At 50.0% G+C, this 69,741-nt stretch overlaps 2 protein-coding genes and 1 long non-coding RNA gene across 5 annotated transcripts; all 3 read left to right on the forward strand.

Moving 5' to 3' along the window:
• Positions 1 to 17,948: 17,948 nt before the first annotated feature.
• Positions 17,949 to 55,210, forward strand: Elmo2 (engulfment and cell motility 2). 3 transcript variants are annotated; one of them, XM_027423415.2, is made up of 21 exons: positions 17,949 to 18,017; positions 27,949 to 28,067; positions 28,311 to 28,351; positions 28,766 to 28,838; positions 29,469 to 29,519; positions 32,780 to 32,961; positions 34,357 to 34,456; positions 35,624 to 35,775; positions 39,672 to 39,750; positions 42,595 to 42,645; positions 46,251 to 46,373; positions 46,655 to 46,789; positions 47,429 to 47,533; positions 47,616 to 47,724; positions 48,160 to 48,296; positions 49,616 to 49,779; positions 49,892 to 50,004; positions 50,112 to 50,219; positions 50,948 to 51,030; positions 52,490 to 52,567; positions 53,819 to 55,210. In XM_027423415.2, the coding sequence occupies exons 2-21, from the start codon at positions 27,990 to 27,992 to the stop codon at positions 54,017 to 54,019; spliced, it is 2,163 nt and encodes a 720-aa protein (XP_027279216.1). In that variant the 5' UTR covers positions 17,949 to 18,017; positions 27,949 to 27,989; the 3' UTR covers positions 54,020 to 55,210. The 3 variants fall into 3 exon arrangements, with proteins under 3 accessions (XP_027279216.1, XP_035302901.1, XP_027279218.1); XM_035447010.1 differs by lacking the exon at positions 28,311 to 28,351 and having other exon boundaries at positions 53,819 to 54,019; XM_027423417.2 differs by lacking the exons at positions 17,949 to 18,017; positions 27,949 to 28,067; positions 28,311 to 28,351; positions 28,766 to 28,838; positions 29,469 to 29,519 and having other exon boundaries at positions 32,782 to 32,961; positions 34,293 to 34,456; positions 53,819 to 54,019.
• Positions 55,211 to 60,863: 5,653 nt separating this feature from the next.
• On the forward strand, positions 60,864 to 67,909 carry Slc35c2 (solute carrier family 35 member C2; the record flags this gene model as incomplete). Its single annotated transcript, NM_001243991.2, is given in 9 exon segments — positions 60,864 to 61,152; positions 61,545 to 61,695; positions 62,338 to 62,401; positions 63,008 to 63,080; positions 63,537 to 63,705; positions 63,787 to 63,870; positions 66,499 to 66,674; positions 67,375 to 67,504; positions 67,682 to 67,909. Coding segments are annotated over 9 exon segments (990 nt in total), but the record flags the coding sequence as incomplete, so codon positions are not given.
• Positions 63,877 to 66,429, forward strand: LOC118239107. The gene is made up of 2 exons (XR_004770632.1): positions 63,877 to 64,751; positions 64,844 to 66,429. It is a non-coding gene; the product is annotated as an uncharacterized LOC118239107 (long non-coding RNA).
• Positions 67,910 to 69,741: the final 1,832 nt, after the last annotated feature.

Genomic DNA, 69,741 nt, shown 5'->3' on the forward strand with positions numbered 1-69,741 from the left:
TTGGATCACCTGGAACAAAAGTTACGGACAGTTGTGAACTGTCCGTAGATGCTAGGGACTGAATCCAGGTCCTCTGGAGCTAGTGATCTTAGCTGGTAAGCCATCTCTGCAGTCCTTGGCAGCTGGTTTTGAGTGAAAGGATAAGTACAGTAAGGGTCCATTCAAGGAGACACCCTCAGGGTCCTAGGGCAAGATTCCACCCTATTCAAGGAGACATCCCCCAGGATCCTAGGGCAGGAATCCACTGTATTCCAAAAAGCAAAAACATTCCAGAATCCTCCAGGCCATTCCTTTGACTTCAGTGCAGCAAGATTCAAACTGACCAAGCAGAAAAGAGTCAAATAGCAAACAAAAACCTCACCACCAGCAGAGCCCCTGTAGACGAAAATTTCTAAAGCTCACTGGTGTAATTACCCATGCAGTTAAAGGAAATCAAAGTCAAAATTAGAAATTACTTCTAATGAATAACAATGAGAGCATAATACAAAAAAAAATCTGTGAGCTGTGACCAAGCCTGAATTCTAACATTTAAAAAACGGAATTAGAAAAACAAAAATGATTAAAAATGACAAAGAGGTCTCAGGTAAGGCAGCCTGAATGAACAAGTCTAATTTGTTCCCACTGAAACACTTATTAAAAATAAATAATACTTTAGCTTTTGCTTTTAAATTTTGTCAAATCCCCAGAGAACGCAGGACAGGGCAACAGACACCTACATATGAACCATTCACACTGGCCATGGGTTAAGCTCTTGCACACTGCTCTCTGGGTCTCTTCTTCACACACATATGCATACATATTGTTTCATAAACTATTTGGAAATAAGTTACTCATGTTAGGACATTTCTCACTCAAGCATGCATGCCCCAAAACTAAAAACAACCTCTTATCATCATTCCAGGCTCCTCTGGAACAGAGATAGACTTGGAAACTCATCAAGGAAGATTCGGTATCAAAACCCATGAAATGGAAAGGGAGAGTGGGGAAGAGGACGAAGTGAGTTATGACAGAGACTTGGGAAGAAACCAGAGCTGCCTCCATTAGCAGCTTTCAAGTGTCTCAAGTCGAAGTAAAGGGAAATGAGATTGTAAATCTCCCTGACAACCAGGAACTGGCCATGGTTTAACCCCAGAACTGCAATAAACAAAAATCAAAAAGAAAGAAAGGAAGGAAAGAGAGTAAAAGAGAGAGCAGAGGGGGGACAAGAAAGAGAAACAGAAGAGAGAAAAAAAGAGAAAGAGATAGAGGGTGTGTGTGTGCATGTGTGAATATCAAATACATTCTCAGTTGGGGCTCCAGTGAGTTTCTTTAAAATCAGGGCCCGCTGGGCAGTGGTGGCACATGCCTTTAATTCCAACACTCCGGAGACAAAGGCAGGTGATTTCAAGGCCAGCCTGGTCTACAGAGTGAGTTGCAGGATAGCCAAGGCTGTTACACAGAGAAACCGTGGCTTGAAAAATCAATCAATCAATCAATCAATAAAATAAAATAAAATCAGGGGCCCTGTGAGAGAAGATAGGTTCATAGAATTAAATAAAAATCTACAAATCAAATAAATTTTAAAATTCTTTACACATAATACATAAACATGCATGAGATACTTATCAAAATTTATTATCTACTTGGGCATGGAAAATCTTACAAAAGCCAATAAGCTGAATATTTGACAAACTATATTTTCTGTTACCATCTAATATAAAAAGAAAGAACTCAAAAGGTCACCCATCATACGCTCATAGGTTGGAAAATACGTTGTGGAAATTACTTTAACTTTTATTTAAAGGTGTGCTACATTTGCTTATGCTGCATTTGTTTAACAATGCAAGGATGTGCATTTAGTTTTGTAAAGGCGTGTTGCATTTGCTTCGCCTTGCCTGCCTAAGGCTCCCAATTGGTCTAATGAACAGCTATGAATGGTCCACAGCCAGGCAGGAGAGAGACCGGCAGGGCTGGCGGGCAGACAGAGTGAATAGGAGAAGAGAACAGAGTAAGAGAGAAGAAGAAAGAAGAGAACCAGGGAGGAAGAGGGCGTCATGTCTGGGGCCAGAAGCCAGGCAGCTGCCAGCCAGCCAGACACTGGAAGAAGCAGGAAAGTAAGACAATGCTGATGGAAGGAAGGTAAAAAGCCCCGAGGCAAAGGTAGACAAAGAGAAACAGGTTAATTTGAGTTAAAGAGAGCTAGCCAGAAACGAGCTAAGCTAAGCCAAGCATTCAAAACAAATTATAGGTCTCTGGGTCATGATTTGGGAGCTGGTTGGTGGCCCAAAAGAAAAAGCCTGCTACAAAATTAAGGGTAAGAAACACACTATTAGATCATACTTGTATCTAAGGAAATAAAAAAATTAAAATGACCTGGAAAACAACACAAAAGGGGCCATTCTCATACAAAACCAGGGAGACAGAGGGCACCCTGATCACAAATGAAATGTCACAGGTTTGAGAAACTTTAGAGGCCGTGGTGATGCACACCTTTAGTCCCAGCACTCGGGAGGCAGAAGCAGGCGGATCTCTGCGAGTTCGAGGTCAGCCTGGTCTACACAGCAAGCTCCAGGTCAGCCAGGGCTACATGGCCAATCTCAGAACAAAACAAAACAAAACAAGACAAAACAAACCTCCATCAGAGAGTGGAAGGCACTTCGTTCTTGAAAATACCTCAGTTGGCGTGTTGCTCCAGTAGCAGATGCCCTGAGCCCTGCTCCATCTGCTATCAGCCCCCTCACACCACTCTTCTCCTGTGGGCATCACCTCAGCTTGACCAGGAATTCAGCTCCTCTCACACAGGCCATCTAGAGAGCTTATTAGAATGTAGATTCTGCCTGACTAACAGGCTTCCTGACTAGTGCTGCTGAGGCCCTCTACACACAAGTGCACACGTATGTACCTGAACACACATACACGTGTTATGGGGAGCCCACCAGAGATGACCACTCAGACACAATTCATAGTCCATTGAAAGTCTTTATTCCAGCTGGCTGGGACGACACTCAGGCATTTGGGAACCAAGTGTAATGCTGAGTGTTTAGAATAGGGTATTTATTTATTTTAGATTCTACACGGGGAGCCTCATTTTTTTCTTTTATTAATTGTGATAAAAGAATTTCTGCTATCTTTTTAAATTTCTTCTTTTATTCATCTATTTTACATCTGGGCCACAGCCTCATCCTCCCCTCTCAGTCCCTCCCTCACCCTCTCCTCTCAGTCTCTCCCCTTCATCCCCCAATCCCCTCTTCCATCTCCATCCAGGAAAGAGCAGGTCTCTCATGAGTATCAATGAAACATGGCATATCAAATTGCAGTAAGACTAAGCACCTCCCCATGTATTAAGGTTGGCTAAGGCAACCCAGTATGAGGGAGTAGGGTTCCAGAAGCCAGTAAAAGAGTGTAGATAGGTCCTGTTCCCACTGTTAGGAGTCCCACAAGAACACTAAGCTACACAAACACAGAACATATGCAGAGTGCCCAAGTCAGTCCCATGCAGGCTCCCTGGTTGTCAGTTCAGTCTCTAAGGGCCCCTATGAGCCCAGGTTAGTTCATTGTGGGAGACTCCCTGTGGTGCCCTTGACTCCTCTGGTTCCTACAATCCTTTCTCTCCTCTGCAGGATGCCCAAACTCTGTCTAATGCTTGCTATGGGTCTCTGTATCGGTCTCCATCAGTTGCTGGATGACACCTCTCTGATGACAATTGGGCCAGGCACCAATCTGGGCCCAGGAGACAGCCAGTTCAGGCAACTTATCCACTATTGCTAGAAGCCTAAGCTGCAGTTCTTCCCATAAACCCCTGGGGGATTCCCTGTGCCAAGCTTCCGTCCAATCCTGAAATCCCGCCCCCACCGCACCAGCAGTCCCCCTCAGCACTCTTCCCCTCTGTACCCCCTATCTGATCACTCATATCCTATCCCCACCCCCCCCTCAATCCACTCACAAAACCTCTATTTCCACTTCCCAGGGAGATCTGGGTGCCCCCCCCATGAACTCTCCTTGTTACCTAGTCCCTGGGTCTGTGGGTTGTAACATAGTTATCCTTTATTTTTACAGCTAATACCCACTTAGGAGTGGGTCCATACAATGTTTGTCCTTCTTGGTCTGGGTTACTTCACTCAGGATGATTTTTTATCTAGTTCCATCCATTTGCCTTCTAATTTCCTGGTGTCCTTGTTTTTAACAGTTGAATAATCCATTCTTCAGTTTAGGACATCAGTTTGTCTCCAGGTTCTGGTTATTACAAATAAAGATTCTATGTACATAGTTGAGCAAGTGTCCTTGTGGGTATATGTGTAAGAATGCTATAGCTGGGTCTTATGGTAGGTTGGTTCCCAGTTATCTGAGGAATGGGCACACTGACTTCCAAAGTGGCTGTAAAAGTTTGCACTCCTACCAGCAATGGAGGAGTGTTCCGCTTGCCCCAGCATCCTCTCCAGCATGAGCTGTCATTTGTGTTTTGGATGTTAGCCATTCTGACAGGTATAAGATGGAATCTCAGAGTCGTTTTGATTTGCATTTCCCTGATGGCTAAGGGTGTTGTACATCTCCTTAAGTGCTTCTTGGCCATTTGAGATTCTTCTGTTGGGAATTCACTGTTTAGATCTGTACCCCATTTTTTAAATTGGATTATTTGGTTTGTTCATATCTAGTTTCTTGAGTTCTTTATATGTTTTGGAAATCAGCCCTCTGTCTGATGTGGGGTTGGTGAAGAGCTTTTCCCATTCTGTAGGCTGCAGTGTTGTCCTGTTGACACCGCCCTTTGCCTTCCAGAAACTTTTCAATTTCATGAGGTCCCATTTATTAATTGTAGATATTAATGCCAGTGCTGTTGGTGTTCTGTTCAGGAAGTTGTCTCCTGTGCCATTGCAACTGAGATTATTTCCCACTTTCTCATCTATCAGGTTCAGCGTATCTGGATTTATGTCGAGGTCTTTGACCCACTTGGACTTGAGTTTTGTACAGGGTGATAAATATGGATCTATTTGCATTATTCTGCTAATATCCAGTTAGACCAGCATTATTTGCTGAAGATGCTTTCTTCATTCCAGTGTATAATTTTGGCTTCCTTGTCGAAAATCAGGTGTCCACAGGTGTGTGGATTTACATCTGGGTCTTCCATTCCATTCCATCGATCCACCTGTCTGTTTCTATGTCAATACCATGCAGTTTTTATTGCTGTAGCTCTGTAATAGAAGTTGATATCAGGGTTGTTGATACCTCCAGAGGTTCTTTTATTGTACGGGACTGCTTTAGCTGTCCTGGGTTTTTTTGTTTTTCCATATGAAGTTGAGTATTGCTCTTTCAAGTTCTTTAAAGAATTGTGTTTGGGCCGGGCGTTGGTGGCGCACGCCTTTAATCCCAGCACTCGGGAGGCAGGGGCAGGTGGATCTCTGTGAGTTCGAGACCAGCCTGGTCTACAAGAGCTAGTTCCAGGGCAGCCTCCAAAGCCACAGAGAAACCCTGTCTCGAAAAACCAAAAATGAAAAAAAAAAAAAAAAGAATTGTGTTTCGATTTTGATGGGGTTTTTAAAGGCAAAAAAACGTATACTGGTATTTTGCTCAGCAGTTTCAGGGGGAGACTTTGGGAAAACAAGCAGTTTCACAGAAGCTAAGATAAGCAGTTAGCTGGAGGGGGAGGTTTGCACAAGTAGGCAGTTTAACAGAAATCAAGATAAGTTAGCTGGGGCATCTTGGCCTTGGGTTCCTAGACTATGGCTGGATAATCTTCCACAAGATTCCCAATCAAGGAAGTCAAATCCTAGTCAAACCTAAAATGGCCTCAGTAACAATGCAAGATCTTGCCCTGTCTTGCCCTGTCACACACACATATATGTACACTCACATATATAGACATATACATATAATGCACACAGACATATACACATGTACACATATATACATGTACAGATGTACATGCATATGAGCATACATAGGCATACAAATACACATATGTGCACACATACATGTGCAAACTTACACACGTACAGATACATGTATGCGCACCCACATATCCATGTGCAGGCAGATATGCACATACACACTTTGAGTAGTAAGAATATACACCATCTCCAAACATAATCTCCTTGCAGGGTGTCTATGGCCTCTCTATGGTTCAGCAGCATATTTAGGAGTAGGGGGCTCCACCAGGGCAGGGCAAAGCGTGTGCCAGTGTGTGCCAAGGTATCTTAGGAACAAGGACCGGAAACAGGATTAGTCATGTGGCCAAATGGACTTTCATGCTACAGGTTTTTTTAGCGGGCTGAGGAAGGAATGGCCACACCACCTGGGATAAGCCACCCTGCATTGTGAGGAACTCAGGAAGCCGCTGAACAATGGGGACACAGAGCACCACTGGGACGTCTTCAGCTGGGCTGTGAGATGACAAAGGCCAGAGTAAGGGCTCATAGCTCTGTGAGTAACGCCTGAGCCGCCCTTGTTGAAATGGTGACCAGGAGGGAGAAGATGACAAACTGGGTGGCAGAGGAGAAAGGGTGAGTTTGAATTGTTGTCCTGAGACCAGTTTCAGCAGCAAACGCTAGCTTTTGTTCACTAGCCTTCAACATGTTAAGGGACTGGGCTGACGTGACAGCTCAATGGGTAAAAGGGCTAGTTGTACAGCCATGAGGGTCTGAGCTGACATTTCCAGCCAAAAGCTGCCTGTCTGTGTGCGCCTGTAACTCGGTGCTGAGAGGGGAGGAAACAGGAGATTCCTGGTTGGGGAAGATAGGATTGCTGGTCCCCCAGTCTAGCTCTAAGTTCAGAGAGAGACCCTCTGTCAAGGGAATAAGGTGGAGAATGATGGATCAGGGCACTGGATGACCTCCCCTGGCTCAAGACATGCACAGATGCGTGCGCACACCTGTGTACAAGCTTATGTACATAAACCACACACACATCCACATACACACTTGTACATCCACACACTAACACATATACCACACCTGCACCCACATGCACAAACACACATTCGAAAGCACATACCCACATACATTCACATGTATGCACACACACACACTTTACATTTCTTTGCTTACACACTCTTTGGCTGTGAATATGAGGATGGTAGTGTGTTTGGCCCACTTTTAGGTGAGCCAGGTCAAACATAGGGAGCATTCGACACATACCTGTGGAAAACAGACTATCTGTCCCAAAGGAAGGGCTTCCTGTATATAACTCACCAGAGCTGCAGGGCCCTTTCCGCAGGACAGACCTGTAAGTAGGACTGGGCCTTGGTTCCTTCCATGATGGCTGCCTCCGTTTCTCAACAAATGGGTAGTTAGTTATTCTGCAAAGTCCGAGTCAGTGCAACAGAACTTCCACAGGTATCTGCTGAGGTAAACATGGACCAGGCCCCTCAGGTACTGCTTTCTGGGGTGAAGACGAGGGATTATAAAATAGAGGAACTCTGAGGTATCAAGCTTGTTTTGCTTTGTTTGTTTTGTACTGGGAAGAGAACCTCTGCCCTTGGGCATTCTAGACAAATTCACCACCACAGTTTGCTGTATCTTCAACCCTCTTTTCCCTGTTTGTTTTGAGACAGGATCTCACTAAGTTGCCTAAGCTGGACTTGAATTTGTGATCCTTCAGTCTCAATGTTGAAGTTAACTTTATATGTACTCCAGGCTGGCCTTACCTTTGCAGTCCTCCTGCCTCAGTCTCCTGAGTAGCTGGGATTCTAGGCCTAAACTACTTATGTTTTCTAAGCCTGTTCCAGGGCTGTCTTCATCTGCTGGAACTCGTGCCTCACACTTAGCCAAATAGTTCACGTTATTAACTAAAATGCTCTGTTGCTATAACGTGAGGTCTTGCTGCTGGCAAAGCAGTTCCTGGGGCCAACCCTGGTGCCACTTGTGGGCATCGCTCCTGTTCAGACAAGTCTATCACCCACAAGAGTACACAGTATTTCTCACTCTCCGGTACACCAAAGTAGCCCACCCATGGAGTACCAGCACAGCTGTTTAAGAAATCTCTGGAGGCTGGAGAGATGTTTCAACAGTTAAAGGCACTGGCTGTTCTTCAGAGAATGTGAGTTCAGTTCCCAGCACCCTGGTCAGACTGCTCAAGAGTCCCTGTAACTCCAGCTCCAAGGACTCCCTCTCCTCTCCCCCCCCAACCCCTCCCCTCTTCTCCCCTCTCCTCTCCTAGCCTCCCATGTGCTCGTACCCATATGTTGACATATACAGACAATTACAAACAAAATACTCCTTTTAAAAAGCTCTGAGAGATGCCAGGCGTTGGTGGCGCACGCCTTGGCAGGCGGATCTCTGTGAGTTCGAGACCAGCCTGGTCTACAAGAGCTAGTTCCAGGACAGCCTCCAAAGCCACAGAGAAACCCTGTCTCGAAAAACAAGCAAGCAAGCAAACAAACAAACAAAAAGCTCTGAGAGAGCTGGAGAAATGGCTCAGAAGTTAAGAGCACTGACTGCTTTTCCAGAGGTCTTGAGTTCAATTCCCAGCAACCAACCACATGAGGCTCACATCTGGTGCCCTCTTCTGACATGCAGGCAGAGCAGTGTATACATGATAAATAAAATTAAAAAAAAAAAGAAAAAAAGAAAAGCTCTGAGAAACTCACACCTTTGATTCCAATACTCAGAGGCAGAGGCAAACATGGGTGGATCTCTGAGTTCCAGGCCAGCCTGGTGTACAGAGAAAGTTTCAGGACAGCCAGGCCTACACAGAGAAACCGTGTCCCAAAAAAAAAAAAAAAAAAAAAAAAGTGGGGCTCCAGCAACGACAACAAAAACAAACCTCTGAGACCTGAGTGAGAGAAGGAGGCAGAAGGATGGAGATTTCAAGGTCACCCTTGGCTACATAACAAGGTCAAGGCTAACCCGGGTACATGAAACCCTGTCTCAAAAAAGTCAAGAGAGAAAGGGTGGATGAGGGAGGGGAGGAAGGCAGAAGGAAGGGCAGGAAAAAGAAAGGAGAAATCTCAGTGCTTCACTTTGTCCCTCATGTGAAGCTCTTACTAGGAGAAATGCCAGGGGGCGCTGCAGACCTAAGGGATGTGGAGTGGTTTCCAGCGCTCTGACCCTCAAGGTCAAAGTCCACTTGTTCAAGCCCCAGATCTGCTACTAAATAGCTGCAGAGCAAATGGCTTAATTCTGTAAGCGCCAGCTTAAGCCTGTGAAAAATGAGAGCAATAAGAATAATTCCTGATCCAAAGAGGCGGGGTGAAGGTTCAACACAATGCAGTGTAGAAGTTCCCAGGAGTAAATAAATTAATGTACAATCCTTAAACTCAGGCCTGCCCTCCACCTCTAGTTACACTGGTAAGTGGTGGCTATTATTTTCATTACTAAGTATGCTGGAAATTTTGCAAATCTCAATGACTAGCCTCCTCCCTTTGCACCCCCCACACACGCGTGCAAGTGCACACACACACACACACACAGACACACACACACACACACACACACACACACACACTCACTCTTTGGCTATTGGAAAGGGCAACTTCCTGTTCCAGCAGTGTGTTCTGAGCAGTCAGCTCCCTGTTCCCCATAATCTTCAAGTGCCCACCCTTCCCTCCCTCTGCTTCCACTCACACAAATGCACCAGAAACCCTAGTTCCCAGAAGAATGATTTTCCCAAATTAAGTTATCATGAATTATGTGAACCCCAGCCTCTGAGAGCCAGAGCGAGACTGGCTGGCTGCCTCGTGCCCTTTGCTTCCTGCTTAAAGAACTGAGTCGCCATAAATTTCTTCCCCATGCTGCATTTGCCCATTTTAAGCCATTTTGCTTCTCTTTCTTTCTGAAGCAGAGAGCTGTCCTGAGGGACACTAAGGTAATGTCTCAGGAGAAGTCTCAGGCCTGGAACTCAGACAGAACTAGGTTTGAATACCAGCTTCCTCTTAACAACAGCTGTCTCAGATTTTCCATTTGTAAAATAAGAGTGATCACACACACACACACACACACACAGAGAGAGAGAGAGAGAGAGAGAGAGAGAGAGAGAGAGAGAGAGAGAGAGAGAGAGAGAGAGAGAAGTGGTTTGGATAAGAATGACCCCCAGAAGCTAATATATTTGAATGCGTAGTCATCAGGGAGTGGTACTACTTGAGAGGGATGAGGAGGTGTGGCTTGTTGGAGGAAGTACATCACTGGGGGTGGGCTTTGAGTTTTTAAAAGCCTAAGCCAGGCTGTGTCTCTCTCTTCCTGCTGCCTGCAGATCTAGATGCAGAACTCTTAGCTCCTTCTCCAGCACCGTGTCTGCCTGTGTGCCCACCATGCTCCCTGCCATGATGATAATGGACTAAACCTCCCAAAGTGTAAGCTAGCCCCAATTAGATGTTTTATTTTCTTAGAGTTTCAGTGGTTATGGTGTCTTTTCACAGCAACAGGACCACGACTAACTCTCTCTCTCTCTCTCTCTCTCTCTCTCTCTCTCTCTCTCACACACACACACACACACACACACACACGAACATGACCAGAAGGAAGTAAATTTAAAAATTAAAGATGTGAAAAATAAAATCCAGCAATGGTGGAGGTGCCTGAAACACCTGATCATCTAGATCAGGGGGACCAGGGAGGGATGCTAGCCATCCTTCGTCCACAAGAGTTCAAGGCCAGTCTGGGCTACACAAGACCCCATCAAAACAACAACAAAAATGATTGTGTTATACTATGTTCCACTCACTCTGAAGGTGCTCTTTCATGAGAATTCCCTTTGGGGGGATGGAAACAGTGTCTACCCCCTCCTTATTCCCACAAGGACAAACCAAAATACAATGCATCCATGATTTTATTGGCTTACTTACAGAGCTCAGGTGAGGGTTGCTTACGGAAGTACGGGGACCTCGAAGCAGCCTCATCAGAAAAATCTTCTCCCAGATGGATGCTGGCTTTCCTAGTGCCACAGAGATGGCGCCCTCGCCCTTCAGTTAACATTCCCAGTCTATACACTCTAGCACCTCCTGAGACCCCCAAGGCCATGTACAACTTGGGCAGAATTGCATACAGTTGGGTGGGAGGTGTAGGAGGAGCACACCAGAAGCCCAGGCAAGCGTCCAGCCAGCCTCTTTATTCCCTCCTTCTCTGGGAAACAGCAAGAGTCTACAGGCCCACTCATGGTAGTCTTTTGCAAGAAGGCACAGCTGACCTGGTGAAGACGGCAGCTCTTTCTCTCAGAGGATCACTTTCTGCACTGTGGTTTGTCTGACAGCCTCCACATATGCTGATGGGACGACCAGAGTGTTGATGTGGCAGGAAGCAGGCAGTGTTTGTCAGTCCGTTCTTAGCCAGTAAAAAACACCAGAAGCCATTGGCTTAGAAGGAGAAAAGGTTTCTTTTGGCTCACAGTCTGGAAGGTTCCAGTCCCTGGTTGGGGTAGGCACTAGTGCATTTTGGACCTGTGGTGGTGTGGTACATCATGGCCTGAGCTTGAGGAGGACTGTTCTAGTCATGGCTAAGCCTAAAGAAAGAAACTGGCATCCCACGGTACCCTCTGAGGACATACTCCAGTGACCTAAAACCTCCCCCAGGCCACACCTCTTTCAGGTATCCACCACTTTCTAATAGCATAGGGCTGAGAACTGAGCCTGTAACACACCAGTCTTTGGGGACATTTACGTTCTGTAATAGTTAATATTGGTTGTCAGCTTGACAGGATCTAGACTCTCCTAGGAGACAAGCCTCTGGGCACATCTGTGAGGAAGTTTCTAGATTATGTTAACTGAGATGGGAAGACCCACCCTGAATGTGGGCAGTGCCGTCCCCGTGGGCTGGGATCCTGGACTGAATAAAAAGGAGAAAGTGTGCCCAGTACCAGCATTTATCTCTCTCTGGCTCCTGCCTGTGAATATGATGTGACCAGCCAGGTCACACTCCGGCCACCATGCCTTCCTCACCACGATGGACTGACTGTTCCCTGGAACTGTGAGCCAAAACAAATGCTTCTTTCATTAAATTGCTTTTGCTGGGTGTTTTTTGGAAGCAATGAGGAAAATTACTGAAGCAAGGTCCAAAATACAGATGGTGATGGCAAAGATTGAGAGTAGGTAAGACAGTAACAGTGGGGCGTGCCCACAGAGTTGCCCTGATCTGGGAGGAGGGAGACATTTCTGGTAAGGAATGAGGAGCAGGGGTGCTGTAGGGCTGGTGAGGAAGAGGCTGCTCTTTCTTTATGGTTTCTTTCCTCCACCCCATGTAAACAAGAAGTCACCAGCTGAGGGTGAGGGGTCACAAGCTGAGATGAGAAGATGACCAGGAGCCTCCTGGTGCTACCCAGGTGACCTGGTACAGTGCTTTGCCCCACTGTGGGGAGGGCCTTCTTGAGCCAGAAAAGTATTGTGGTTTGTTCTGGCCCCACTCAGGGCTGGGCCCTGGTCTAAGGAGAGTTGAGATTCCTTCCAGAAGTAACTGGGGAGAGGCGAGAGCGTCAGAGTTGAGGACAAGGGAGTAAAGGCAGGTTCTGCTGGGCAAGGGGGAAGTGAGGCCATGGGGGTGGGGGGATGATGAACTGAACAAAAGCAGGTCAAAGGGATTAGGGAACCAGGAGGGGCATGTCCCTGTGTTCCAGTTTCAGATGTCATTGTAGGGGAACTCAAAAAAACTATGGGCAGTTGATTCAGTACACTGAACCATTTGAAATTCAGGGCTGGGGAGGTGGCTCAGCAGTCAAGTGAGGACCTGAATTCAGATGCTCAGAACCCACGTTAAAGCCCAATGTGGTAGCGCACATCTGTTGTGGAATATTTGTTTACACCTTGTGAAAGCGTCACTGTGCTTGGTTTAATAAAGATCTGAATGGCCAATAGCTAGGCAGGAGAGGATCGGTGGGACTTTCAGGCAGAAAGGACTCTGGGGAAAGAGAGGCACAGACGCCAGCAAGACATGGAACAAGTCAGACATACAGAATGGGAAAGAGGTAAAAGACACATGGCAGAATGTAGGTGAATAGAAACAGGTTAATTGGAGTTATAAGAGCTAAAAGGGACAAGCCTAAGCTAAAGACCAAGCTTTTGTAATTAATAATAAGTCTCTGTGTTACTATTTGGAGATGGCATCCCAAAGGAAAGCCCAACTACATTTGGTGCTCAACGTGGGACGCCAAATGATGTTTTCCTGTCAGCTTAGCAGCTGCACCTGAATCTACTGACACTTTAGTCATTTGCAGCCCCACAGTTCCACAGTCAGCGCCCTGCCAGCCAGGCCTTCCTGTCCCACAGCCACAGCTCTGCTGGGGCCACTATATGTAGGTTTAAAGTAAGTCTCATTCTATTTACCAACAAAGACTTGGAAGTCGATGTGGGGGTGAAAACCTGCTAGATCAGAAAAGCTGAGAAATTACCAGGGCAGAGTGGCAAAGACAGGCGGCGGATCCTTGGTGTTTACTGGCTAGCCACTGTAGCCTAAACAGTAAGATTCACTTCAGTGAGAGATGCTATCTCAAAGGATAAGGTGAGGGGCTGGCAAGATGGCTCATCTGAGTAAGCCTGATGACTTGGCTTTGATCCCTGGAAGACATGGTAGAATAAGAGAATCGACACCTGGAAGTGGTCCTCTGACCTCCACACACACACACACCATAGGACACCCACCACCTTACCAATAAATAAATAAAGTAGGGAGCAATCCAGGAAGATGCCAGGTGTCAAGTTCTGTCCCACACTTACTCACACACAGGTGCACATATGCATAACCACAGGAACACGGGCATGTGTACATGTGTACACACTCAAATTGAAAACTAATTAATTGAGAGTCTATGATGTACCAGGCACTGTGCCAAACACTCCATGTTTACTGTCTCTCATTTAGTTCTCATGACCATCCACTGAAGCTAGTACTGTTATTATCCCATTGTTCTGAGTCTCAGAAAGATCTAAGACCTCTTCTGGGGGACATGGGGACATACAGTTGCAGAGAGGTCCAAGCTACCACAATGGGTTGGGTTCACGGTATTGTGGCTCTCAGCTGAGTTACTCCACCAATTCAACCTCAGCCACAGACAGGGGACCTGATCTTGGCTGCCCAGTGGTTGAACTGGGGTAGTATGGTGGGGGGAGGGCTGGGAAGCCCATTCCAGGGCAGCTTAGTTAAAAGGAGGAACCATTGTCCAAACTTGTCTGATGGGACTATGACTCTAATCAAAGAAAGTTCTGCTCAGGAAGGGGAGAAAGGGACAGAATCAAGTTGTTTTGTCAACCTGAGTTCTCAAAGTGTCTCTGGTCACTGCAGCTTCCTGTCACCCTGTGAGTTAGTCACTAGCCTTTCAGGAAGCGACTTTAGCGCTAAAGATAGCTCCTCGACCAACTGAGCCACGCCATCAGTTCTGTTGGTGGCTATTTAGACAGTAGTTTTGTTACATTGATGGATTGATTGATTGTGTGTCAGGGCACAATTGTGGAGGTCAAAGGATGATTTGCAAGAGTCAGTTCTCCTTTTCTGCTATGTGGGTCCCTGGAGTTGGACTTGGCTCCTTAGGCTCAGAGGCAATCGCCTTTAGCCTTTGAGCCATCTTGCTGCTCCATCAGTGAGAGCAGCTCCTGGACTCACCCAATCTGGAGGGGAAACCTCTTAAATCTCATACTCTTAAGAACCCACAGGTGCCAGGCATTGGTGGTGCATGCCTTTAATCTCAGCACTCGGGAGGCAGAGGCAGGTGGATCTCTGTGAGTTCAAGGCCATCCTAGTCTCCAGAGCGAGTGCTAGGATAGGCGTCAAAGTTACACAGAGAAACCCTGTCTCGAAAAACAAAACAAACAAACAAAAAGATCCCACAGGCAAAGACCAAAAAGGAAAAGAATTGCAAGCCCCATAGTGTTGCTCCTGGGACCAGTGTGCACTGAGTATGGCCAGGGCCAGGGAGAGGAACCAGAGACAAACATTAACGAGGCTTTCTCTCAAAATTGTGTGCATGCAGGGTCAGCTCTTTAAAGTCACTGACAGAGCTGGGTGGGTATCAGTTGGTAGATTGCTTGTCTAGAGTGCAGAAGGCCCTAGGTCCTATCTCCAGGCTGCATAAGCCAGCTGTGGCGGTTCATGCCTGTAATCCCAGAACTCAGGAAGTGGAGGCGGGAGGGTCAGGATGAGTTCAGGGTCATCCTCCGCTACACAGTGACTCTGAGACCGATCTAGTCCTGAAAGTCACTGACAAAGAACAAGGCAGCTGTCTTTAAGTGAGCATTTCTGGGCCAGTGGAGAGTTTCTACTCTAGGTGACCATTTGGGGACGATGACATTCTCCACATGATTGCTCTGTCATTACCCTGCTCATCATGGTCATCACAGGGTCATGGCTGGGTGCAGCCCACAAGGAAGAAGAGTAGGGAAGATGCCCCAGCTGACTTCACACCTCAGCCTGAGGTTTCATACCTTCGTGTCCACTGCTGAGAAGGAGGTACCCAGCTGGCTTTCGGTCTTTGTCACACAGGAGGTCAGGGAGTGAGTCACGGGGTGAGGGTGGGGCAGCCACTACAGAAGCAGGGAAAGGGCCACTGGTTGCCAAGTAAGTATCCTGGGGGCTCAGGCAAAGAAAGGTGCCAAGGGCTGGAGTAACTGGAGAGGCGAGGGACTCGGGAATGTTGTCCAAAAGAGGAACTGCAGAATATCCCACATTACGAGGAAAAGTCCGGAGGATAGGGCCTGGCATCCTATTTTGGGCTAGCTCAAGGCAGGAGGCTCACTGAAGCCCTTCATGAAAAGTGGTAGACTTCTCAGTCAATTGTAATTTTAATCCCACATGGCCTGTTTGTTGTCTTTGCAGGCTCTAGACTATTGAGTGGGAAATTGGCTGAAGAGGAGATTCTGTGCTGCCATGGGGGAGCCATCAACTGTGCTGAGATGTGACTCCCTGGTGGTGTGGCTGTTGGGGTGTCCCTTCACTTTTGTAAACAACCCCTCTCCCATTGTGCTGGTTGGTTTTTGTCAACTTGACACAAGCTAGAGTCATCTGGGAAGAGGGAACCTCAGTTAAGAAAATGCCCCCATTAGATTGGCCTAGAAGCAAGTCTGTGGGGTTATTTATTTATTTTCCCCCTTTGGTTTTTCAAGACAGCGTTTCTCCGTGTGGCCCTGGCTGTCCTGGAACTCACTTTGTAGACAAGGCTGGCCTTAAACTCACAGAGATTTGCCTGCTGCTGCCTCCGTAGTGCTGGGATTATAGGCATGTCCCACTACGGCCTGGCATGTTTTTGGTGTGTGTGTGGGAGTCTTTTCTTGATTAGTGATTGATGTGGGAGGGTCCAGCTCGCTGTGGGTGGCATTTCTCTTGGTCAGGTTGTGCTGGGTTGTATAAGAAAGTGGGCTGAACAGGAAGTGTTCCTCCACAGCCTCTGCTTCAGTTCTTGCTTCCAGGCTCCTGCCTTGAATTCCTGCCCCAACCCTTGTCAGCAATGGACCATGGAGGTATAAACCAAGCAAACCCTTTCCTCCTCAAGCTGCTTTGTTTTATCACAGCGATAGAAGGCAAACTGAGGCACCCATGGTCTGTAAGTGAAACCAATGAACTCATTGATTCCCCAAGTTGGACTTGATGGAACACTCCTTGGCCGGTCATTGGCATTTTATGGGTGAGGTAGACATTTGCTTAAATGTTCCTGCAACACTCTGTTTCAAAACAAGCAAGCAAACCAACAACCCACAATGATGAGGATGCTCACAGCACTATGGATGACAATAAATGGTAGTAGTATAAATCTGACAGGGTCTTATGAACTCCCAATGAGCAGCGGAAGGTTGTATGGGGGAGCCTTGGTGCTCAACACGGTGATGTAGACAAGGGTGGACACACTATCCGAGGCGACCATCTATGTTCCGGGTGTGGGGGTGGGGGAGCTATATTGGAACACAGCAACCCACATTTATCTATGGTGCACTTCGCTAAAACAAAGACAGAGACTGTGGCTGGAAGCAAGCACTATGTGGACCTATTGGAGGTGTTGTGAGCTGACGGCCTGCAGGGGCTTTACAGTGACTGTGAGGGTAATTCTGCTGCCTGGGTACCACCCTATTCACCAACAGATATGAATCTTTTTTCTGTTCTAAACCTTTGCAGGAGTCAGTGTCTAACAGTGCCTATAAAACTGCTTCAAAGACAATGAAGTACCACATGAAACGTGGCCATTATTTCATCCCTCTGGTGAGTGTCCGTTTCTCTACAGAACAGAGAACAAGATGTCTGTCTTGTGGGATTGTCGAGGATCTGCTAAGAGAAATGATTTTCAAAACTGGAATTAAACAGGGAGATAGTATCTCGCTGTCTATCACCGGCTGTACAGTTGGTCCCGTACGAGCCCCCCGCCCCCCGCCCCAGTCTTCTCTTCTGCAACTGGGGATCGCACACTGCCCTCCCTACCAGCCTGCTGTGAGCATTAAGGGAGATGGCAGGGATGAGTCCTTGGCCCGGTGCCCAGCCTTGTTAGATCCGCAGGTGCGGTGACGAACGCCACCTCCCACGGATCCCTACCAACAGCACAGCTGAGCTGTACCCCTCTGCCTCTGCTCAGCGCCCACGGTCAGGCCTGGGTGCCGGTATAATTAGCTCCATCTCGGCTGCTCATAGCCTCTGACACGACTGTCACCTCCCACTCAGTCCCCCAAATCAGCTATTCCCACCACTGAGTCCATCAGGTGAGCGTCACCAGAGGACAGCTTGCTCCTTACAACAGTGTGTCGCAAGGACCCCGAGCTCTCCCCCGGACCCCTTTCACCCTTAGGCTGTGTACAGAAATAAAAGAAAAAAAAAGTTTGGGTGGGGAGCAGCCTCTGGTGTCTGCTGGGAAATCACGTTCCTTCAGACCCAATAGCCTGCAGGAGAAAGGCAATCTGTCTCTTTAAGAGGCCTCCGCGGAGGGGCGGGGCCGGCCGGCGTCGCTCCAGCCCGCGCCCTCAGTTAGGTCCCGCCTCCTCTTTACTGATAGACAAACCACCCAATGGAAGCAAGAATTGTCAGCTTGACGGCAAAGAGGAGCAATAGGAGCCCGGGCCGGCCCGCACGGGGCGGGGCCCCAGGAGGGCGGGGCGGACGAGGCCAGAGGAGCGGCGGCGGGACTCGGGCGCGGAGCTGGGCCGCGGCGGGCGCCGGGTGAGTGAGGGACGCTCGGGGCCGGGGCCCGAGGGACGGAGCACTGAGGATGGGGGACCGGGGACCGAGGGTGGGGTTGAGGCCGAAGGCAGTGGCTGCCTCAGCTTCAAGCCTGGGCACGGCGCTGGCCCGGTCATCCCCCTGCCGTCGATACCGGCCCTCTCCTTTCCTTCTCGGCCGCCCTGCTTCGGTCCAGGCCGCTCTTCTCCGCTTCTTCCCGCAGCGCTGCAATGCCGGGATGCCCGGGATCCCCGGGGCCGGTCTTCACCCTCCTCCCCTCCTCCCCGGGCCCTGCAGATCTGGTCCTGCACCGCCCTCCCTGGACTCAGGCTGCTTCCCGGCCTGGTACTGTTCCTTCTGCATCCCTCTCTCCGGCCTCCCTCAGAGCCCGTCCCACGGTCTAGTCTAATAAACTTTTTTCATCCTCCCAGTTTTACTTCAGGAGGCTTCCGGGGTCCCCAGTTCTGACCCTGGTGCCGCACTCTGAACGCTCTGGTGTTCCTCGCAGCGCTTGAACTTCTGGGCTTTACAACTGTTTAAAGTGTTGACTGACATCTGCCTGTCCCAGCAGGCAGACCGTACCTGGTGTTGTTCCATGCACCCACAGCATCTCAGCAGGGCAGACACTATAAATATTGACTAAATAAACGAACCAAGGGCTTGGATACGTCCAGAGGAATGGGATGCAAGCGCAGATGCAACCCATCTGTGGGGCATGGAAGCCACCTTTTGTAATGTTCCTGTGTGTCAGGCTATAGGCTAACCTCGGGCTCTCCAAAAGAAAAATAATACAAGTCACATTTGTTAATTAAACTTTTCTAACAGTCACATCTCGAGAATGTAAAACAAGCAAGTGAAAATAATTTATTGTTTTATTTAATATATTTCAGAATATAATTAATAGTTCACATAATCAGTGTAAAATTGTGTTAATGGAGTGGTTGACTTTTTCCGTGCTAACTTCTTGAACTGTGGTGTGTACTTTGCACTTGGGACAGTCCTTGCTTCTCAGAAGCACAGCAGTAGCCATTGTCCAGTGGTCCTCTACCACAACACTCGGGTGGCCGCGGTGGCTGTGAAGTTCTCGGTACTGTGTATACGTGTGAGGGTTTGAATTGCATTATGGTCTTTTGAGGAGACTGTTGTTAATCACATTTACAGATTAAAAATAGCAGTTATAGGAAGATTTTACCTGCCCAGATTCATGATACAGTTTGTGAGTGAAAGAGACAGGGCTAGGGCTGTCGCTGTTTTTGGCAGGTGGACTGTGTGTTTTTGTGTGTTTGGGGGGGGGGGATGGGTTCTGAAGACAGGATTTCTCTGTGTAGCTCTGGCTGTTCTGGAACTTGCTGTGTAGACCAGGCTGGCCTCTGATTAAAGGCATGTATCATCACTGCCCAGCTTGTGTGTTACTCTTGAATCTCATAATTTTAATGCTTTCTGCTGCCTCTAAGAGGTGCCAAGAAAGTTTGGGGTGCGGGTTGTGGGGACCAAACTTAAAATAAAAATAATTGCACCAATATTTAGTATATTCTAGCATTCTCTGTGTATGGGTCATGTCTTCTTAGGTGGCTCACAAGCAAACATGGTTAAGGAAAACCTGTCCTGAGTTTGGAGGTGTATTCCTCTAGTCAGAGCACTATAGAGGCTGGGACAGAAGGGTCCCCTGAAGTTCAAAACTAGCCTGGACCGTGTAGTGAGATTCCAACTCAAAAGAAAAAGAAAAACTCACAAGGCAAATCCCCTGACCATTAATGCAGCCTGGTCCCGGGTTGGGGCAGAAAATCTTTCATGGCCTGTAGGATCTTCGATAGTGGGATAGTGGACTGGAGTTGCCAGTCAGGGTGAGTTAGTTCACCAGTTGCTCACTGAGTGCCCTCCACAAGGCCTCCTCTAGTACCCTTGAGGTGACTGGACAGTGTAAAATGACAGCCTTCATCTTCAGGCTGCTCAGGGTGGACTTAGAAAGTCAAAACCCAATCACGTAAGATGACTAGTCTGTGTCCAAGAGAGTACATGGTATGAGAAGACCCAGAATCCCTTGTGTGTGGGAAGTTGCCAAGTGGTGTCTTGGTCCAGCTGTGTGATGCACTCGTGTGTCCCTTCCCCTTCCCCCAAGAAACTGAATTTGAACTTGTAGGGCTTTATAGCTTGCTGGTACTTGTGTAGAAGCTGCTTGGGATATGTGGTTCCAGGAGTTTTGTCAATTCATACAGTTGGAATTTTTCTTACTTTGTGCCAGGTATTAAACAAAGTGCTTTGCATGAATTAGCCTATGTTGTGTTCACTCGCTTTTTGAAGGAGTGGTTGGTTCTAATACCTGTTAACTATAGTAAGGAAATTGTCAAAGCTGGGGTCCAAATTCAGGTCTGGCTGCTCCAGGATGGGAGCTCCTAGTCACTCAGTGCCTCTGCATCTTGGGAGGGTCAAGGTCAGTTCATCCCCTGCCTCCACATCCAGTCCAGAGACACTTGTGCTTGCAGCAGAGCTGTGTGGCAGGCAAGGACCTGATCCAGAAGAGGAGGCTGGGCCTTTTGGTTGTTGTTGTTCCTAACTGGTGTCCTGGCCTGGCCTTGCTAGTTCCTCTCGACCTAAGTTCCCTTTTTTATGAAATGAGAGGAAAGGCTTGGCCTCATTCTCAGAGAACAATGCTGTGTTGTTATGGTCTCTATTGAAGGAGTCGGGCCCATAGCCCTGGGTTTTAGGGACAACCCAGGCCACTCTTAGCCTGCTGCACCCCGCCCTATCCAAGCTCTTTCTCTTTATATAACCCTGATAATCTGTTGGTGAGAAAGCTTTTAAATTTTTATTAATTTTTATTTTATGTGTATGGATGTTTTGCCTGCAGCTATTTATATACACCATGTGTGTGCCTGTGGAGGCCAGAAGAGAGTGTCAAATCCTCCAAAACTGGAATTACAGACTGTTGTTAACTGCCATATGGGTGTTAGATTGAACCCAGGTCCTCTGCAAGAGCAGCCAGTGCTATTAACCACTGAGCTGTCTCTCCAGGCCTGAGAAACAGTTTCTTTAAATTCAGCTGTATTTTCTGTCTGGGTTTCTGTTCCCCTTTAAATCTGAACCTTTCTGAATTACTTGTCTGCATAATTGTAGTCAGGGATGTGCAAGTTCTGGGAAATGGATAATGCAGACACTAAGGGTTCATTACTTTTATTTTATTTTTTTAAAGATTTATTTATTTATTTATTTATCATGTATACTGTGCGTGCCAGAAGAGGGCACCAGATCACATTACAGATGGTTGTGAGCCACCATGTGGTTGTTGGGAATTGAACTCAGAACCTCTGGAAGAACAGTCAGTGCTCTTAACCCCTGAGCCATCTCTCCAGCCCCGGTTCATTACTTTTAAAGACAGTTAGGCCTGAGGGTGTTTTGGGTGGACTTCTGTGGACACAACTCTGTGCCAGGCATCATGCTGCAAACTGGAGGCCAGTGGGTAGGGAGTAGGTATGCCCTTCAGTGACCCTGTCCTCAGGCTGCTTTCTTTCCTGGAGCAGGGTCTCCATCTCAGCCTCCAGTAAAATCATCTGGGGGAGGTTGCAGTGTCCCCACTAGCTACTGGAGGTACACAGCCAGTATGGAGAGCCATTGAGGTAGAGCAGTGGTTCTTAACCATCTTAATGCTATGCCCTTTTAATTCAGTTCTGCTTGTTGTGGTGACCCCCAGCCATAAAATTATTTTCATATTTATATACTTACAACTAATTTTGTTACTGTAATGGGTTATAATATAAATATCTGATATGCTGGATGGTCTGAGGTGACTCCTGTGAGAGGGTCATTTGACTTGCAAAGGGTCATTTGACTCCACAAGTTGAGAACTGTTGATCTCGGGCCTTTTTCACAACCTTGAGGTCTATGAACCACCCTGGATTGCATCTGGAGGCAGGTCCCAATCTAGAGGGTGTGGCCTGGAGGGGTGCTTCCACATTGTACCGACTTGTGAGGAGTGTCCGGTGTGCCCAGTTAGAGGCAGGGTTATAGAATCTACAGTCCTGAAGGTGTGTAGCAAGGACTGGCAGCACACATGACGCATCAGCACCAGTACTTGAGGACCGAGGGTTAGGAGCTCACGAGGGAGGGCTTATCTAAATCCGAAGAAGTTGGCTTTTGGACAGCAAAGGTGCAGAATTGTCATGGTTTTCAGGGGGACAGGTGAGAGGTGTGTGATGTGCACAGAGATAAGCGTGGATACTACCTTGGAGCTGACCCAAGTGTGGATGTCCTGATAAGACTAATAGTCCACTGTTCTCTAAGAGCAGAAGTTCCACAAAGTGGCCTCGGAGTGAATGAGCTCAGAGCAAGATGCCAGTCCCTTAGCACATCCATGGTCTCTGTGCATGGTGGCTCTTTGCCAAGTTGGGCAAGACCTGTGTTCAAATGTCAATACAAAGGAGATCCCTCAGCTCATGTGGATCTGGTGGTCCTCATCTTCTACCCTGTGGCATTCCCTTTCTGTGCCTAAGGGCCACACTCTAGTTCAGTGTGGGTGAACTGAGGAAAACTGAGTTCATTCTTCAGATGAAAAGATTACAGGGGAGAAGTCTCTACTGAGATTGTGATCTTGATTAAAAAGAGGGTGTGACCTCTAGTTACCTCCTTGGTGAGGCAGTATTCTGTCACAGGAAACATAAACCAAACTCACCCAGGCCTCCCCCACTGGTGGCAAGCAGCACAGAACAGAACGCACACAGGGATCCCTACCAGCTGGGGGCAGGGGAGCTGGGAACCTTCTGGCATCCTCTATCTCCTATACCTCCTGGGAGAGATTGTCTTTCCCTCCCTAAGCTGGCCTCTAGTTCTGCTGGCCAGTTCAGCCTGCCACTTTCCTTCCCTACAGGGGTGATGGACAAAACTTTACGGGGTGATGCACCCCTTCCAGAAGCCACTTGGCATGTGTTCCGTTGGAGGTTGGAGTGCCTGCACTGCCATTGTTCCACTGTGCAGGCTGTGTCACTGGAGGACAGCATTGGTACTGTCCTTCCAGAACTCTGGGATCTATATGGACCACTCTTCTGTTTGCTTGATCATCTTTGTATTTGTGGTGCCTTTGAGGCAGCGGCAGGGGACTGGGGTCTTGCTGGGTCCCAGAAGCTTGCCTAGCATCCCTGAGGTTGTGAATAAAGAAAGCAAGGGAGGGAGAGGGTGGAGAGTCATTGGGGCCAGAAAGGGCTGTGGGCTGGGAGTGGGACTCCAGTGCTCTCATGCTGGACGATTGCTATTGAACTGTGTGCGCTACTGTGAGTGGTGGAGCAAGTGGCTATTTATAGCCCTGAGAATTTTGCAATGTTATTGAATTGCTTCGACCTAATTTCCCACTTCCTTTCTAAAATGAAAATGAAGAGAGTGAGCAGACACGTGCTAGAGGGCTTCCCTACAAGGAGATCCTTCATCCCTGAGTGCTCATTGTTTGGAAAGTCCTACTCCATTCTCCTCCCTCCTTGTGGTTCTAGGGGAAAGAGAAGAGGTTGTTTTTCCCCTAACCAGAGTCTCCAGAAAGGCTTGTTCTAAGTTAGTTCTGAAAACAGAACTGTGTGGGGGATATTGTATTGCAAGGCTTCCGTCTTGTTGGGAACAGTTCCTGCCTCCTGCCTGTTGGGAACCAGCTCTGGTTTGTAGAAGTGGAAGGTGCCAGAGCCACGGGGTTTCCAAGAACAGAGGTCCTTTTCTGCAGGAAGAGCTAGTGAAGAAATTTTCGATGACACAATGTGGGATAGTGCACGCCCATGGAAGACTGGTACAAAGGGGCGGTGATGTCCGAACTGGGCTTTGAAGCTTGACTAGGAGCTCTATGACAGTTAGTAGAAGGGAATTTGCAAAGGTACAGAAGAAATGAAGGGACTTGGCCTCAAATAGCCAGGAAGGGTCTGCCTAGACTGGCCTGAGCACCACCTGTGGGAGTGTGGGCAGCCTTCTGTAGACCTTGGGGGACTGTTTTCTGTTAGACAGGTCTCTGAGCACCTCTGGCTTTGGCTTTCAGTGCACAGACGTGAAGTTTTCACTGAGCAGCTGTGATGGTCACATACAAGGCTGCCTTCTTTGATATGGGTTTCTAACATTTGATAACCGAATTCCAGGTGACTGAGGATGCCCCTGACTTCCTTTGTGTAGAAAGCACACCCCCACAGGTTGGCTGTGTGATCCAGGTGGCACAGGCCTGTCATCCTAGCTACTCAGGAGGCCAAGACAGGAGGATCACAAGTTAGGCCTGGACAACTTTATGAGACACACCCCCCCTCCACACACACACCTTTAAAAATAAAATAAGATTAAAATAGGGCTGGGGTTGCAGAGCACTGTCTTAGCAAGCTGAGAGCCCTGGCTTAGAACCTCAGTACTTCAGTGAGGGAGAGGGAGGGAGGGAAAAGCTTCAGGTGGTGCCTCTGCATCGTGTAATTGTTAGCTAATGTGATCCTCATCAAAGGAGGGTCAGTGTGGAAAGGAGACAGTGAACTTTGACATCATTGAGACCCAGTTCTGACGTAATTCACTTCTTTCTTGCCCCTTCCTTCCTGCAGCCCTCCCTCCCTTCCAGTCGGGTTAGTAGGATGGAGGATGGGTTTCTCTAAACTTTGACCGCCTTTCCTGAGAGACACACACACACAGAGAGAGAGAGAGAGAGAGAGAGAGAGAGAGAGAGAGAGAGAGAGAGAGAGAGAGAGAGAGAGAGAGAGAGAGAGAGAGAGAGAGAGAGAGAGTTCTCAGGGTTCCTGAGGCATCAGCTATAAAATGACACGGAAGCAATGAGTTAGAGGCTGTCTATACATTAGCATCATGTCTGAGGACCCCAGAGTCACCCTGTCAGCAGCCCATCCTCCCTAAGTGGGTTTTGTTCATGAATTTAGCCAGTGCTAGCTAAGTGCCCACTGGGCACATCCATCGTCTCACACCATGATGCCTCTGTCTATTTTGGCCTCTGTTGTAGTTTCTTCCAGCTTGGGCCAGTCTTGGTCTTGGACTCTTCCCTTGCAGCGAACAGAAATGCAGGCTAGCACAGTGTAAAAGGCTGTCGTTGGTGGGATACAGGGGCATTTCGTTTAGGAAGTGTCACCATGGCATCTGAAAAGTGGTCAGGCTTTGCCCATCTCTTGGAATTTTTTTTCTTATTGCTAGTTTCTGGCCTCACATCAGCTGTGCAGAATAGCGTCCTCTGTGAGGCCCGTGGCTTTTCCTGTGGCTTTAGTCTGTGTGACGCTCGCCCTGAAGCTATAACTTTACTGCTCTTATGTCTTTTGTCACCCAGCCTCTTTAGTCAGTGTCTTTCAGGCTCAGAGATGGAATTAGATTTGTTCAACTAAAGCCGAGTGTTCTCTTCTCTTCCTTCCCTTCAGCTGTGGCAGCTGGGATGTCACTCAGCACCAATAGTCCGCCTGACTGTGGGGAGGACAGTCGCTGACTTGCAGGCCTGTTGCTATCCCTTGGGTGACCTAGGTGGCTGGAGATTTTCCTGCTCTATGTAACACGGGCCAAGCTTTGAAGTGAATCGTTCAGGACCAGCTTTGATAAATGACGTGATGACTAAGTTACTTGGAACCAAAACAAAGTAGTGACAACACACTCAGCTTGTCACCTTCAAAAGGAGCGCTGGAGAAGGAGTTCAGAGAGTACAGTGTATTTATTTCCTGACAGCAGAATAAGGGTTAACTTCCTTGAGGACCTTTAAAAAGGGCACCCTCATTTGGGCATTTTTTATGTTCTTTGGAATCATGAACTTTCAACTCAAAGGGCACCCAGGACACTTTAGAACTAACACACTCATTTCAAGAACAGAAGACAGACTTGGATAAAGACGGAATTTGTAGGAGCCATGACAGTCTGTGGGCTCTGAATCCACCTGCTGTCTTCAGCAGGGACAGCATCCCAGCTGGGTGCTCTTTTCAGAGTGCCTGCACTTGCTGTGTGCATGTGTATACAAATGCATATATGCTTTACCCACCGAGCCATCGACCCAGGCCCACTTATTTGAAAAGAAACAAACCCAGATTGACAAACGGTCTGGAAAGCTGTACTGTACACACCCATTGATAGGAAGCACAAAAACAGGCCCAGCTCCTTGGTGATAGTGAAGTCACTAGGGACCAGGAGGAGGGCTGATGAGTTGTGTGGAGTGGTGAGTGTGTGTTCCCCGTCCTGGGTGGAGTTTAAGGGAGACTTATGTGTGTTTCTGTTTTTATAATCTGTATACACATGCACATATGTATAGATATGCTTCAGGCCCATGCACCTAGTTGTAAATTACATGTCAGTTCTTAGAAGTGATCCCACCCTTGGAGTCCTGCCTCCAAGGATACACACAGGGAGGGATAACCTACTACCAGGTCACAGCACCACCCTGGCACAGTGAGCTCTCTGCTCCAGTGGGAGCAGCACCTTCTTCTAGAAGTTAGCCTCATGGGGCCAGTTTCCTTTTAGAGGTTTGTTGTGGACCTAGGCACATAAAAACTACATATTAAGGTTCTGCCAGGAGCTGCAGAAACAGCCTGTCTCCTTAGGCCTCATATATTTAATGGATGGGGATTCAGACTTGCTCAGGGGAGAGGGAGGGGCGGACTGGCTCTAAGCTTTGGCCACCTTCCCCACTTAGTAGGTGGCTTAACTAGGACTTGACCAAGCCTCACTCTTGTCCTCTTCAAATCTGTTGTTGTTCTGCCTCTTCCTGAGGGCTGCTGGGAAGCAGAAGTGGATACATTTTCACACCCTGATGTTTTTGACAGCTGACTCTTGACACAGCCCACCCCTCAGGAAATGGTCGAGTAAGCTTCCTCCTCTCTGCTTGGTGTAGAGGACACACTTCACAAACACTTCACTAGAGAGGTCTGCACCCACCAGGCTATGAGAACTGGCATCTGTTGGGGCTGGAAAATTGATGGCACACACGATTAACAGCTTAGCAACAGCGGTGTCGCACACGCCAACAGAGGCAGGCGGTCCCCATTAGCCAGGCACGAACTGCAGGCGAGTGGCTGAACCTTGAGGAGGCGAAAGGTCTTTTTCATTAAGAGAGCACCCGCTCCCGAACCTGTAGGCAAGGAGTGTAAATATACATTGAAATAATCCATCAGCAGAGTGACTGCCTTCGTCAGACCTTGGAGAGAGCCTCAGCACTGCCCAGAATACCGCTAAGCCACCAGAGTTGCCTAGGATACCAGTCACATGAGCCCATCTCCCAGACTTGCCCCAGATGATTTATTTCCCTTTATTTTGAAGAGCAGTGGGGGCAGGGCTCAGACACACTTCCAAAGCCCTGCCCTGTAGAGGGGTCTTTGTGTGAGAGCATCCTTACTGCCTGCACTCAAGCTCTGACAGCCCTTGCCCTTGGCACTAGGGACCAAAATAGCATTTCCTGTCTTAGTTCTCTTCTCCATTTTCTGAATTCCACATTATCCCACAGGGAGGAAGCTCCACACTGTGTCCTTTGAAGGGGCAGCAGTGGCCCTAGCAAGTGGGGAGGAGGGAGCAGGCTAGCCCCTGCTGACACTGGGATCTTCTGAGTGGCTGCTGAGCAGAAGTGGCCTGGCCCCTTCAGCTAACCACTCAACCAAGAAAAGACTGTCTATTCTTCTCTGCTTCAGAGCATGTGTTTCTCTCCTCCCGAGGCCCCAGGATGGGAATTTGTACTCAGTGAGCTCTGCTCCCATCCAGTCTTATTGACCTCTCACACCGACTGTCACACTGGCAGATCTTGCTGCCTTCTGAGCTGTAGATGATAGAGAGCTTTGTCCTGTTTCTACTGCTGATTGGCTCTAAGGAGACAGCCACCCAAGGACAGGCTGTGGCATGAACTTAAAAACAGCATGCTGAGGAGTTCCAGGTGCCGCTTTAGATGCTGTCTTCAGACCCCCTAAATGGACAGCGAGAATGAAGAGGAAGGCACACTCTGACCTTTTCTTCTTTTTGACTCTCTCTCCAGGCAGCTGTGTCTGTGTCTTGAAGTAGGGCCCACTGAGAACAATGCCACCTCCATCAGACATTGTTAAAGTGGCCATTGAATGGCCAGGTGCTAATGCCCAGCTCCTTGAAATGGACCAGGTATGCTCCTGTGTGGTAGTCAGGGCTGGAAGGAGGGGCCCAGGTACATAATGGAGGGTGTGTTTAGGCCCGGAAGCCACTGGCATTAGGTAAGGGCAGTGACAGGAAGGCTGCACCCTGGGCCTGGACCTCCTCAGAGAAGGTGGTCACTGTGGCTTGGGAAAGGCTTCTTCCTCATCCAAAGTTGAGTGGTTCTGCTGGCAGCGCAGCATACGGTAAAGCAACTCCTCCCCTCTCTTTCAGAAACGGCCCCTGGCATCCATCATCAAGGAAGTGTGTGATGGGTAGGTTGAAATAACTTCCTCTCAACAGTGACAGCTAAGACTGAGGGAGGCTGCCTTGTACAGAGGGTGTCCAGTTGGGCTGGGTCATTGTCTTACCAAGGAAAGACAGCTAATGAGGATGTCCCCAAGGTGTCCTGAGATTCTCATTTGTTCTTGGACCCAGGGGTGTCCTTCGTGAGGTCTGGGTAGTGTGTGAGACCCATGCCCCTCTATCTGCACCTCCTTCTGGGGTGCTGACCCTCACTGATGGTTGAGGGGGCCTTTCTCAAGAGCTCTGCCAAAAGCTTTGTTTGGGTTCCACTGTGCTCCAGACAGGCTGGCCAGTCCCTGAACGGCTGTTGAAAATCATTTTGTTACTGCTCTAGGCAAGTCCAGAGGAGAAGCCAAAAGGGTGGACTGTTTTCTTTTGCACAGGTGGTCACTGCCAAACCCAGAGTACTACACACTCCGCTACGCAGATGGGCCCCAGCTCTATGTCACCGAGCAGGTAAGTACAAGTAGCCAAGGGGCAGGGCAAGCTTAGCTTGCAAGTGACCTGCCAAGGAGATGGTGCCATCCAGCTTCCTGGGCATCCAGGAGGCTCTATTTCCTGGTTAAAGGGTTGCCCTTTGGAGAGCGTGGAACACACCAGTCCACCCCCCTGTGGCTGAGTGCCTTTTGCTTCTTGTGACCCGGAGCTCTTGAGGAGAATCTTAGGATCTTTTTGCAAGTTCAAGCAGGAGGAGGCTTGGCTCAGTTAGATGCAGTTGTCCCCCAGAGGGAGTGGTCCCTAGAAGCCTTGAACACTGAATTCTGTGGATATATGGATGGCATTGTAGCTGCCTATCACCTGGGCACATGCTCTGCACATTAAAACCCAGTAGAGAGTGTACCTCAAGCATGGGCAGGCCATGGAAGTACCTGCGACCCAACAGTGCTTAGGGCTCCTACAAAAAACAAGGCTGTGCCGTTCAAAGCAAACCTTCTTCCTGCAGAGGTCTTTGGGTCAGTGCTGGTTGAATCATCTGCAGATGAGGAAAGCCAATTACATGTTTAAAATGACCATAAATCCTTATTGATTCACCTCCATGCACTGTTTTAATTGTCTTTTTGTTTTCTTTGATTCTTTGCTACCCAGACCCGAAATGACATTAAGAATGGGACAATCTTACAACTGGCCATCTCCCCGGTAGGTATTCCTTTTCAACTAGCACACACAGAGTCTGTCCGTGGTAGGACCGACTCTGCTGTAGAAATTTGAAACTCCAGAGATTGAGAAGAAAGTCCTCACCCTCACAGCCTGGTTGACAGCTCGAGAGCAAGGGCAGCAGACAACCTCTTGGCATTTGGAGAGAGTCACTCAGGCTCTCAGGGACTGAGAGGGACAACCTACCTCAGCATGGGGGGTCCCAGAAAGCTCTTCTGGAGCCTGAGCCTAGAGGGTAAAGCTGGAACTAAATAAAGGGAGAAAAGACATGTTTCCTAGTGCAGAAACCAGGGCTCAGGCTGTGCTGGGGCAGCACTGGTGGCCTGAGGGCTCTGGAAACCAGTCCTGAGTTATTCGAATGGCTGTCTGGGGGTTCAGACTTTACTCAGAAAGAAAGTGGCCTGTGCTTCCCTTTGAGTGTTACAAAGGTCACCTTCACAGGCAGGCAAGGGAGGCTGGTGGGAGAGTGACCTCTGAGAGCTTGGTAAGGAATGCTCACGTCCCAGCAACGGCAGTGGGATGACAGGGTTGACAGACATGAGGAAGACTTGCGATAACCTTGGTGAATGTGGCAGAGTGCTGGGTGTCGGGGCTGAGGGGGAACAATAGGGAATCCTCTTGTTCTGTGTGAGCGACCCTTAAAAGTGACCAAAGGAAGCAACCAGAGAGGGAGTGAAAAGCAGGAGCCAGGAATAGTAGCACAGGCCTGTGATCCCAGCACTCCGGAGGTGGAGGCAGGAGGATCCTAGTTCAAAGTCATCTTCAGCTATAGACTGGTCAAGGCCAATGTGAACTGTAGGTCATACAGACAGTGCCCAGTCTCAAGCCAACAAGGAGGGGGTGGGGTGGGGTGGGGTGGGGTAGTGTCGAGGAAGGGTGTGCAGTGACTCAAGCAGAGTCAAGATGTGGTGTGCAGTTGTAATGAGGACAGAGGGCAGAGTGCGAGCAGGGCAGCCAGAGGCACAGACCACCACAGCACCACAGCCACACAGAGCCCAAGGGAGCAGCAGCCAGCCGTTTTGAGTGACAGTTGTGGGCACAGTAGAGGAGCTTCTGTCTGCTACTGTACCAGGGAGCTCAGTCTTGAAGGAAGAAGAGAGAGGACAGGAACTTGGGAGATGTGGAGTCCAAAAGATGTTTGTGTGAAAAACAGGTAAAACACATTAATGTGTTTGAAAACTTGTGAAACCTGGCAAAACTTAGTGAAAGGTTCTGTGTCCAGTCCCTGTGCCCTGCTCTCCAGCCCAGAGGCCCCTTTTGCAGTTTTTCGTGTGTCACAGGGGTGAGTTCAGACGGGAGAGGGTGGAGATGCAGGGAAGGGGGTTAGGGTACAGTGTGCATCAGGACAGGGAGGTCACCAGGGCTCAGCCTTTGTCACTCTGGTAGGAAATTTAAGGGCATGTTTTCTTGTTGAGGGAAGGACCAGCTTGACTGAGGAGGGCATGGGTAAAAGGGAATGCCAGCCGGCACTTACCTTGTGTTTCTCTAATTCCTTCTGCCAATTGCATCAGTTAAGTCTACCAAAGAACCGAGAGGATGGCGCTCTTGATAGCCCATTTTACAGACAAGGAAACTGAGGACTTAGGTTGAGTAGCTTGCCTCTTGTTGTGCAACTGAAAAAGTAGCCAAGCCCAGTTCAGACCTAGGCCTGTGAGGCTTGGTCAGTTTCCTTAGCATCCTGTTCGCCTCCCTCCCCTTGTGAAGGAGCTTCTCCAAGTAATAACCTCAACCCACCCATCTCCCTGCAAACATACACTAGGCTTTGCTAATGTCATGTGACAGTACTCGGACGTGCAGAGCATTTCATACAAATTTTTTTGTTTTGTTTTGTGTTTTGTTTTTCAAGACAGGGTTTCTCTGTGGCTTTGGAGGCTGTCCTGGAACTAGCTCTTGTAGACCAGACTGTTCTCAAAGTCACAGAGATCTGCTTGCCTCTGCCTCCTGAGTGCTGGGATTACAGGCATGCACCACCACCGCCCGGCTAGTGCAGAACATTTTATAAACCTCTGTATGAAGTGCAGCAGGGGGCAGCAGCCCGGAAAGGCTGTCTCTGGAGGGAGATTGACATTTGAACTGGATGTTTCTAAGTGTGCTGCAGACCAGTGCTCTGCAGACTGTTTTGTGGCTGACCTTTTCTCAGGACCACAGTCTTCCACTGTGGGGTTAGGAGGGTTTGCGTGTCACTAAGAGCCCTGTGCAGACACTGGCCCCTCTTAGTAACAGAGAGAGGCAAGGGAAGGGTAGCTGGCCCCACTCCCCGGCCTCCAAAGAATTGGACTCCTTTCACCTTCCTGACACTGAGCAGACAGGCAGGTCCTGGGCACTCTGTTCTTCCTGCTGCTTCCAGAGAGAACATTCCGTTCAGAGAAGGGCATGGTGAAACGGTGGACTGGAGTCTGATTGTGTGGTAGTAAGTTCAGCAGGAGGAGCAGTGTCAGGTTTGCCAGGCTGCGGGAGGCTCTCACCCTGCTTGGGGAGGACCCATGGTGGGAGGCATCTGTCCTCACCAGCCATCATGTCGATGGGGCGATTCGCAATCGTGGCGTCTGGGTCCTCCATCGTTCTCATTTCCCAGCGTGATTCCTTTGGGGAAGGGTGATCTAGAACTTTGAATCATCATCAGGGCCGTCAGATTAAATGCTAGGGCAGGCCTTGGCCTCTGACAGATGATGACAAGTTCCCCTCAGTTGCTTCCAAGGGTGGGGCTAACAGGTAGTGTTGTTCATCAATAGAAACTCTGTTAAGCCAGATCTGCTTCTGCAGAGTCATGCAGTTAGGAGAAATCCCAGTTTTCTTTAATTTTTTTTTTGGGGGGGGTAGGAATTTTAAAAAGAAAAAAAAATCTGTAGACCAGGGACCAGCAAGATGGCTCAATGGGTTAAGGCAGTTGCCGCCAAGCCTGGTGGCCTGGGTTCTATCCCTTGGACCTCATGATGGAAGGAAAGAACCTACTCCTATAACTTATGCTCTGATGGCCACACTGGGAGTATGGCATGCACATGCATACACACACACACAAAAGAAAGAAATGTTTTAAAAGTAAAACAAATCCATAGGCTAGAGGGATATAGAAAAGGAAAAGATAACAGAGAGCTACAGATCAGTCTTAGAATGCTGGAAATTCTCTTACTGGTCCCACAAACGTTTATTTAGCAGTTCCTAAGCCACGGGCTCAATTGTGAGCCCACAGTAGTAACCTGCTGCAGGAGCAGATGGCATCTCTTTTGTCCCTGGCCTCACAGTCCCGGGCTGCACGCCAGCTGATGGAGAGGACCCAGTCATCCAGTATGGAGACCCGGCTGGATGCCATGAAGGAACTGGCTAAGCTCTCAGCTGACGTGACTTTTGCCACTGAATTCATCAACATGGATGGCATCCTTGTGCTCACAAGGCTTGTGGAGAGCGGAACCAAGCTCCTGTCCCAGTGAGTGTCTCCAAAGTCTTCTGAGCAATTTCAGAGTCCTGTGACCTGCAGGGCTCCAGTTCTCACTTCCATAGTGTCAATACGGCCAAGTCCACATACAGAGAGGGCTGGTCCCTGTTGGTGTCCTGCATCTCAGAGACTCTCACGGGGTGAGTGGCCCAGTGCTGTGCTAGGTGAGTAGTGAAAGTAGGGGCCCTGGACATCAGGAAGGAAGGAAGTCAGTGCACAGCAGACCTGGTAATTTATGGGAAGTGCTCAGCCTGGTGAGGGTCAGGGGAGAGATGAGAACTGTCCCTGATCCCATCCACTCTCACCCGATGTGCATGGTGACCTCTGGATGCCACAGGTTGCTCCTGTTTGCCATCTCCCTGCTCCATGCTGTCAAGGAGGAGCTCAGGACTTGGCACCTCCCCTCGACACCTCTACTGCCCTCCAGGCTTAGGTGGCTGTGGTAGAAAGCTGTGCCCTGTTTATGATCAGCAGTGAGTGACAGGTACCCAGATCTTCAACTAAGCCTATGGAGCCTAAGCTAGCAGGCAGGAAGTCAGAAATCTCACAGGCGATGGATCAGCTCTCAAAACTGTCAGCCAAGCCAAGCAGCTAATCCTAGGTATTTGTTTTAAAGTCTTGGATCCTCCAGCTGCACCAAAGTGGAAGCTGCTGGCTACTGTTGGGAGAGTGCTGGGCTTTAGCACCAGCCTTAGTCTCCTCCTCTCTGTAATGGGGATGACACTCAGCCCCCAGTTCTGTGAGCAGTGTTATTACCGCTGGCAAATAGGGCTCTGGCTCGTTAACTGCAGAGCACTGTACCACTGCATGAATGATTAAACCTGTAAGGAGAGACAAAAGGCAGACGTTTAATCCTTACCCCACATTATTGTAAGGGCACAGCAGACCTCATCAGCTTGCTCTTACTGCAGCCCTGTGAGACTAACGCTGTGAGACTAACTTGATCTTACAGAGGAGGAGGCTAGAGTTGGGAAGATAAAACAAGCATGGCAACTGCTCAGACAGAAACTGAAGGCATAGCCCCACCCGGACTGTCTCCCTCACCCTGATGTCTCTCGGCCTAAAGGATGACATGAGACATAGCCCTAATTGGTCCCCTGGCAAGTATCAGTTTGACAAAGGTCTTTGTTTTGGGAGATAGGTAACAGATTAACCCAGAGATAAGCAAGATGGCCAAGACAAGCCTAGGAAGGCAGCCTACCAGCTTTCCAGTGTAGGTACGTGGGCAACATCTGCCCTGCAGCTGGCTGGGCATTGCAGGCACTGAGTGCTGCTTCCACAGATTTCCCGTGGGTGTTTACTGAGATCTGTCCCTTTTGTAGCTGCCTTCACACTTGTGCTCGCTGGATCTGAATCTCTGTATTTTGTGTGTCGCACATGTCTCAGCTACAGTGAGATGCTGGCATTCACCCTGACTGCCTTCTTAGAGCTCATGGACCATGGCATTGTCTCCTGGGACATGGTTTCAATCACCTTTATTAAGCAGGTGAGGTCTCCAACATTCTGTGTGTCTCCTCCCTCTCCTTGTAAATTCTCTGGCATACGGGGAGAGTAGGTACTGCAGCCTGTAGTCTGGCAAGAATCAGTTTTGTATTCCCTGGGGCTGGATTTTTCATCCTCAAGCAATGATCTTCCCAGGACTCCTGAACAGTTTACACTCTAACAGATGCTACTCAATTTCCTGTAGGTCCTTACTTGATAAACCCATCATATGTTGGAAATGCCGCCAGATTAAAAATGAATGCAATGCCCTTGGCCTGCTGAATAGCGCCCCCCCCCCCCCAGCAGCTTGGAGTGGCTCCTTTGTTTGCCTCCTGACCACATCCCTGGGAGGTGTGGCTCAGCTTCCACAGCCTGGTCTCGAGAGAGGCCATTGTCACTTGCCCAGGAAAAAAAAAAAATCTCAATTCACAGTTTGCCTTCTCTCAGGGCCTTCACCAAGGACAGGGGAGAACTGCTTGTCACTGAGGCTGGCACAAACCAGCCAGTCATCATCTCTGAGCTAACTGCTTCTTCATATCTTCTGAGTGAAAACTGCATCTCATTGGCAAATGTGCTTCCTTTGTGCAAATCCTCCAAGTAGCCCACTTGGTTATGAGATGAACCAGGGCAGTAGAAGAGCCCTTCCGAGTCTTCCCTCCTTTCTGCTACCAGAAGGTGCAGTCTCAGCTCAGAAAACTGATTGAAAACCAGTCACTACTCTGTTGTCCATTGCCTAGCAATTCACATCTTTGTCTTGAACCATTGGGAACTTCCCAGTGTTAAACATTTGGACAAAAGTGATGTGACAGTCTGAAGGGGATTGAGAAGAGGGGTTTGGCTAAAGGGTTCTCCAAGTCTGATGGTCTAACTCTGCAGGGTGTTGAAAGAGCAGGTAAAGGTAAGATACAAGAATCAATACAGTAGGTCCATCTCATTCTGAACCCTTATTTTGAAAAGGATTAAGTTGTTAAGCATTTTGAAGAAACAGTTGAGTCGGTACTGTCACTTAAGATGGAGGCATCCATGCTGAGGGAACCCTGGTTCAGTGGCCAGAGCAGTCATAATCCACCTGGCAGTCATAATCCACACAGAGGCAGAATGCTGAGAAGAGGGCATCAAGGGTTTCCTTGGCTCCAAGCTTCCTGACAAGTGTGCCTCTCCCTGGGTCTAGATTGCAGGGTATGTGAGCCAGCCGATGGTTGATGTGTCCATCCTTCAGCGGTCCCTGGCCATCCTAGAGAGCATGGTATTAAACAGCCAGAGCCTGTACCAGAAGATAGCGGAGGAAATCACCGTGGGCCAGCTCATCTCCCACCTGCAAGTGTGAGTAAAGGCTCTGCCCTCCTCTGGTCAGTCTGTCCTCTGTCTTACAATTCTGCCTGGCCCTGCACATTCCTTCAGCACCTCCTTTCCCTCTGTGGGAATTCCTCTCATAGTTCAGACCCCAGCTGCCAGGCAAGGTTAGACACTCCCTCGTCTATGACAGTGGTATTTATACACAATACTGTGTTTTATCGCCTGTTCCCGTCTGATGTTCTGATCTCCCTGGGAACAAGGACTCAGCCATTTTTGAACCTCCTTCCTGATTTCAGTGGAAGTTTGGTTTGTTGGGTGGTCATTGACTATGGTGGCAACATTAAGCAGTACAGGCTAAGTGGGTTTGGGATGCCAGCTTAGACCTAGGCTCTGTGGCAGGCCAGGGGTTGGCCTTGGTTTCCTCATCTCTGCATGTGTGAGTCATCCCCACCTTCCAAGCCTATTTGGAGCAAAAAAAATTTAAAAACTTAGCATGATGGCCAGCCCAGATTACTATGTAACCCAAAGTCAGGGGTTTAGTTCGCTTTATTTTTTAAAGCAAGCTTACTTTATCAGGACATACATTTAGCCTACAATAAAGCCAGGTGACACACAGGCGTCACTTGGAGACAGTCTACATGATTGTAGGGGCCAAACTCCCAAAGAAGGGTGGCAACATTGTTGTTTGACACTGTTCTCACCCCTTCCTGCTTGTTGGACTTGATCAGAATGGGGCCAGATCCCCTGCAGGGCCCTGAGGGTGCGTATATCTGTGTTTTATATCTGTGCGTATATCTGCAGGCAGCTGCAGCTTCACCCAGGACCACCAGCCCAGGAGTGGCCCCACATCAATCACTAGTTAAGAAAATGCTCTATAGGGCTTGCCTACAGCCCCTTCTTATGGAGACATTTTCTTAATTGAGGTTTCCTCCTCTCAGTTGACTCTAGCTTGTGTCAAGTTGACATAAAACTGACCTCTTGTCAAACACACACACACACACACACACACACCATTACTATGAAGCCACAACCTTTCTTTTCTTGTTCATCTCTAAGCTCACACATTAATAAAGACATCACAATATAAAACATTTTAGAAACTTACAAAGTCCCATAGCCTTACACAATTCAAACACCTTAGAAGTTGTCTCTTTAAAAATATAGTGTCTTTTAAAATCCAAAGTCTTTGTAAAACTCTTAAATCTTTAAAAAAAAAAAGTTAAAAGTCTCTCAAGTGTGGGCTCCTGTTAAATCAAAAATAAATACTTTCTTACTTCAAGAGGAAAGAACCAGGGCACAGTCAAAATCTGAACAAAGCCAAACCAAACTCCAACAGTAGATAACTCACGATCTTCTGAGGGGCTTGGATCAGTTCTCCAGCTCCACCCTCTGCAGCACACACAGCTTGTCTTCCAGGCTCCAACTGGCTCCCCTGCTGCTGCTGTTCTTGGTGGTCATCCCATGGTGCTGGCATCTCCAAATGCTGGGGTCCCTTGCTGCAACTGGGCTGCACTGTCACCAATAGCCTCTCATAGGCTCTCTTCCTAGTGCCAGCCTCAAGTGCTCTGCATGACTCCTTCAGTCCTGGCGCTTCTACTGCTATCCAGCTGCACCTTCACCAATGGCCTCTCCTGGCCGTTCACAGTGCCAAGACTTAAACTGTTCTCCATGACCCCTTCATGCCTTCAAAACCAGTACTACCTGGGTGACTCTTACACATTACCAAGTCTGGATGCCAGCACGAGGTACAACCTTGGCTGCCTCTGGAACACAGCTTCTCTGTGCTCTCAGGAAACACTTCCCAGAAGATTTCACCTCAGTGACGCTGATATCTTCTTAATCACTGCTAATTTCTCAGCTCCAGCTGACCAGCATCAAGTGCCCAAGCAAAGCAAAGGTTTTACCTCAATAGTGCTGGTCTCTTGTTAATCACAGCAGATTCTCCAGCCCCAGCTGAGCAGACACCATAGCTTCTTCACACCAAAGGACTGGTAGAGTCTTTGCTTTCCCCTGAAACTTCACAAGCCAGGCTGTCATCGTCTGCACTGCTCTCAACATTCTTATCTTCCAAGCTTCCACAGAACAGCTCACCAAGCTTTAAACACTGGCTTTTGCAGCCCAAAGTTCTAAAGTCCTTCCACAATCCTCCCAAAAATACATGGGCAGGTCTATCACAGCAATACCCCACTTCTGGGACCAGTTTCTGCCCTAATTAGGGTTACTATTACAGTGGTAAACACCATGACCAAAAGTAAGTTGTGGGGTGTAGGGTTTGTTTGGTGTATGCTTCCACATCACTGTTGATTAAAGGAAGTCAGGACAGGAACTCAAACAGTAGAAATCTGGAGACAGAAGCTGATGCAGAGGCCATGGAGGGGTGCTGCTTACTGGCTTGTGCCTCATGACTTGCTCAGCCTGCTGTCTTACAGAACCCAGGACCACCAGCCCAGGGGTAGCCCCACCCTCAATGGGCTGGTCCTTCCATGTCAATCACTAAGAAAACGCTCTCCAGGCTTGCTTAGATCCCCATCTTATGGAGGCATTTTCTCAGTTGAGGCTCCTCCTCTCAGATGATCTTTGCTTGTGTCAAGTTGACATAAAACTGGACAGCCCAGCCCAGTAGTGTTCCTAACCCATTTCCCCATTAATCTAGAATGTTTGTGGCTTCTTTGTGCACCGATCTCACCTTGTCACTGTTGTTTTGGGAGGAGGAGTGGGTCTCATGCTGTTGGGGCTGGCCTTGAAGTCACGATTATCTTTCTTCCACCTCTCACATTTTGGAATCTCGGGTATACACCACCACCGCTGTCTTCACTTTGTCACCTTTAAAGGATTCCTCAGCCCCAGCTTTCATACTTGAAGAGTCAGGATGGAGGGAGCCCACAGACTCTGGATAGGGATTTCTTGGGTCCTGGCGACCTTACTCCTGTTTTCTCCTCTCCAAATTGGAGGTGACCTCAGCTGCCTCCCTGAGAACAGTAGAGAATTGTGACATTTCTTAGGCTTCCCTCATGAATATTTAGCCCACACTGTCACCAGTGTACATACGCTCAGCAAGGGACCTTCCTGACCAGGAAGATGATGGAAGCCACAGGAGGCACCCACAATGTGGCAGACATTGGGAAACGCCAAGCCAGCATTATAAGGTTCTGGGGAAATGTGTTATATTTACATAAAGTAAGATAAATTCATAGTCAAAACTTTGAAAATATGTAAAAACACGAATAGTACATTATTTGCTCATTATACCCCTCCAGATAGAACCATGCTTCAACACTAAGTTGAATGTCCCTCTAGCCTTTTTCTTGCATATTTTTGCCAAAATTTAGATCTTTCTGTACACTCCTGTATGTACCTGTGTTGTTACTTCTTTTTCTGGCTGAATAACACATCTTGAACATTTTCCCACATCAGGCTCTTACAAGGATGCTTCTAGGCCTGTTCTGCATCCCAGATAATTACAGAAACCAGTACCAACTGAGCTTCCCTCTCCTTGAGAAGGGCACACGCAGTCAGCTGGATACTCTGTAGCATTCTGGGCTTCACAGATACTCCAAGCCCATCCCTGAGTCCCAGGTTAATAATCTTCACCCCAGAGCATGATTTCTAGGAGGCCCTTAGGAATCTCGCATATTAAACAGCCCCCAGCGAGAGCATTTGGATTACTTAATATTCTTGTCTTTTTAATAGGACTCTAGTGTAACAGCTTGTCAATAAATCATGCATAGCTTTCTGATTACTGTCTTGGATAAAACCCTCCCGTGGAATCATGGGGTCAGGTGTGCACCTGCTCCAAATGCTTTCCTGACTTAGCCCCAGGTCATTGTTTGATCACAATCTGTGAGTGTTTTGAGGTGTCTGTGAGCATCATCTTCTTGCTCTTTAGTCCTCTGATCCCCCTGCCTCTGTCTCTGTTGACACAGCTCCAACCAGGAGATCCAGACCTACGCCATCGCTCTGATTAATGCACTGTTCCTGAAGGCCCCTGAAGACAAGCGACAGGTCTGTAGCTGCCTTTCCAACCTTTCCTCTTGGGCTCTTCTAAGAGAAATGCCATAGTGCTCGCTCTTCAGGGCAAAGAGAGAGATCCAGCTGTGCTCCCAGAAGCTCCCTCCCAACCTTCCCAGTAGGGTGTTTTTGCTAAGGAAGCCCCAGGAAAGAACTGGCAGGTGGGAGACCTGATGCTTGCAGGATCAGAGCAGAGTTCTAAAGCGGTTGGTTTCCTCTGAAGGGCTGGAAAGTAAATGTTTCTCACTTCTTGTGCAACCCTTCAATCTCGGCTGTTGTAGCCAAAGGCAGCTTCAGACAAGAGGTAAACAATTGCGCAGCTGTCTTCCAGTCAAACTATTTACACAGACAACACACCCAATATGCCTTTAGTTTACTAATTCTTGGGTTAGAGGGCCAAGAGGAGGGAAGGGGAGGCCCTCTGACTGCCTCTGGGACTGAAATAGGACTTGGTATCAAGTTTACCTGTGGAAGTCCCTGATCTGCATCCTCAGCCTCCCTTCTTTCTCTGTCACCAGCTGTGTGGTATATGCAACCATGACAAGCCCTTCCTGTCTCATCTCTAGTTGCTTACCTATAACTGGGAGTGCCAGCATCTGCCCTGATCACTCACTCATGGTGACACCATCATGTCCCAAGAGACCCCTGTTTTCCAGTGTGGGACCTGGAAGCTGGTTAATGGGGCTGGTGCTGACCTGAGTGGAGGACCTGGACAAGTGTTTGTCCTTTGTCGGGTGGGGCATGTGTATCAGCCTTCCAAGTCCGAGTTCCTCTTTTTGTGAAATGAAAGGACAAAATTAAGCAAGCTCTAAGCACCCTTCCAACCCTAACATACCAAATGTCTGGTAAAAGCACACATAGTGTACAGAAGTAAGGCATTCTAATTCTCTGTTACTATCATGGGCCCCACTTAAATGAGGTTCAAGTGCGGTTATGCATCAGGCTCTCGGGAGTTCCTTTACTAGAGGGAGGAGCTGAAGCATCCATGGTCTGTCTGTCCCATCTGTCTGGATGGTGTGGCTCTGTGACCATCTCCCTTCCTGTCATGTTAACCATAAGCCAAAGCTCATCCTGTCTGCTTCTCTCTGTGCTCTTTGCTTTCTGCTGGCAGGACAAGCACCTTAACCCTCTAGACCTGCCCGTCACTGTAAGTAGCACTGCTGTTGCAGAGGGCCTGGCTCTTCCTGGTGGGGAGGTCAAAGCTAGACAGGAAGCATATGGGCTGGGCTGGCTGCTTAGGGAACCAAGGCCCTGGAAAGGTGGCATATGTCTGTTTAGTGGAAAGGTGCGAGTCACAGAAGGGCTGAGGGATGCCTGCTCTGGGACGGTGGCCAGGCATTCCCCTGGGACATCTTTGTGTGAGTCTGGAATTAGCTTGCCATCACATGCAGAAGCAGCCTGATTTTCTTCCATATGACCCAAGGATGTGTCACCTCCTGGATGCTGGAGCCAGAGTGACCATAAATCCAGGCCTTCTCTAGGCTGTTCCTACATAGATAATGAGAAGGGTTAGACAGTTTACAAAATGAAGCTTGAGGCCTGAAAAGATGGCACTTGCAGAGAACCTAGGTTCAGTTCCCAGCACCCACATGGTGGTTCACAGTTGTTTCTAACTCTAGTTCAAGGAGATCTGACACCCTGTTCTAGCCTCCTCAGATACTGCACACATGCACACACACAGTCAAAACATGCATGCACAATTTTTTTAAGATTAACAAGAATTTGGGTGCTTATTCTTGGTTAGAGGGGGCTTTGGAAAAGCTGTCTGAAGGACCTGAAGGAGGGTGTGCTCTCCACTCCAACACAAGGAGAAGCTCTAGTCTGCTGGCAGGTGCCAATCTGTGAATTGTCCACTCAGGATTTATAGTCTTATATGACATCTTGTAGCTACCAAAGAAGCTTCCAGGCACCAGTCCTCTGTTAGCCAGGATGTGCACAGTGGTCACAGTAAACCCAGGTGCCCCTGATCAGACATGTGGAATGTGGAGGCTTAGAAACAGGAGGAGACACACAAGAGAGCAGCAGCTCCCTCAGGCCCGCTGACTTATAGCTGTTCATAAAGGTGATCAGGGCAGCAGTTTAGAAGGGAGTCTCTGTAGTTAACATCACTAAGACAATGCTGACGTTGGAAGGGAGAGACTGAGAAATTAAGAAAAGCTGCAAGAATGTTAGAGGCATCTTGATATGGGACCATTTTGTTTAGGTGAAACTTCAGCAGCTTCTCTGGTGACAGTGTCAAGGCAGAGTGGTCCCCAGCAAGCTCAGGCATTGCTGAGATGATAATTATAGTCCTTGTGTCTCTTTAAAAGATGGTCAAATAAGAGCCAGCCCTTATAGACCTCAGTAGAGGACTCCTCTCTTAGAATACTTTATTTCCTGGATACTTCCTAAATAAAATGTTACTGTCAGAGTTTGCCAAATAGGATGAGAAAGGTGAGTTCATTGTGAGAGATTACAACACGTCACTGTCTAAACCAGCTGCAAGTAACCAGGCATTTGTGCCAGGCCAGGCCCTGGTCTTGAGTAGAGTCTGCTGCCCAGGGTTCTTCAGCTGTGGCTGTCTGCCTGGAATGGTGCATGTACTGCTGTGTGCTCTGCGTGCAGTGTCCGTCTTCAGCATCCTTGTCACACACATGTCTTATTGTGCCTGTTTGAGAGGGAACTATCTGAGTTCGTTTGCACTCGTGAGAAGCAGGGAAATCTTTAGAGTGAAATAAATTGGATGGCAGTGGATTTCTTCCCTTTTCAGTTGAAAGGAAGACATTCCAGGACACTGTCCCCTGACAGCAGTCCCAAGTACCATCTGCCTTATCTTACATCTGTTCCTTCCCTCCCTAGGACATGGCCAATGCCTTTGCCCAGAAGCACCTTCGGTCCATAATCCTGAACGTGAGTTCCCGGTGACTGCCTTTTGTTAGTGCTTGTTACTGTTGCTGGTTGTCGTCACCATTCCAGTGGGGGGCTGTGAGTATTGCCATTGAGGGTCAGAGGCACAGAGCAGGTTAACTGTTGTCACCGTTAAGGTGCTTCTGACACCTGAGCTTTTTCTTGGGCTCCTGAGCCCAGCTGCCCCTGGGAAGCCATCTGTTTAGTCTGTTGCTGTGAAGCGACACCATGATCACCACACCATGATCACCACACCTTTGATAAAGGAAAACATTTCATTGAGATGGTGGCTTCCAGTTTCAGAGATTCGGTCCATTATGGTCATAGCGGGGAGCATGGTGGCGTGCAGACAGTCATGGTGCTGGAGAAGGAGCTGCTACATGTTGATATGCAGGCAACAGAAAATAGACTTCCTCAATGGGCGTGGCTTGAGCATATATAAGACCTCAAAGCCCACCTTCACAGTGACACACTTCTCCATCGAGGCCACACCTCCTAATAGTACCACTCCCTTTAGGGTCCATTTTCTTTCAAACCACCACATTTCCCCACTGCACCCAAGAGATTGCAGCCCCTCCAGGGAGAAGAGGTGAAAGCCATCTCTACTGCTTGTTATGACTTCAAAACTGTTAAATAAACAGAAAAAAAAAAAAAAAGGAGAGCTCCGAGATGCAGAAACTGGATCATACAGGGTGAGACAGATGAGGGGGTGGATCTGCTCTCAACCTGTGCTCTGGTAGAAAAGGTGGGATCCAGCACAGCAATGGCCAGGGGAAGGCAGGGCCAGTGAGATCTGCTTTGCAGAGGGGTCAGGAAGCCTTTCAAGGAGCTGCAAATGTCAGGCACACAAGCAAGACACCCAGCCTGACCATGGAGACCAGCAGTGTAGGGTGGAGCAAGGGGCAGATCTATGCTGAGCACCTGGTCAGGTCAGGCCTTAGTCTCCCTCACCCCAGCGCAGCTGAGACTCAAGGTGGTGGTTGGATTCTAGATCACTGCAGACCATGCTGCAGGAGCTGGGCACTTGCTGAGGGGCTGAAGAGGAGTCTAGAAGGAGGTCTTCACTCTTGTTACCATGGTGGTGTAGAGTATGGGAAGACAGCAAGTGGAGTGGAGACAGAAGCCAAGATCAGGGCTAAAAGGAAGAGAGTTTATAGTTGTTAAAAACAAAGGAAAACCCAGAGACAGCAATGAATGTAATAAACAAAACATCAGAGTCAAGCATAAAAGATTTGGTGCTGACGGTGAGCTTTAGCCATTTTCCAGTTTGCTTTGATCTTGAGCAGTTGGCCTTGCATCCCTGGGCTTTGATTTGCTCAGCTAGGTCGAGGACTGAAGGAGCTAATGCATAGACCATGCCTGGCAGGGTGCATAGCGTCTGGGAAACTTCTCTGTGGGCAGAAAGGGGTTGTGTGTGTGTAGGGCAGGTATGTGTGTTTTTGAGAGAGACAGAGTGTGTGTGTGTGTGTGTGTGTGTGTGTGTGTGTGTGTGTGTGTGTGTGTGTGTGTTGACAGCTCCAGAAGAGAGCTCTGAGCAAATCTGCAGTTAGCTGGCTTTACCTTTCATGACTGGGTCCCCAGGTCACTGCAACCCCTGCTTCCAGCAAATGCTTGAACACTGTTACAACAGGGTGAGGAGTGCACAGGCTCCTGTGCATTGTTGTGGGCACTGCAGAACAGCTGCCTAGGTACCCCCTCTTCATGTGGATGTGGGGAAAATGTACCATGTTTGAGACTTAGCTTGATGGATCAGAAGAGAGTCCCACAGAGTAAAGAGCTGAGTGTGAGGACTGAACTGATTTGCCAGGCTAGAGATGGACGTACAGGGTGCCGTAGTAGGGTGTGGTAGGGCGAGCGAGCAGTTGAGAATTGGGGCAAGGTAGAAGAGGGGATATAGAGGAGTCAGGAAGCAGGGTGGCAGAGCCCCAGCAACAGGAGCAGAAGAGGAGGGCATGACCTTGGGGTGGGGGCGAAAGCATACCTGAGTTTCAGCTAGCAAGAGACATGCTGGAGAGATGGAGAGTCATGCATGTGTCAGCAGGAGCTGGAGGCAGGCGACATCCCAGTTCTGTTCTGAGGACAGCTGGGCAGGTCTGGCTCCACACACATTCTACTTACTGAAGTTTTGTCCAGAGAAGATGCTTCTTGGAAGGACCTGAATGGATGACTTTCATTTCAGTGGGATTCATCTCACTGTTTGTGGCTTTAGCATCTATACTGGACAGTGGAGATGGAAAAAAGCAGACCACCTTTGGTCCACAGCTGAGGATGAGGTCTAGGATAGGCCCAGCTGGGGGAAGTACAACTCAAGCCTGTGTGGACTTTGAGATAGATGTTCCAGTAGCAGCTTTAAGGGACTGGGAGAAATGAAGGTTAATGTCAGTGTATTTATCACATGATACCAAAAGCATTTCATCGTGCAACAGATCAGTTCATGAAGCATCAGCGACACGTGCAGCCTGCTCTTTTCATGCCAGGGCTTCCAGATCTGGTGTGTTGTAGACACTGCATACCAGTTTGGACCTGACCAGTGTTCACTAACCATGTGAGCGTAGGGCCATTAATTTGTACTGTGTAAGTCCCAAAAGGCTAGACCAGGTGAGAGAAAGAGGGGCGGGGCAGGGCAGGGCTGAGCGAGTTAGGGGAGCTTTGCAGAGTTCTGCTAAGGCAGGGTTGTGAAGTCTATGCTGCTGTCATGCTCTGTGCTGTGCTGCTGGCCCTGGCCTAGGGGAATCTCTTGAGCACTTAGAGGGTGGCTGCTGTGACTCTGCCACAATCACAAATACCCACAGGTGACTAGTGGCTGCTACACTGTACAGAGAGCTTCTAGCATCAGGGCTACTGAGTAAGACCTAAAGGACACAGGTAGAACATGGCAGAAGCTGGACAAGAACCCAGATGATGGGATTCAGCATGTGGGGGAGGGGTATTAGTTGAGAAGTCCAGGGAGCAAGGAGGAAAAGCAGGGTGTTGTACAGGTCAGGTGGGGACCCACGTGAGATACCCAAGTTGATGAGCCAAGACAGGCAGGACAAAGACGGTTGGGAGGTGAGAGAAGGGGAGGGAGGGCATCAGGTCAAAGGAAGCCGATGAGCCAGCCGTGGGAGTATAGAGAGGCTGGCTAAAGGATGGGCGGGGGCATGGTTTGGGGTGACAGGACAGGACAGGATTGGAGAGGAGAGGAAGGAATAGGAGGGTGGTGTGAGGTTGGGTAGGAAAGTCAAATGGCCTTCCTTACAAAGTGACTGCTTCTAAAGCCAATGGCCCTTTCCATGCACTCCCTGATGCCCTGACTAGTGCTGTGAGCTGCAAGCCTGCGTAGGTCTAGGTCTGGTGGCCGGCTCTCACCTTTGTGGTGTGCCTCCCCACCTCTGGTGTCTGGGGCTGAGCCTTCACCCAAGAGTGCAGAGGGAGGCTTGCCTACATGAATCTACTCTGGCTGGGTTGAGCCCCCTTCCACTCCAGCCCCTTCAAGGGCTCGCAGGCTCTGTGGCAGGAAGGAAGTGATCCCTGTCCTGTGTGCTTGTATTTGTCCCCACCCCCAGTGGATGTGGCTCTTCAGGAAAAGACAGTCCTTTGAACCCTGCTCCTGCCTTTGCTTTTTCTAGCATGTGATCCGAGGGAACCGACCAATCAAAACAGAGATGGCCCATCAGCTCTATGTCCTTCAAGTCCTGACCTTTAACCTTCTGGAAGAAAGAATGATGACTAAGATGGATCCCAATGACCAGGCAGGTGCTAGGGGCCTTGCTGGTGTAAGTCGTGCTGTTTCTTCATGGTGGTGGTCATTCTACCCTCAGTGTATGTTGGGAGTGCTGTATGAAGTGGCCTGTGTCAGCCCGGTCAAAACAGTGTGGATGCTTCTCCTGAGGACTGGGGACAAAGCCCCCTTCTGTCCTGTCCTATTGCTGGTCCCTCCCAAGAGACTGGCTTGGGAGCACATGCCCTGCTGTTCTCTTCCTTGTTCCCTTTGGCTAGCTGGTTGACCTGCCTACTGTGTTATACCTTCCAGGCTCAAAGAGACATTATATTTGAACTGAGGAGGATTGCATTTGACGCAGAGTCCGACCCTAGCAATGTTCCTGGGAGTGGGACTGAAAAGCGCAAGGCCATGTATACCAAGGACTATAAAATGCTGGGGTTTACTGTAAGTACCCAGAGTGCCCCCTCCTAGACAGGAAGTCAGGAGGCCTTCAGCCAGTCCTGGCATCCCCAAACCCCCATTGTGGTAGCCCTGGAGGAACAGGCTTGTGGGTTCAGTTTGCCTTGGCCATGCCACTCAGTGAACATAAATCACCCAAGCATGCAAATTGAATCCATTAGTTACAGATCCAGGAAGCCATCCTCAGCAGCGGGCAGGGGACCATGTACCTGGAGTGAGTGGGTCTAGCTCTGGTGTTCTGTTCTTACCTAATGGTGTACCTCCTCACCTCTGCTGTTGAGATTTAGCTTCCATCCTCTGACCCCCTCCCCTGTCCTACAGTGGAAAGGGAGGGATGGTACCCATAACCTGCGTGAATCAACTCACCAACACAGCTTGCTCTTCACAGAGCTAGAGTGACTGTTGTTGGTTAAACGCTACTCAACTAGCAGTGCCCTTGGTTTAACTGTACTGTGTACCTACTCGGTGCTTGCCTTCTGGCTGCTGGGGTGCATGATGAGGCAGCCTTAGTCTGGTGTTCCAAGAGCAGGACACACTAGGGTGGAGCCGAGAGAAAGGGACAGTAGGAAAATGCCCTCAGGTCGTTCCACGCATTTCATGTTCTACCTGATCTGGTTTCTCCAGAACCATATCAACCCAGCCTTGGACTTCACCCAGACTCCTCCTGGAATGCTGGCTTTGGACAACATGCTGTACCTGGCTAAAGTCCACCAGGACACCTACATCCGGGTAAAGGCAGGAGCAGCCTCTCACTCCCAGTGCCCATCCATGCTTTCCTCCCCCAACCCCCTTCCTTCTCCTCTGCTTGTAGATTGTGTTGGAAAACAGTAGCCGGGAGGACAAACATGAGTGTCCATTCGGACGCAGTGCCATTGAGCTCACCAAGATGCTTTGTGAGATCCTGCAGGTTGGGGAGCTCCGTAAGTCTGCACCTTTCCTGCTCTGCCAGTCAGTCACCAGCTAGAGATGTTGGACAGCTAGACGCTGGGGGACTAGAGGGCCTTAGGCAGTGCTCACCTGTTCTTAATTACTCCATGAGCTTACCATCCATCTTACCTGGTCATAATGATCATGGCTGCTGTGTTGTCTGAGCTAGTGATCTGAGGTGTCTCTGAAGCCCTCAGTACTGTGTGTAAGGGCTTATCTGAGTTTGTAACAGGGTAGAGAGACCATAGGAGAAAACACCTGAGAAAAGCTAAGGCCTTGAGAGAAGGCTTTTCCTTCTCCTTGGTGGCTGTAGTCTGTGATCTGTTTTCCTTTCCTCAGGACTTGGGTGCAGAGAATCCCCAGTTTCTAGATGGGTGCCCCTGGGTACCTGAGGGCAGAGCCTTCACACTTTCGGTTTTTCTCCACAGCAAATGAAGGGCGCAATGACTACCATCCAATGTTCTTCACCCATGACCGCGCTTTTGAAGAGCTCTTTGGCATCTGTATCCAACTGCTGAACAAGACCTGGAAGGAGATGAGGGCGACAGCCGAGGACTTCAATAAGGTCAGTGCTGCCAAGCCACTCAGAGGCTGGTGGAAGAAGACTGTCACAGGACAGCCTCTGACAGCTGGCCAGCGCCTGGGGAATCCCTGAGCTGGAAAACAAGCTTGGTCGGCAATACTGAGTCACAAGGTCTAAGTACTGGAAAGCCTGGGTCTCAGCTGCTGTGACTTCCTTTGTAACCTTGAGCGGACATCTTCCTCATGGTTCCCAAGACCCCGTTTGCCCAGGGAAGCTAACACCTGCCACTGTCCTCCACAGGGGTCGGAATAGCTGAGCAGGAGAGCTGTACCTGTCATGGCTGCAGTGTGGTAGATGAGTTCCACGAGCAGCCAGTGTCAGCAAGGCAGGAGGGGTTTCATGCTGTTAACATCCTGGCGCCTGTCAGGCCTCAGTGCTCTGAGCCCCAGTGTGGAGCACTGTGCTAGGCCCTCACAGGACAACAGTCCAGAAGTCAGCTGGCATGGTGGTGCATGCCTGTGGGCCTAGTGGGTCATGAATTCTAGGTTAGCCTGGTTTATATACTAAGACCCTGCCTCAAGAAAATAAAACAACAAAACATTAGAAAATGTAGAGAAGAAAGAGTTGCCTGGAAGCCTCTTTGTGTGTGTGTGTGTGTGTGTGTGTGTGTGTGTGTGTGTGTGTGTGTGTGTGTGTGTGTGTGTGTGCGCACAGACACCCACGCATGCTCACCTTTCTGAGGATTTTCTTTCCTCAGTAGGTCATGCCACCTGTACAGTGGTAGGGCAAGCATCTTGTTTCTTCTCTAACAGTTTGTTTAGGGAAACTGGCACATTGTAACGTGCTATCTGCTGGGCACTGTGCCTGCCTTCCTTGTAGCATCTCCTGTTTCATGGCATCGTGTACAGAAGGATGCCTTCCTCTCTGCAGAGATAAGGGAATGAGGCTGAGCATGTTTAATCTTGCTGAAAGAGTAAGTTTAAGAGCATTCAAGAGTTGAGATCAGACCAGATGGTGGTGGTGCACACTTTTAATCCCAACACTCAGGAGGCAGAAGCAGGTAGATCTCTGTGAGTTCGAGGACAGCCTGGTCTACAGAGTGAGTTCCAGGACAGCCTCCAAAGCCACAGAGAAACCCTGTCTCAAAGAAACCAAAAATTAAAATAAAATAAAAAAAATAAAGAGTTTAGATTAAAACCCATCCCCTGCCACCATGATTGCTTGAAATGCGTGAGAAATGAGGCTGCTGTCACCATCAGTCATATAACCTGAGTTGCCACCAGGACTCCACACTGGGTGAGGAGCCTCTCTGGTGGGCCTGTCCATTTTCAGAGTGGCCTGTGGCTACCCTCTTTGCCCAGGTTATGCAAGTCGTCAGAGAGCAGATCACCCGGGCTCTGCCCTCGAAACCCAACTCTTTGGATCAGTTCAAGAGCAAGCTTCGCAGCCTGAGCTACTCAGAGATTCTACGGTTGCGCCAATCTGAGAGGATGAGCCAGGATGATTTCCAGTCCCCACCTATTGTGTAAGTGTCAACTGAGAGGGCCAGTGAAGGAGACAGCCTGTTACCAGCTCCGCCTCCGAGAACACTGGCCATCCCATGATTTTCTGCTGACATGGGTGTGTGTGTGCCACAGGGAGCTACGGGAGAAAATCCAGCCTGAGATCCTGGAGCTGATCAAGCAACAGCGCCTGAACAGGCTGTGTGAGGGCAGCAGCTTCCGAAAAATTGGGAACCGTCGGCGGCAAGGTAAGGGACAGCTAGGGCATTGGGATCCTGCCTGGGATGCTTGCCTGGGTGGTGCCCCTTTGCCCAGCACTGTCCATGCCTCACCTGCTTGCCATCCTGTGTTCCAGAGCGGTTTTGGCACTGCCGCTTGGCACTGAATCACAAGGTCCTCCATTATGGTGACTTGGATGACAACCCTCAAGGGGAGGTGACATTTGAATCCCTGCAGGAGAAAAGTAGGTGGTGTGTCATGACACATATATGCAACAGGTCCCCTGAGTGCCTGTCCTAGCTGTCTCAAACCCAGCGTTTGGTCTCAGGCACGAGTCTTCTGTTTCCTGGTTGGCTCTCTCTGGCCCACCTCAGGCAGTTGGAGAGTTCCTGAGATCCCCGCTGTGGCTGTCTGTAGGTCATGAAGGGCAGAACGGGATTCCATTGAAAGGCAATGGGCACACAGAGGGTCTACAGTTACAGGGTCTAAATAAGAACCCTGGCTTAGCTCCTAGTCAGTTGCTAACGCTAGTTGATACAAATTAATCCTCACTTCTGTTCTGCTTTCATAGCTGGTAGGATAACGCCACACTTCTATCCTCAGTGGACTGTGGACTTCTATCCATGGGGCACTGTGTAACAGGTGGCAGCCTCGCTGATAGCTGCAATGCCCTTTATTTGGCCTCTTTGCCACCTTCACTATTGGAAAGAGATGAGGGAGGGGTGTCCAAGGCTCTACTCCTTGAAGGAGATGAGCCCAAGTAGTACCTGTGAGCTTTGATGCAGCAGGTCTACAGTAAGAGCCTGAAGAACAGGGCAGGTTCACACATGCACACCTCCCTGAGCTAGAAGGACCCTTGAGCCTGGGATCTGCTCAAGGTATGATGCTCAGGGCTTCCCTTCCAGCACTGAGGACGGTGCTGAACCCAGCTTGTAGCATCAGCTTCCAGATGTTAATTCCCATTGTTATCAGTTCCTGTTGCAGATATTAAGGCCATTGTCACTGGGAAAGACTGTCCCCACATGAAGGAGAAGAGTGCCCTGAAACAGAACAAGGTGAGTGGGGAGGCTGTTCTGAGCCCCAACCTCTGCCCATGAGACCTGCAGACACAGGTTCTAGGAGCACACTGGCTCTTCTCACTGTATTTAGTCCTATACACTCAGTATCAAGAGCTTTGAACACTATAAAAATAAATAGATCCCAGGGCACAGCTCACTGGCCTCAGCAACCCTGGCAAGTTTTGTCACCCACTTCTCCTTTCAACTTTGGAAGACCCCACGTGGCATACCACTTTATTCATGAGTATCTACTTCGAGTCTCTAAAGGACACAACCACATACCACACCTAGCAGAAGATGAAAAGCAATTATCTAATCTCAAATATTCCGCTGGCTTTAAAATGTCCACCTGCTGTCTTATGAATGTCATGTGCACACAGGTGCACACATTGTGCCCAGTTTTTCGTCGGTTCTGGTTCTGGTCGGTTTGCTTGCTGTGGTGTCTGCATCTCTAATTCATGCATTCCCCCTCCATCTTTTTCCCATCTTTGCAGTTTATTACTTTAATAGACCATGTTGCTTATGTGGTCATTTCCTAGAGTCCGAGTTTTGCTGACTGTCGCTATGTGCTTTTCTTCTGTCCCCGATTTGTAAATTGGCACAGGGACCTAGAGGTTTGATTTGGTTCAGGTTTGACTTTCCCTGGCATGGCCATATCCTAGATGGCACTATAATGACTGGCTTGCGCTCTGTCATGTCAGCACACTGTAGCTGCTCAGTAGCTAAGGTTTGCAAACTCGGGGTATCCGGTTTACTGATGAACCGAACCACTTCTCAGTAAAGAAACCTGCCGGCTACCCTCTGGTCATTTATGCAAAAAGACTAACAGCTGACTCACCTTATATGTAACTGGTCTGTATAACTGCAGCGAGTTGTTTCCCTGTCCCGCACAATGGTGACCTATCTTTATGTCTCCATTTTGTGTTTTTAGTGTTCTTGTGAGCTCATGGGTTTAAGCCAATCACGTGTGACTCTTTGTATGTACTGCAGTTATTTTCCTGATGCTCAGTCTGTCTCAGTTCATCAGTAATTTGTTTTTGTTGGGGTTTTTAACTCTAAGGGCTTTTTGGCACTGAGAACAGCACCACAGAAAGAGGAAGCCAGTCATGTTGGGATATACGATAAAAACATTGTATGGCATCTGAGCCTCTGCCTGTTAAAAATACATTGCTGCTGCAATTGTTTTCTTTTCTTTTCTTTTCTTTTTATTTTTGAGGAGGGTGGGTCTCCTCGTGTAGCCCAGATTCATCTCAGATCTTTAACAGCTCATCCTGGGGTCCAGGCAGCCACCACACTGAGTTCCAAATTTAAAAAGCTACCACCACCTCTTAGGTGTGACAGTGTCAGGGAGTAGGTGCCTTAAGGTCAGTTAACTCACACCTGGGTGCATGCCGAGGGAACTTGGTGACATCATAACTGAACATTGCTCCAAGTCCCTCAATCTCTTTCTCTGTAGGAGGTGTTGGAATTGGCCTTCTCCATCCTGTATGACCCTGATGAGACACTGAATTTCATCGCTCCTAATAAGTATGAGGTAAGCACTGTGCCACACTACCTTGAACAGCAGTGCCCTAATTGTGGCTCTTCAGTCAGAGAGGAGGAGTGACCAGCACAGCAGTGTCCCCTGAAAGCAGGTGGCCACAATGGACTGCCAAGTCTGAGCACATTCTGTCACTGGGTTGGACTCACCACCTCACTTTTCTCATGTGTGTGTGATATGTACACCCGCCAGGCGGGCCTGGAACTCACAGAGATCGCCTGCCTCTGCCTCCCGAGGGCTGGGATTTTAAAGGTGTGCACCGCCAACGCCCGGCCTTCCACCCTACTCCTTAGGAGCAGCTGGCTATCATTAGATTGTTAGGCCTGCCTGGGGATGGTTTTCCACTCGGGAATCTCCCAGTGCCATCTTCCCAGGTGAGTTGAATCCCAGTTACATGGAGCAGATGCAGTCAGGCTGTAGAGCTAGGCTGTGCTCCCCCTAACAAGGGACCCCAGTTCACCTGTAGCTCAGGGATGGTACTGCCCAGTTCAATCAGCTCATTGTTAACTGAGCACCTGTGCTTGAGCACTTGGGGTCAGGCTTCAGGAGGAGCAGATACTGGGGCTAGTAGGGCTTTGTTAGGGTGACAGAGCCCAGTGAGCAAGTCACAGACAAAGGAAAACAGCCTCAGAGAGATTGATAAAGCATAGTGTCTGCTATACCATTGCATTCTGAGAACTTCTGGCTTAGTTTTGGTTGTTTTGTTTTGTTTATCTGAGACAGGGTCTCATATAGCCTGGAGCAAACCTCAGACTTACTGTGTGGCTGAGGCTAGCCTTGGATCCCTGATCCTCCTGCCTTTATCTCCCAAGTGCTTGGATGTCATAAGCTTGTTCCAACATGAAAGCTATGTCAATTTCTTTTGTACTTCCCTTTTAAAAAATTCTTCTAACATAATTGACTTTTTAAAAAAAAAAACAAAATAGCACTGCTGAGTCCCTCTCTGCTTCTTTTCTTTTCATTGAGCGAGTGTTCACTGCTCCCATTTCTTCTCACTGCTCCAGCTAGGTTTTTATCTTCTCATATTCCTTAATTGCATTGTGAACCACATTTTATATTAGTTTTTAAAGTTTTCACATAAATCCCCTATACAATTCTTTCAGTTGATAGTGACAGTCATCTCCTAGCTGTCCTTGCTCTTGTCTCCTATGAGTTTTGCATATTCTGAATGGCACCAAATAGCACTTCTATGAGTCCCACTGCAGCCTTTGGGGCCACTGTGTGACATTTGCAACTTCCCCACAGTACTGCATCTGGATTGATGGACTCAGCGCCCTCCTGGGGAAGGACATGTCTAGTGAGCTAACCAAAAGCGACCTGGACACACTGCTCAGCATGGAGATGAAGCTGCGGCTTCTGGACTTGGAGAACATCCAGATTCCCGAGGCGCCACCACCAGTCCCCAAGGAGCCCAGCAGCTATGACTTCGTCTATCACTACGGATGAGCGGGAAGGGACTGCAGCTCAGAAGAGACACTGGCAGACTGTGCCTTGCCCTCTACTTGTACAGACTCAGTAGTGGTCGTGGTGACTACTCCTCAAACCCAATGGGACCCAGAGCTTCTCTTGGTCCCCATTCACTAGGAGTCATGAAGTCAGGGCATGCTGCCCTCCTCAGCACCACAGAGCCTGGGGTCGGGCCTGGAGGAGTGAACTCAAGATGCTCTTGCCTCCTCCCACCTTGAGTCTGCGTCTGGAACTGGACTTACTGACAGCCATCCTTTTTCTCTAGTTTTTTGGAGAACCCATGTGGGTTACAGCTGACTCAGGAAAGGCTGCCCAAGGGGACTGGGAGGACTGGGAATGGTGAGAGGCTTGGAGTGACTATCTTCAGGTTGCTCAGCAAGGACAGGCCTTGCTTTTGCTTAATAGGTCTCTGAGGGCTCATTCCGGTCTCACCCTGTGCCAAGATGCTGCTGCCTCAGGGCTGGCCCTAACATCTCTGTTTCTAGAGGTATCCACCTCTCTTGCCTGTGCAGGTGTCAGGATAGGTAGCAATCTCTTCCCCAAGCACTCGGTCTCATCCTAGCCAGGCAGAGGCCTCCAGCCTGAGTCCTGCTCTCTTAGGCTCCAGGAACACTGCAGGAAAAGTCAGGCCCAGGCCTTGCAGTTCTCCCCCTCCATTTCTATCTTTTCCTTGCTGAGGAAGAATGTCCTTGTGCCCCTTAGGTACAGGCCCTTCTGTTTGCTTCCCTCTTGCCCCCAGACTCGGGGCAGTTTACCTTCCCTTTCTTTCCTTCCTGGCACTGTGGTTTCTGCCATTAGCCATGATTTCAAGAAGCGGCTAGGGCCACAGCTGTGCCATGGGCCTTCTCTGGTGCTGCAGCACTTGAAGCACACGCACAGCCTCTCTCCTTGGACGCATGTTAACATGGTGGTATTGAGTACTGGTAGCCTGGCATGGTGGTACTACCCGACGAAGAGTGTACTATATATTTTCTCTACTATAGGCCATACTTATACAGACATGTATATATATTTATATAAGATCATCCCATCCTAGGTTAGAGTGTTTAAGGGAAGATAAAACTGAGTGCAAAAATGTAATGCTCTTGGTCATGAGCTAGGGGTGTAACCAGAGAGCAGCCAGGAGCTTCCTGTCAGTGACTGTGTTTTCAATAAATACTCTTTCATGATGACTGGTTCCTTGGCACTTGCTCCCTGCCCCAAGGGTAGGGAGTCACCTGACAGCCTTCATTCCATTGTGCCTGGGAACATCTGGAGCGTTCCTAGCCACCTTCCTCTCTGCTCCTCATCTATCCCACTGTGTCATGCACAGACTACTCACACCTGCTGGCTAAGGATGCTCAGCGTGTTTCCGCTCAGCCCTGCTGGGTACAACATGGAAAGGCACACTGTACACCCCCGAGATCTCGTCCCCCTCTTTCCCTGCCAGGGACACAGCCAGGGAACAGCTCAAGTACTTGTGCCTTTCAAAGAAGACATGGTGTGCACCCCGTGTGCTGCCTGCACTTGGTGCCCAGCCTTCCAGCTGGTGTTTTAAGCTCTTGCTCCCATCAGCAGCCTTGGTAGCGGGGAGCTTGAATGACGGCAGTGATGAAAATAGATACTTCCTCTTGCCACTGTCAGAAGGGGATGAGGACAGACACTTTCAGAAGGCATAGAAAGTGCATACAACACAGGCCTAGAGGGCTGAATGAAGCCAAGACCTTGGGCTGTGATGGGTACCATTGTAGGTCTTAGGAAGCATTGAATGAACGAATACTTGCGTGGTGCCAGCTGGCAGCAGCCTACAGCAGCACTGTGCACAAAGCACAGCTTACACTCTGGCCTTGAGCCTTCTGCTAGGAGCCAGGCGCCCAGCCAAGTCATGTGCAAGAATCCCTGTTTGCAGCCAGTCCTAGTATGGAGCTCAGAAGAGCAATAGCAGAGGACTGGGTCAGCTTGGGTCTGCAGCCCTGGCTTGCATGGCTTAGAGGTTCTCTTGCCCACATGCTCTGCGCCTAAAATCTGGGTGTGCTAGATTGGCGTTCTGAAGCCACCGCACACCAGCTTTCCTGGGCTCCCATTAAGACTACACTCTTCGCACCCCTTCCTTTCGGGTTCCATTTCCTCTGGGATGATCTTCACCTACTCAACCTACTGAATAATTCTCACAAATGTATAGGTATATGTAATTTCACAAGTGTCCATTATTACTTTGCCCAGACTTTTTACATTTCTAAAATTTAATGGCCCTCAAGTCATTTCCCAGCTGCTTGAAGTCCCAGAAGAAAAGCACACGAGAGAGTTATTAGTATATGTGTTTCGTTGCCGGCGCCAGTTTAGGGAAAGACGGAGTCACCGTGCTGCAATGCCCGCTGTGGCCGGTTTAGATGGAGAAAGATGCTCTGGCTCCACCCACCCTCGCCGGCTTCCGGCGGAAGTCTCGCCTTCTGCGGCCCAGTACTCAGCTCGCGCTTCCGGCAGGAGTCTCCGGAGCGAGCGCCTGGGCGGAGGTGAGTGGGCGTGCGGTGGGCGGTCCCCTGCGCTCCCGCCTGTCCCGGGCCTCAGTTTCCCCAGTCCTCTCGTGGCCCTGGGCCCGTCCGCCTGGTATTTATTTACCAAGCACTTAATGAGAGGCGAGTCTTGGGGGAAGTGGACGATCGCTGCCGGGCAGGCGCGGCGGTGACACGTGAGCAAACACAGACGTCACGCGGTGGGAAATGCCTCGCGCAGTGGGGGCCCTGGGGAAGGGGGACAGGAGCCAGCCGAGAGCATCAGGTAACCCGCGGATGCGTTGGGCGCACGGCTGAACGTGGAGGTTGCAAGGCTCTGGCAGGCAGGCGGGATCCGAGGAGGACTTGTGGACCCAGCCCAGGGGTCTCCAGTCTGTTGAAGCCGGCTGTCCTGCTTTCTTTCCCTGTTGCTGTGGTAGAGTACAAAAGCAACTTAAGAAAGGAAGAGCTTAATTTCCCCTACAATTCTGTGTGCAGACCATCGTGGGCAAGTCAGGGCAGCAAGAGCTTGAAGCAGCTGGCCACATTGCATCCACAGCCCTGAAGCAGAGTGCTGGGGTCCCTTTCCCCTCTTTATGCAGTCCAGGAGGCTCTGCCCACAACTGGATGGGTCTCCTCACATTAGTTAACCTGATCTAGAGAATCTCTTACCGGTGTGCTCCAAGGCCCATCTCCCAGGTGACTGTGTCAGGTTGACAGCACTAACGTTAACACCAGCCTCCGACTCTTTCTGAAGTGCAGGCAGTAGGTGAAAGGTAACAGTGGCTTAGACGTGGGTGGTGGAGAAGAAGGGGAAAAAGTGGGTGGGACAGCAAATAACTAGAGATGGACTTGACAGGGCAGGATACGAGGAATACAGGGAACAGCAATGACTTCACTGATGATTGCCTTTGGCCAAAGTAAACAGTTGTAAGGATGACTGTTTCTAAGTGACATCAGAGTAGGACAGAGAGCTGAAGAATATTAAGATAGCTCCTTGGGGCACCTTGAGGTTGAGCTGTCCAACTGGAGCTACCCAAATGGCAGTTAGGTTTTTCTTCTCACAGGAAGATTGGGGTGGTCTTGGTTGGATTGGAATGAAGTCAGAAAAGAAGCTGGTTCCCACCCCTGAGGGACCAGTTCTGATTGGCCGAGTTGGAGAGAAGGCACTGGACTAGCAGCTGCCCAGAAAGCAGAAGACTCCAGAGACTGTGACAAGTTGCACCCAGTAGGTCTCCGAGGAGTAAGTGGTCAGTTTCGTGAGGGAGTCACAGGAACTTGGCCCCTGAACAGGTGACAGGGAAAGAGTAGCCCTCACTGAGGTGAGGGCATGGGCCTGGCACTGGAAAGCTGTGCTGTAGAAGGTGACTATGGGTTAGTGTCAAGTGCTGCTTCTCATGCTAATGACAACCTTGGCCGAAAAGCACATGGTTAGAGAAACCGAGTCCACACAGCCAGAGAACTTGGAATCTCTGGTAGGTGGACACAGAGGGTTTGCTCACATCTATGCTGTTAGAGCCTGTGCTTTGAGGCCCTAAGCAGAACCTGTGCTACAGCTGAGATGGGACAGGACAGCCAGGTGCTACAGCGTTGCCCTGCCCTGCTTTGAGGTAGCTGCTGTTTCTTGAGAAAAGGGAGACTGAATTCCTTGCTTGGACAGATGTGATTGCATGCCTGCTCTCCCTTACCACAGAGTGAGGGTGACGACCTTAGAAGTTTCGAGTCTGTATATCCAGTCAGTGTGAGGCAAACCACTGCTTCATGATGAAGCACGGAGTAGCTGTCTGCTTCCTGGAGGCCTTTCTGGCCGAGGCATTTCCAGCTTTGTGTTTGGGGACAGACTAGGTGACTTTCTGCATGGTGCCCCCTAGAGGTGGGGAGCTGGGTGAGCTCTCTGAAGGAAAGGTGGGCTTGAGCACTGGACAAAGGGCACTATAGTGGCCAAGTAGGAACTGATCAGAAGTAGATGGGCCAGTAAGTTGAGAGAAAAGGGAACAGGCTGTCCTGGCATGTAGCATGCTCTGCCACTTCCTGGGTAGGGGAGGCAGTGGCTCGCAGGGACCATGGTGTGTTTCCTGCATGCTAGGCCAGCACTACAAGGTAAATTCTGGACATAGCCTAGTTGTGACAGCGTGGGGTTTGACACCTAACACTTCTGGCATCCTGTAGGTAGAGACAGGGATTTGCTGATGGACTGCAGTCCATAGGACTGGCTTCTCCCAGAAAGATTGGGTAGTACCAGGCTGCAAAGCCCTAGCCATGAGAGAATGTGGACTTTGAGGTTTGTTGGAACTAGGTTTGAGCCTGTGTCCCCAGTTGTCTAGCAGTGTAAACAGGAGCCTGAGATTAGTGGCCCTGCTGAATAGGTCCAGTCAGCAGTTGGATCTGCCTCTGGGGCTCATGGGAACCAGCAGCAGGCTGCATGCCGGGGATATGTTAGCCTGCAGAAAGTATGACTGTGGATATTCCGAGATGCGTGCGCTCAAAATGATCCATAGTTCGTAAGGCTAAGATTTCTTTAGATAAACACCAGTCCAAATGCAAGCCAGAACATGCCAGGGGCAGCAAGGCAGCCAGGCCAGAGAGAAGGGGCTCCCACGTGTCTGCAGCACCTTAAGGAACACCCCACCCCCCCCCCCCCCGCATCATCCTGAACACCCCTTGACCACGCCCTGACAGGCGTGGTTAAACACACCTGTAGCCAGCCCTTAGGAGGCGTGGTTACGGTGCCTCCCTACATAGGACAAAATGTAAGGCTGCATTAGACCAGTCTGTCAGTGCCTCTCCCCTGGACCCACCATGTCTTTAATTACAGTCTGTTCATTAACCTGAAAACCAGTGGCACCCAAAGTGTAGTTGAAAGGAAGGTAATTAATGATGAAATAAAACGTTTCCATCCATCAGAGTGGTGCTGGAGTCACAGTGAGGCCACTGGTGGGCTCCTCTTGCTGTTGACTACACGGGCATGAGCCTACCATAAGGGTAATTTCACAGCTACCAAGTCAGCAGCCCAGAGATGTGAGTTGTGGTCAACGAAGTGGGTTTTCCAGAATGGAGACCCTGGTTCCACTTTGACAGCACTCGTAGTATTCCTAGCATTTTCAGTGTATGGTGGAGCCCTGAGAAACTGTGTTTACAGAGATCAGAAGCAAGTCCTCTGCCTTCATGAATATCAGAGATGCTCAGAATGCAAAACACTCTTAGCTTCTTGGGCAGGGCCTTTGTAGTCTCTACTCACCGAGTGTCAGGAACTTCCTCCATGTCAACACCCAGGGTTCCAAATTCCTCTGAAGATAGCCACAGTCCAGGAGTCCTTCTGGCCAAGCCCAGAGCTAGCCGGGTTTGCCCTGAGGGAGGGAATATGATAACAGGTTCCAGAGTGTAGAGTGGACTGTGCAGACTGGAAGGGGAAAGGTCTGACCCCATGTCTCTGGAAGACTCCCAAAGGAGCTGGTATTTCAGCATGGTGGGGAGGAAACGACTGTAGTACACCTAACAGTTTCAAGGCTCACCCAGGCAGAGCCAAGTCCCAGTGTTTCCTGAGCCAGGCTTGCCCTGGGCACTCACAGAGTTGCTGGGCTCACTGACAAGTGGTAATGTGGTTTGGGAGGCACCTTCTCTCTGGGAGTAGCTGTTGGAGACCAGGGCAAGGTATGCCTGGTCCACTTTAGCTCCTTAAGACCTGATAAGTCCCCCGAATTCCCATACACACACTCTGTCATGGGGTCATCAGACCAAAAGAAGAATATAGAGAATGCCGTGTGTGTGTGAGGCCTTGTGGAGTACAACCTTACAAGGGACAGCAGTGTCACTCAAGGGTATGGGAGTATGGCTCTCTGGTAGTGTGGCCCCTAGCATGAGGCCCTGGTTCTGTCTACAGCACTGAAAAGAAAAAAACAGGTCTGCTCAAATCACACTCCTTAGTTGCTACAAAAGAAAAGTAGGAGCACAATGGTGGCTTGTAGTCAGGTCCCTGAGGAAGGGAGACCCAGATGTGCTGTCCCCTCCATCCCTTCTGTGCTGGGGACAGACTGGCTGAGGATGACTGGACCAGATTAGACCTTGGAACTCCAGGCAGGCTTTGGCCTTTGTGAAGGTAACTGGGATCCACTGAAGGGTTGAAGAAAGGTCGGGCAGGGTCACACTTAGCTGTTGAAAGGTTACTTTGGTGGGAGCCCGTGGAGGACAGTTTGAATGTACACTAGCGTTCCAAGTGCCTGTGCCAGGGTGGGACCCATGGCCTCTGCAGTCTCACTATGGCCAGACCCTCCCTCTCTTCTCTTCAGCACCAGAGCTGGGGACCTGTGATCTCTGCGTCCAGCTAACCATGGGACAGTTTGGCTCTGGCCATCAGCCCCTTAGGTGAGGACTCCATCTGGGGCCCATTGCACATCCCACATCATGGAGGTGAAGAGGACTCTTCCAGCTAGGGGAGCTGCCCTTTGAAAACCGGGGTCCAGTTCTGCTGGTTCTTCCTGCCAACCATCTTCAAGAGAAGCTCCTGTTCCTGCTGGCCCACGGATGGGGAGGTGGGCCCTTGACTTGGCCTTTGTGTGGAAGGCAGTGCTGACGCTGGGCCTGGTCCTCCTCTACTACTGCTTCTCTATAGGCATCACCTTCTACAACAAATGGCTGACAAAGGTAACCAGGGCCTTGCCAGTACAGGGACTGGCCTGAAGGTGACTGTAGTCGGTACATTTGTATTGGGTCATGGTGGCTTTTCCTGAACATTGACCCTGAGCGGGCTAAGCATTTGAAGAGCAGGTTATGATAAAATTGGACAGGATTGAGCCTCCAGGCTGCTGATTCTCTGTGTGACCTCCACAGTGGGGACCTTGTTCCCGGGGTCCTTCTGTGGCTGAGACCCTGATGCAGAGCACTGGATTAGTCCCTGCCACCAGAGGAGGGAGGGGACGCTGGATTGGTCCCTGCCACCAGAGGCAGTGGGGAGGCAGTGGGTTGGCCCCGCCACCACAGAGCGGCGATAGAGGGCAGTGTGGCGGCTCCATCCCTGTCTGCTTTGGGCCCCACAGAGCTTCCACTTTCCCCTCTTCATGACCATGCTGCACCTGGCCGTGATCTTCCTCTTCTCAGCCCTGTCCAGGGCGCTGGTTCAGTGCTCCAGCCACAGGGCCCGCGTGGTGCTCAGCTGGACTGATTACCTCAGGAGAGTGGCCCCCACAGGTAGGTCCAGTGTGAGGGAGCTGCTGGAGCCCAGCCAGAAACCAGAGGAGCGCTGTGGCCTTGAGACCACGCTCTCCCTGCTCCCCTTTCCTTCTCACCCCTCTCCCACTGTTGCCTCTCAGCAAAGCGGGCAGCATCTCCATCCTTGCTGGCTCACGTGGGCCTCAGTGGACTCCACCAAGTGCAAAACATGCGCCTCACTGTGGTGGCCATGCTAGGTTGGGCTAAAAGATTTCCTAGGACTGGTCTTGAGTGGGCAAGACCTGAGGGTGGATGGAAACCTCTGGCCCTGGGAGTAATAAGTCAGAAGGGGAGGACTCTGCTGGTGAGGGAGAAGGGGAGAGGAGTTGGCAGCTGGGCTAGTTGTGGAGGGCCAGGTGCCTCATGAGCAGTTTAACAGGATTGGTTTAATACTCTTGTCTGGAGCTGTTTAAATTATTTGACAAAGGAGACTGACGGGCCTAGCTAATCAGGTTGGACTCACAGAGGGGACTAACAGGCCTATCCAATCAGAATGGACCCTTTTGGCCAGTTGTTAACCTGGAGTTGCTTGGTAGAAAGGAAGGGCAAGCAGGGCCTCAGGTGCCTCAGCCACATGGTTGGCAACTGACTGCTCCTGTTGGGTGTCCTCTGTCTCCACAGCACTGGCAACAGCACTTGATGTGGGCTTGTCCAACTGGAGCTTTCTTTACATCACTGTGTCACTGTGAGTACTGGTCACACCCTCTACCCCCGATTCAGGCCAAGCTCACTTGCTCAGTCCAGCTGGCAGTCTGTGCAGCCAGCAATGGGTTAACTACGCCATCAGTCTCTGGGACCAGCCCTTGTACCCCCTCAGCTCCTTGCTGACACCCCGCAGCACTGTAAAAAGCCTCCAGCTCTTCCGCAAGCCAGTGCAGAGAGAGATGCTGCACCTGACTGCCAGGCAGCAAGAGCAAGCGAGGGGACTGGACAGAGCAGCCACGGTTGCTTGGTGAGGTGGCATGAGGGTTGGGGGTGTCAGGAGCAGAGTGCAGCACCAGGCAGTGGAGCACTGCCCGTCACAGCTCTGATGCCTTGCTTCAGAGAGTGTAGTCCCTCGCCTCTCTTTGTCCACATTCTCTCATCCTTCTTCACCTGGTCTCCGCAGATGGCGCCAGACCCACCGCGCCGCGCTGCCCCCCCTCCCCCAGTGCCTGCCAGGCCTCTTAAAGACTTCTTTCTGGGAAAGATTGTATATTAGCACAGGCCCCCGGCTTGCTTCTTTTGCTCTTTGGGGCCTTGCCATCGGATGGGGGTCTGCAGCCATGCATTGTGGGAATCTCTGCTCCAGGTACACAATGACCAAATCATCTGCCGTGCTCTTCATCCTGATCTTCTCTCTGATCTTCAAGCTGGAGGAGCTGGTGAGGCCCCATGTCCCTTCCCTCCTTCACTGCAGTTGCCCTGGGTGGAAGACGGACTCGGAGCAGTGGCTTATCACTCTGTGACAGGGGACTGTTGCCCCGAGTCTCTTAAAATGCCTCTCTTTGGGAGGAGACCTAGATATAGGTGATGGCAAAAGGTCTGAAAACAAGTGCAGCATTGGCCGGGGGCCTGGGTTCCCATGGAGCAATTCGGTGTTTTTTGTTTGTTGGGTGGGGGTGGGGGGCACTTGGAGCCTGGAATGAGCACCTAGTACTTTAATATTTCAGAATAAGTATGATGTTAGGAACATGCCGGCTGTATGTCAGCCCTGTGTCTGTCAGTAAGGCAGGACCTCTGGAAGTGACGAGGCTTAGAATGGCTACTGATCCCCAGCTCCACATATGGCACGTGCCTGCGCCTGGAGCCCCCAGTGAGCTGCACTGTTCCCCTCCTAGCGTGCAGCCCTGGTCCTGGTGGTCCTTCTCATCGCTGGGGGCCTCTTCATGTTTACCTATAAGTCCACACAGTTCAACGTGGAGGGCTTTGCCTTAGTGCTGGGGGCGTCGTTCATCGGTGGCATCCGCTGGACCCTTACACAGATGCTTCTGCAGAAAGCTGACCTGGGTGAGCCCCTGGGGAGGGCTGGGGGTCGGGCAGACATCGGTCCCCAGGCTGGGCTGACAGCTGCTGTGTCCCGTTGCGCAGGCCTTCAGAACCCTATCGACACCATGTTCCACCTGCAGCCGCTCATGTTTCTGGGTCTCTTCCCGCTCTTTGCCGTATTTGAAGGTATGCTCCTTCCGCTGGGCCCCGGAGTACAGCAGACCCCATGGTACTGTTCTGAGCTCAGCACAGTGCTAACCACAGAGGTTGCCCAGATCTGGAACTCAGTCTTTCCCCAACTGCTGTGGTTTGGGACTAGACAGACACACGCAGAATGACTAGAATCTAAGATGACAAGGGTGCAAGAAATTATGTGTGAAATACAAGGAGTCAGTGCAAAGGGTGTGGACGGACAACTCCAGGCATACTTGAGCTATTTATGCACTAGTTTTTCATTCCCCCTATAACCAGATGTGGAGGACTGTTTTGTTTTTTTTGTTTTTTTTTCTTTCCCCATTTGGCAGAGGAAAGAAACTAAGAAAACAAGGGGGAAAGCTTTCCCAGAGTCCCATAGCTCATAAGCAAGCCGGACTTGGTGCCCAACAACCTGGCATCAGGAGGCTAGGCCCACTGTCACATGGTGCACATGCCTCCCAGGGAGCAGAGTCTCGGGGTCTGTCCAGGGATGCTTGGGTAGGGAAGGGAAATGGTAGAGAATGAATGGTGGGTATGTGGGTTGATGACACCAGGGCACCCTGGGGAGCAGGGGCAGGAGGCTCTGCCATGTGTGCTCATGGGGAACGGGGGACAGCCTGGGTACATGGACAGTTGTTCCAGGGAAGAGGCAAGGCCAGGGGGTTGTACAAGGTGGGCAGGAGTTGCTGCCGTCCTTTCACCAGTGCTTTCGGATTAGTCTTTGTCCCTTGTTTACCCTCCTTCTCAGAGTCCCAGCTGTCCTCAGGGTCATTACCGAAAATTTCATCCCACATCCATTTACGTTTCAAGCAGCGAAGCGTCTCCAGCCTCCCCGAGAAAATGATTCCACAGCCCCGTTGTCCAGGAAACTTGTGTGTGGAACCTCATGCTTTTCCTTTTTAAAATCTCTCCCCATTCCTTCATTATGCCCCTCGGAGCAAACACTACACTCCCCCCTCCTCAGGCGTCCTCGCTGTTCCCTGCTCTGCAAACCTCATCCAAAAGCCCCTGGTCGCCGCCACTTAGCAAAGCTGCATGGATTTAGCCCCTTTAATCTTCTCTGGTAAATTAATCCCCCAAGCGCCTTCATTACTTATGTTGCTCTTCCCCGAATTCCCTTCAATTTGCCACTGCCTCTGCAGTACTGCTGAGCCCAGCACCAACAAGATGGCCCCACATGGCCAGGCTCCTGGCCTGGGGCACACACGCACCAACAAGATGGCCCCACATGGCCAGGCTCCTGGCCTGGGGCACACACGCACCAACAAGATGGCCCCACATGGCCAGGCTCCTGGCCTGGGACACACACGCACCAACAAGATGGCCCCACATGGCCAGGCTCCTGGCCTGGGGCACACACACATCAACAAGATGGCCCCACATGGCCAGGCTCCTGGCCTGGGGCACACAAGCACCAACAAGATGGCCCCACGTGGCCAGGCTCCTGGCCTGGGGCACACAAGCACCAACAAGATGGCCCCACATGGCCAGGCTCCTGGCCTGGGGCACACAAGCACCAACAAGATGGCCCCACATGGCCAGGCTCCTGGCCTGGGGCACACACGCACCAACAAGATGGCCCCACATGGCCAGGCCAGCGGCAGTGTAGTCAAATTTCTGTACCCCTCCACCCTTGAGCCCACAAAGTTCTTGTCTACCTTCAGCTCCCACCTGTGTCTACTGTGCCTAGTAGATACTGACCTCACCCCTCTGATGCACCCTGGGGAACTTGCTGCTAGAAAGCCTGGGAGCTCTTTAAGGAGGGGCCACAGCTTCCAAAAACTGAAGCAAAGACTGATGTGTGTGCAGTGTGCTCTGGAGCAAGGGGCTGTAGCTTTGTCATGTAATCACGTGTGTGTGGTGTTGTTTGGTTAGGTTTGGCTTGAGATGAGCCTTGTGTGGCCCTGGCTGGTCTTGAGCTTCCTGTGTAGCTGCTCCTTGAGCCAGTCCTCTGCCCCTTCCAGATACTGTGGTCACAGGTGTGTGCCACCACACTCCACTCTGGGCTTTTTTGTTTTTTCAGGTTTGATTTTATTTTTTGAGATATGTTCATTCTATTATACTGCTTGTTGGAGAAATGACAGTTTAGTCCCAGGCCTGTCACTCTCTCAGTAGGAAAACCAATAACCAAAATGGGGACATCTCTCCACCCAAGTCTATACATAGCTTCATAATAACAAGGCCCAGATTCGGCCTGGGCTGTATAACTCTAGAGCATATGCCTAATGTGAGCCCTGGGTTCCATCCCAGCACTGTGTGTGTGTGTGTGTGTGTGTGTGTGTGTGTGTGTGTGTGTGTGTGTGTGTGTGTACACATGCACATAATCTAAAGGTGAGGAGTCCTGCATTCATGAGTCCTGTACAATCAGCCTCTCTCCACAGATTCAACTCCTTCCTCCCTGTTCTGATAGTGGACTTGCATTGCCCTGGGTTCTGTAGTGCCACTGTGGTCCCTGAGTCTCAGACCATCTATCTGCATGGGACTATTTTAACTGCACCCCCCATCCTTTTTCCCACCTCAATCAGGGAGCCCCCCCCCCCATGCCATGCTGAAGAAGTACAGAGAAGAGCCAGCAGACTGCTCAGATCCGGCCTCATGCTCTCTCCCTGTTGCTTTCAGGTCTCCATTTGTCCACCTCAGAGAAAATCTTCCGCTTCCAAGATGCAGGGCTGCTCCTGCGGGTTCTTGGGAGCCTCTTCCTTGGCGGGATTCTAGCCTTTGGTCTGGGCTTCTCTGAGTTCCTCCTTGTGTCCAGAACATCCAGCCTCACTCTCTCCATCGCCGGCATCTTTAAGGTACACACTGGGAAGTGACCGCAGACCTGCACTAAAAGGAGCCCCTGAGGGCTTATCTTAGCAGTTTCAGTCCCTGTCTCTGCACCTTGAGAGGGTGGGCGGGAGAAGAGGCTGCAGAGTGTGGCCTGGATGTGCCATGGCCTTCCCCCTGCAGAGCTGAGAAAGTGCCTCTTCTAACCAGTGTGTACAGCTGGAGTTGCAGAGCAGGCCTCATGCCACCAGGCCTCACACTGGCAGCTTGGTTTATATGTCAGTGGCCTGGAGCACATCTAGGTTGATCAGTGAGAAGTCCCAGCATTGAGAGCTGGGCACACGGGTCAGGTCTGTGGAGGAGTTTCCCTCTAGACAGATAGACTGCATGCTGGAACAGTGCCACCCGAAGCAAACATTTGAGTATAAGGGCTCCTGGCTATGATGAAGAGAGGCCTTTCTTCCCAAGGTCACGCATGCTGAGGCCTGTCCATCTATGGGTACCCAGCAATGGTAGACTCCCTTATTCCTGTGGGACACTTACGTCGTCCTCTGGGGCATGGATGGCTTTCTGCTTTTGCTGGGAGTCTATGGAAAGCACCCGTGCACCTGCATCCCAGTAACACCAGGCAGCCTGCAGGCCAGTGATCTGGGCAGAGGTCCCCACTTCTGCCCTACGGGTCAGCCTGTCAGGCCAGCTCTAACCCCACGCCCCTGCCTCTGCCCACAGGAAGTCTGCACCCTGCTGTTGGCGGCTCACCTGCTGGGTGATCAGATCAGCCTCCTGAACTGGCTGGGCTTTGCCCTCTGCCTCTCTGGCATCTCCCTGCATGTGGCCCTCAAGGCCCTGCATTCCAGAGGTATGGTGGCCTCCTCCCCATGGCTTAGTATTACTGACTGTCCCACCATCCAGCCACCTCACCAACTATTGCCGTAGCTTGGGACATGTGCCAGATGGTGCTGCCACCCTGGGACTATATAGGGGTCATTTCCAGAAAAGGTTACTAGGTCAGTAACTGTGGTCTGTCTACCCCAAGGTGATGGTGGCCCTAAGCTCCCGAAGGGCCTGGGCCCCAGCGCTGACCTCGAGCTGCTGCTCCAGAGCAGCCAGCGGGAGGAAGAAGACGATGATTATTTTGTGACCTAGGGGCAACAATGACCAGTCCGGGAGCAGCAGAAGCAGGCCGCACTGCTGGCAACTCTTGGTGGGGGCTGGGAGCCCAGCTGCAAGTGGTGGTCTGAGTCACCTGTAGGACCTGGGGGGAGGGGAGTCGAGGCTCCTGCTCTTTCCTGTGGTGCTTGGTCCAAAAAGTGAATGACAGGCTCACCAGGAGCTGAACTGGCAGTGAAGGGAGCCGGTGACCTCTTCTCCACTGTCACTCTGGCTCTGAGAGGCAGATAAATTTGACGTGTGGTAGATCTCAGGTTATTGGGTTCAGACTGCAGGGCCTCTGGAAGGAGTCACGGAGAGACTGGGCCTCATCACCTGGACCGCAGCTTCCTCAGAGAGTAGATTTATTTATAGTTGAAGTAATGATTTCCTCCTCCACTGCCCAGTGTTGCCTGAGGCATGAGCACAAGGCAAGCCCTGGGGCCTGGCCTCTGCCCTGCCCTCTTAGCTCATGCTACTATGCTACTGTTTGTGCCCCAGACCCCATCCTTGGGGCCACACTATGGACCCACCAACCAGAAATAAATGTCTGTTCAATACCATCTTCTGGAGACTTTACTAGCTTCACAGCCTAGATTTGCATTCTGGCTCTGTTGTGTACTCTTTGTGTGACTTTAAGTGGATGACTTAGTTTCTCAGTACTGTAGGTTGTGTTTCTTTAAAAAAATAAAAGAAGAAAAGAGGATAATGTCTATCCCAGGCTTTCTGAAGAATGTTATAGAATAAATGTTATGTGTGTGTTCTTAAAACACTGTCAAGAACCAGAAGACCAAGACCTAGAAAAGAATTTACTGCACAGTGGCCGGGCGTTGGTGGCGCACGTCTTTAATCCCAGCACTCAGGAGGCAGAGGCAGGTGGATCTCTGTGAGTTCGAGGCCCAGCCTGGTCTCCAGAGCGAGTGCCAGGATAGGCTCCAAAGCTACACAGAGAAACCCTGTCTCGAAAAACCAACAACAACAACAACAACAAAAAGAATTTACTGAGCAGCTGGGGGAGGATTCAAGGCTGCTATGTACTGTGTGTGAGAAGGAACTGGGTTCTGGAATTTGGGCCAAGTTACGCACATCTCTAGACCACAGTCCAGTGGAAGACAAAAGGGCTGAGCCCTCCTATGGCCTGGCACCTGATGGTTGCACCTTCCCAGAGCTGATCCCCTCTGCTGTGGCTGGGGAGCCACTGGCCCAGGAGGCAGTCCTGTAGACACTCACAGCAGGTGGCGCCATTGGCCCACACTATAGTTCCAGCCCCTCCTGCTGCCACCCCTGCCCAAACCCTGGCAGCAGAGGGTGCCTGGCAGCAGTGGCATCTGTGTATCTTTGGGCAAAGACCCAGAAGGGGCTCTGTGTAGAGCTGAGCGAGTAGAGCTCCTTTGGTTATGCCCAGAATGCATGGACCACAGACTTCTGGAAGGGATGGATAGTAAATATTTCCTTTGAGGACCATATGGTGTCTGTTGCAACTTGAAGCAGGAAAGAAGCCTCACATGGCACAGACACAAAGGGGTGTGGCTATGTCCTAGTAAAATCTGGTTTCCAAAAGTGAGTTCTTGCCCACCCCCTGCTGTAGAGAGGATCCCTATGAATTGAGAGTCTGGCAGGGAAGCTGAGGCCCAGGAGCAGCCATGACTGCCTGAGGCCCTTAAAGTTGCTGGAACTGTGATCAGCTTTGAGTTCCAGCCGCCCTCAGCCCTCCAGAGCAATACCTTATCTGGCTCCTGCCTGCCTTAGGTTCTGCAAGCTCGGAGGTCAAGATCAGGATGCTTTTGTTCCAGGTCAATGATGTAAGAACCAGGCGTTGTTGGGGGGGGGGGATTGATGGGGTGGCTGCCTGCAAGGGAGAGGGCTGGGCAGCCCACTGGCTCAGGTGGATGAGAGCTTCCTGTCTACTGTGCACCGCCCCCCTCTCCAGGACACAAGCTGGCATTG

This window comes from Cricetulus griseus, chromosome 6, assembly GCF_003668045.3.
Source record: "Cricetulus griseus strain 17A/GY chromosome 6, alternate assembly CriGri-PICRH-1.0, whole genome shotgun sequence".
Taxonomy (NCBI): domain Eukaryota; kingdom Metazoa; phylum Chordata; class Mammalia; order Rodentia; family Cricetidae; genus Cricetulus; species Cricetulus griseus.

What these genes read in the sequence shown, in the direction of transcription:
- Elmo2 (XM_027423415.2), top strand. Translation starts at nt 27,990, where the DNA reads ATGCCACCTCCATCAGACATTGTTAAAGTGGCCATTGAATGGCCAGGT. An exon ending in GGAACCAAGCTCCTGTCCCA is followed by an intron (nt 32,962 to 34,356) that starts GTGAGTGTCTCC and finishes CACATGTCTCAG; the next exon opens with CTACAGTGAGATGCTGGCAT. An exon ending in ATAAAATGCTGGGGTTTACT is followed by an intron (nt 46,790 to 47,428) that starts GTAAGTACCCAG and finishes TGGTTTCTCCAG; the next exon opens with AACCATATCAACCCAGCCTT.